The 72,089-nt window shown below is 35.7% G+C and overlaps 2 protein-coding genes across 2 annotated transcripts; both read right to left on the bottom strand.

Moving 5' to 3' along the window:
* Positions 1 to 12,878: 12,878 nt before the first annotated feature.
* LOC129952140 (uncharacterized) lies at positions 12,879 to 13,346 on the bottom strand. Its single transcript, XM_056064597.1, has one exon. The coding sequence runs from the start codon at positions 13,344 to 13,346 to the stop codon at positions 12,879 to 12,881; it is 468 nt and encodes a 155-aa protein (XP_055920572.1).
* Positions 13,347 to 55,953: 42,607 nt separating this feature from the next.
* On the bottom strand, positions 55,954 to 60,708 carry LOC129952126 (uncharacterized). Its single transcript, XM_056064574.1, has 3 exons — positions 59,127 to 60,708; positions 57,262 to 59,078; positions 55,954 to 56,715 (listed from the first exon to the last, which is right to left on the bottom strand). Exons 1-3 carry the CDS (start codon positions 60,706 to 60,708, stop codon positions 55,954 to 55,956), a joined length of 4,161 nt encoding a protein of 1,386 aa, XP_055920549.1.
* Positions 60,709 to 72,089: the final 11,381 nt, after the last annotated feature.

The following is a 72,089-nucleotide window of genomic DNA, read 5'->3' as shown; positions in this document are numbered from 1 at the left end:
TTTTAAATTTTTTAAATTTACATCGCGTGGTGGAATGTATGGAATAGAAATGATATCCATTACCAGGTATATGTTTAGGGTGGCTAAAGTTGAAAGGAATTTAATGTAAGATTTTTTAATATAATGTGTTGTTTGAATGAAAAAATCATCTAAGACCTTGTTTTATATTATGTTTAGGCGTAGCTAACAGCCATTGAAATATAAAAAGGTCACGTGCTATTGTTGTTCTTGGAAGGAATAATCTCAGCTATAAACAGCTTCATTTTTAACATTTTTGTTATACCGATAGTTTATAAAAGACACGCTATTGTTCGTCTGAAAAAGTCTGTTTTTTTTTTTGTTTGAGAAACAAGGACCCATTAGTTAAAAATGTCAAAAAATCATAGATTCAATTCAAATGTCACTCTTAAGAGATACATTCCCCCCTTTACATACCTGAATGTTTTCTAATATTTTGATGTTTTAAACAAAAAAAAACATTTTATGTTCCTCTTTGTATCCAGGGTGGGCTATCTAGTGGCTTCTTTTTGAAACATAATTAACGTCACTGACAGCTGTTTCCCGCTCAAAATGTTGGCAGAAAATCACTATCACAAATATTATTGCACCGTGGAACAATATGAGTCGCTAAACGCTGCTTGTACAAAATTCGTCAGACTGGTAAACTGGATCCCCAGCATTTCACCAAACAGTCTTAAAATATAAACACGAACATCTCTTATTTTCCTTTATAAAGTCTAATTAAGTCAGAAATAGAATTTTTACGACCTTAATATGGCTTAGAGTAGCTTAAAATGAACCAAAAGTTTGAGCGAAAAATCATCTTATCTTCTTTTTATCTCGGCGGCGGTTTTATTAACTTATGAAACTACTGGTTTTGAGGCTTCGTATACCAGCACCAAACTGACAAGAACCCAATGCACTAAAGTTAATACAGTATGAAAAATTGAACTTCACTGTGATTCACTAGTTTCACACCTAGTTTTCCAATCAAGGAGTTCAAGAAAGGACCATGAAACCCCTAAAAACTCGGAAAATATCGGACAGCCAGTCAAGCGAATAGTAGTGCCATGCCAACTGGTACAGTTGAGCTTTGTAATCACAATCAAAATTACTCAATTTCAAAGATGGGGACCTTATACTCTCCAAAGCCCACTTGTTTTCATTGTTGAATTTTTATATTTTGACATCGTTTCGATTAATTAGAGAAAAATTCAACAACAAAACGTTGCGTTGGACTAGCGGCATTTTCTAAAGCAACGACAAAATTGTGAGGTGCACAGACACTCCCCCCATCCAACACCCATTCGATTACATTGTTGTATTTGGAATTTTGACATTAGGTTCATTTAAAATGTGAAACCCAACAACAACTTGATGAGGTGTATTTACTTGTTTTGACAGATGTTGTTTTTAACTTCCCATAGGAAGTTATTGTAATGGATCCGATTTGTCAAATTAAAAATTTTGACATTTCTCGACGTTTCAAGGTCCCTAGAGTTGAAATAAAAGATTTTTAGAAATAGGTCTGTGCGTGCATGTGTACGTTCGCGACGTTTTTTTCATCGTCCATAGCTCAAGACCCAGAAGTGATATCGATTTCAAATAAATTTTTTTACCATAGCAGTTTGAAAAAAGGTGAACATTTTGGTTAACCCTAAATATCTTACGAACCAAATGACTTGAATTAAATTTTATATAATATATTGTAACGTGATACAAAACAGGTATATTTTTTGAAAAAAATCTATATAACGGTTTTTTTATAAATCAAAAAAACTAAAAAAAAAATTTGTAACCTCCAAAATTTTACGACTGAAATATGATTTCATCTCTAAAACAATTTTCTGCAACGACGAATAATATTTTTGACATCTGATAAAATTTTGAGAAAAATCGAATTGACAGTTTTTTTAGAAAAAATAAAAAACCTACAAAAAAATTAATCAAAGTTGGTAAAAATTGATTTTCGACTCAAATATCTTTTCAAAATTTTGAGATATTGGCTTTAATTTACTTTTATCTTTCAAAAATCTTGTTGTGAACATTCAGTTAAAGTTTGAAAAATCGAATTGACAGCTTTTTACAAAAAAATATAAACCTACAAAAAAATGTATTAAAGTTGGTAAAAATTTACTTCGGCTCAAATAGCTTTTCAAAAATTAAAAATATTGGCTTTAAACTTATTTTATTTCACAGAAAATATTGTTTTCAATATTCAGTAATTTTTTATAAAAATCCAACAGTCCGTTTTTCATAAAAAATAATATCTACAAAAAATAGTACGCAAATTTGGTAAAAATTGAATACATATAGACAAACTTTTAAGCAAGACAAATCGACAGACGGGATGGGAAGTTATCAGTGTGGGTCGCATCGCAGCTTCTTTTTAAATTTTGTATTTAGAATTTTTACAAATTATTTGATAGAATGATACAAATTCCAAATATAGAATTATTAATTGGATAATGGAAAAGTAAGATAATTGATATTTAAAAGTTCGGTTATTTATTTTTTTCAATTTTTATTATTAGTTTTTGTCGTAAGCCTCCCCCAAAGCGGCCCATAGGTCTCGATTTTTCGACTCACTGTACCAATTTACGTTTATTTGGAAAAGTTCGTCGCTCCATCTCTTGTTCGGTCGGCCTGTTCGCCTCTTGCTTTTCGGTCTCCATTTTGTTGCCAACTTTGTCCATCTTTGATCCTGTAGTCTTGAAATATGTCCTGCCCAACTCCATTTTTGTCTTTTGGTTCTATCTATCACGTCAATTAGTCGAGTACTGTTTCGGATGCCTTCATTTCTTATCCTTTCGCTGCGTCTTATTCTGAGGATTTTTCTTTCCATTTCGGATTGACAGATTCTTAGCTGGTCGAAGGATTTCGTAGTCAAGCTCAGGGTTTGTAGTTCATAAGAAAGAACCGGCAAAATAGTGGAGTCCAAGAGATATTTTCGTGTTTCTGCACTTTGGTCCAGTTTTAAATAATCTGTTTGAGGCTCCAGAATTGTTTCCAGCTGTTTACGATGCGTCTGTTGATTTCTTTTTTCTTTTGGTCCTTAAAAAATTTTAATAGTCCCAAGTATATGTAGTCCTCAGTGCATTTAATTTGTTCATGGTCCAGAATTATTTCTTCTCTGATGTGGTTTGTCATCACTTTTGTTTTTGATTTTTTGATTTGTAGTCTATAGTTTTTGAACAAGCTAGTACAGATCCCTCTTTACCACTCTGCCTACTGGGCCCAGGCCCAGGGCCCGCAATCACCAGGGGCCCCACATTGCTAAAACATCACTTAACCTGTATTGGTCTATTTTCAAGAAAAAATATTTCGACACAATTTTAGATGCATAATGAATGATCAGAATTTGTTCTTTCCTTGCTGAACAACAACCTTTGCTGAACAATTTAAATCACATTCCCTGCGAAATTATATGTATGTATGTGGATCCGAAAAAAGGAAGAAATCTAAACAACAGAAGGAATTAATTGAGAAATTACCAAAACTGACATCATATTTCACTTCAATTGCAGGAGAAACGTCTGCAAGTAATACTTTAATCCCTACACTTATCTACACCTTACTGTAAAGGGGACTTACATAGTCAAAAAATGGTTTCACATTATGATTTCATGAATAAAATTCTGCATTACCAATGACAGTAGAATCTATTAGAATTTGCCATAGTAATTGTATATTTTAGACAAATAGACTTTCCATTTAATTTTCCAGCAATAAAGTGCCGTGGATTTAACGGACTGTGGACACAAACATGAAATCTCAATTAATGGAGCTGCTCTTAATAAAACAAAGCAACATATAGTTACGATCTCTTAATTTTTACTTAATCATTGTTTATTTTCAAAATCCAGTTTTACACAGAAATTTCAATGCGCTTTGATGCCTAGTGTCCAAACTTAGCTTCATTCGTAAAAAGAAATTAAAAATGTTCAAACACACATTTTTATTTCATTAGTCAGTTTCTTTAGAAATATTTATACATGACAATAAGTCGTCATCTTCCCAAGTTGAAGAAATTTTGTCTGCCACATCTTCTAAAAATTTCGGAGGTGAATCAAAAAGCCAAGGGCAGGGCCCTAATCATGAAACTGCAACAACTCGGATTGTAGCTGTTGTAAGGTTTTTAGCTTCGAGATGGCTTCCATTGCCAGTGGTCATGCGTTTTTTCAGCAAATATCTGTAATGAATTTATTCATCTCATGGGAAGACAGGTTTTGAAAATTATTGTAAAAGAAGTCAAAATGGCGAAATATTTTTAATTAGCGTTAATGTTGATCAACTAACATTTATTATTCGCTCCGTAAAACGAGTCCGTTGGTTTTTGGACTTTATTCCAATTAACGAACATAGATCTGATTATTTAGCGGAAACCATACTGAAGTTTTTGGAGGATCATGACATTTTGATAACAGATTGATAACAGATTTCAGAGGCCAAAGCTACGACAACGCGGCAAATATGTCAGGAAGGTTTTCTGGTCTGCAGGCAAGAATAAAAGTAAAATGTAAATTTGCCACTTTTGTAGCATATGAAGGCCACTCATTAAACTTGGTAGGAGTGCATGCGGCTGGGTTTGTCTTAGAAGCAACCAAATTATTTGACATTATTCAAAAATTGTAAAACTTCTTTTCGATATCTTCTCATCGATGGAGTGTGTTGACTGCTCATTTAGGTCCATAAAAAGTTTTAAAAAGTCTTTCTCAAACAAGATGGTCGGTGTGAGCTGATGCACTAAGCGCCTTATATAAAGGTCATCAAGAAATTGAAGAAGCTTTGATGTCTATAGCGAACGATTTAGGACAGGCACGAGAGGCCAGAAAAGAAGCATTTAGTCTTTGCAAAAAAATGTCCAAGCTTGAATTTACCATACTTACAGAACTTTGGAACTCTGTATTGCAAAGCAATAATAAAACAAGTACTTTACTTCAAAACCAAAATATTACCCTGGATGTTGCAATAAATTTGCTGAGTGCAATAGATGAATCTATAATTGGGCTCAGGGACAATTTTGATAACTTTGATTCATCAGCCAGACAAAAAACCCGGATTCCAAATGTATAAGGACCTTTCTGAAAGGATGAGGTGCAGAAGCTCACGCCATACTTTTTTTGAAGGCTCTGGACCCTCAGTAATCCTGACTGGGAAAGAAAGAATTAAAATTGAAACCCTTCTTCCCATTGTCGACACACTAAGCGTTCATTTGAAACAGACGAAGATTGGCCAGCGTTTTGACTTTTTTTTTCGATTAAAAAATCTGAATTCCGAAGACTTAAATAGAACTGCAAATCTTTTGCTAAATTTTACACCGGAGATGCGAATGGAGATGAACTACATGCTAAATGCCTGTATTTAAAAGACAACTTGAAAATTAGTAGACACAAAAATAAAAAAATTGACAACATTCTAGAGCTTTATAATTTTTTAAGAACTAATGAAATTGAATATGTATTTTCAAATGTTGAAATTACACTAAGAATTTTCTTCAGTATGATGTTGACCAATTTCAGTGTGGAACGTTCCTTCTCTAAATTAAAAAGAATCAAAAACAAACTCAGAATTGACATGTTTGTCGCTGATGTCAAGAAAGCGACATCCTCAGAGGCATGGATTTTAAAGATGTAATCAATGATTTTGTTATTCTCAAATCAAGAAAAAGACCACTTCATTAAATTTTGTTTATTCTATTTTGAATTTTTATATCAAATATTTATTTTTTGTTTTTATTTTTACTTTGTTTATGTTTATGTTTTAAATGCTGCAAAACCTAATTATCTTTTTAATGAATTAAAAAAAATGTATTTATTTCAAAAACAAAAAGAATAAATATCAATTCAAAGTTATGTGATTTTTATATAATCATAAAGGGGCCCCATTTTCGAAAAGTGACCAGGGCCCCCAAAAGGGTAAAGACGGCCCTGAGCTAGTAAGTTCTGTTGTCATTTCTTGTATATGTTTTGTTTAGCTTTTGTAGATATTAATACTATATCGTCCGCAAATCTTAGGTTGTTTAGAAGTTGTCCACATATCCTTATACCATATTTTGTCTTCTAGTTCACCTTTTGAAAAATATCCTCTAAGACTGCACTAAATAGTGGTGGTGAAAGCGGGTCTCCAATTGTCTGACGCCTCTTGTTATTTTAAATTTACGCCCTTTACTCTCTGTTTTTATTTGTGCTACATTATTTTTGTATACGTTTTTGATAGATATTTTGATTTTCTAGAGATGTCCATATTGGTTCGTGTTCAAAGCTGTCAAATGCTTCACTGAAGTCTCTTCAGTCTCAACCTGAACCACATTTATCAATTTATTTAATTTTACTTATGTTTTTATGAATTATTTTTATTTTCGCACAAGGCAGCATCTAATCATAATTTACCCTATTGTTATTCTATACACATTGTAACATACATACATATAATCATTTAACACGCGCACGCATTAACTGCTCATCTTGTACATAGTTAAACGAATTTGCTCTGATGTTAAGCCTAACGGCTTGCATTTCTTCTATTCTCCCTTATTTGTTATATTCTTATATTTCTTTACAATGTAAGTTAGTTTTAAGCATTTTTATAATAAATCATTCTTGTTTGACGCCTCATAAAGACAACACGGCCTTTTATTTCTTCTCAGCAACTACCTTACTAGGATTTTGAGTAAGGTAATTGCGACGTTGCGCCATAAGAGCTTTGTTTGGTCAAGAATCTACTAAGAGATTTAACAAAGTATATGAATAAAAAGTATATTGGTTGTTGAAATTCATTGCACTTTTCTATTAGTTCATTCATTCAGGTGGTCTGTTGTTGAAAAACCTTCTCTGAATCCAGCTTGTTCCCTAGGTTGTTTATTGTTAAAATCGTGTTTGAAGTTCCTGTAGATTGTTTTGAAAACAGCTTATAAATTGTTGAAATGTTACATATAGGTCTATAGTTTGTCAAATCGTCTGTTTTTCCTTTTTTATGTATAAGTGTAATGGTTCTTTCTCTCCATTGCTTAGGGATTTACTGAGTTCTTATGATTTCGTTAAACGTAAATGTTAAGATTTCGGAAAGCAATTCTATCCCGTGTATTATCATTTCTGCAGAGATTCCATCATTTCTAGTGCATTTGTCCTTTTTCAAATCGTCTATGGTCCTTTCAATATTTTCTTTACTAAACATGGAAGTTTGCTTTGTTAGGAGATTGATATCTATGTTTACAATATTTTCTTCTTCAGTTACATGGTTGGTCGAGGAGAATAGTTTTTCGAATAACTTAGTAGCATTTTCGTTTAACTCTTTTCTATTTGTTATGTTGCTTGCATTTTTGGTTTTTAAGGTAATAATCTAATCCTGTTGACTGTTAAGTAATGATTTTGTTTTACTTATTGACTTTGTCTAATCGTATCTCTAGCTATTGTTTCGTTGAACTTGTTGATATCTTTAATTATTTCTAGGTTGAAAGTTTTTCTTAATTCTTTAGTTCAGTTTTTTCTTGGTCAAGTAATTGTTGTTTGGTTCGTAGAGTATCTCTTCTTGAGATTAAGATTTTTGTATTGTTGGATAATTTATCTTTTGATGTTTTGGTGTCCATAATTGATAGTTTTGCAGAGTTTTTAATGATTTTTTCTAATTCGTCATATGTGTTTTGTGTGTCACGATTTGAGGTTGATAATTGATTTATTTTTTCTGTCAATGTTTGGTTATAATCTACTATTTTTTGATTGGGAATCATTTTTGGGATGAAATGGCCTTGTCGGTTCCTTTTCAGTGTCTTATGGCTTATAATGGTTTCTGTTTTTGCTAATCTGTGGTCACTGTCGAACTTTACGTTGTTGAGCACGGATATGTCTTTGACTGTCTCAATTTTGTTTGTCAGAATCTGGTCTATTTCATTTTGTGTTTTATTATTCGGTGATATCCACGTCCATATTCTGTTTTCCTTCAACTTCTTAACCAGCATTAACTTTTTCAAAAAGGGCTAATTTTTGTTTAATCATAGGCATTTTTTTATATAATTTGTTTGAAATTTTATTTTGTAAAAAAACCACAACTACCGACACAAAAGGTAAATCAACAAAAAAGTAAACAACAGATTAAAAGTTTTGTCAAATGTGATATTTGAGGTTGCTCATGACATAATATGCCCAGTAAAAAAAACACTGGATTGCGGATAAGACTGCGGAAGAGAAGTTGGATTGGATTTTACTCTTGAGGAGTTTAAGGGTTAACAAATTTGTTCTTATCAACCAATGTTGCAACAAAATTGACCATTTTAGGACAGGTAAGCACTATACAATTCATTCTTCGTATTTTCTCATGAATTTATGGTGAATTGACTTAAGCAATGGTGAACTGATATTAGCATAGTGGTAGACGTTTGAACTTGTAGGCAAACCAGAATGACGGATTGGTTTCCGGTCTTTATAATAGAGTGTCTTTGGTGAGGTGAATTAATTTTGTTTTGACAGCCAAATCTTTTTCAGATATTGAATTTTTTCTAAATTGTGATTTTTGTTTTTACTTTTTTTTCGTTAAAAAACGGTAACTTTGAGTAAAGCTTTATTGTCATTATGTTTATAACAAACCAATGTAATTCAATAATTTTCAATAATCACCTTGAAATTCTTCAAATTTCATAATTCACCGAATTTTTGTATGAAAGATCCGTTCAAATAATCAAAAAACTAAAGATGCGAGCACAATTTATTAAATTCAATTAAATTTTCGTGAGTGATTAAAATCAGTGTCAAATTATATAACTTGCATTCATTTTAAAAAAAATTCCAATACATCAAACATAAAAAAATTATTATTTATATACTGGAGAATATGTACATTTTGCGCTATTGAAGATATGGTTTATTTGTTTCAAGTCCAAAGAAAAAACGCCAACAAATAACTTACCAAATTATAAATTCAATATGAATATTTATTGTTCCACAATTCTCCCTTGTTCCCATTTCTAATATTACTAAATTATTTCAGCGGATGTTTTGTTCACAAATGAACTGATGGTTAAAATCTTGCAACACATTTTTATCCAATTTCATTAATTTAAATAAATACTTATTTTTAATTGAATCAAAAAAGCTTCAAATTTACGACCATGTTTTTGAACGCACCCATGCCATTTTCAAATTGAAGAAATTTGATTTGTCTAAGCACTAAATTTGAGAATGTGTTTGGTTTTTGCATCGTTTTACGCACACTTTCTCACATCTAGTCTTCCACAGCCTCTGTAGGCGAACCAAAATGTCAACTTACCTTTACGTATTTCAACATTTAAATCTTAGAATTGACGATATTTATGTATGTGTTCTAAACGTTGTTAGAATCGTAAAAGTCTTTTCAAGTCTCGAATCCTGATAATAAAATTAATAAGTACACACTTCTATTTGAAAATGTTAAACGATATGTTTAAAAGGTTCAAGTTTTCCTTGAATCCTTTCAAATACTTGCAAAAACTGTAAACTAACGATGTTAAAACTCTAAATAAATGTGTAATGATTTTGGAAAATTGTTTATGAAAGTTTTCTAAAGTTTCAAATACTCACCTTCCATAAGTAGAATTACTTCAGTTCGCCCTAAAATACAACAAAAAAAATTAAAACAAACCCTAGAGACGCCCACCCCTTCCACGAAACTTTAACAACAACTTATCCCCAATTTGGCCTCCCTTCCGATTTCCGATGAAACAGCTATTTACTCATGTATTTCAAATGTAAATACCGCAAAAAGAAGCAAATTAAAAGAAATTGAAAAAAATCTCGCGTAACGACTTTTAGAGACGTTTTTCAAAAAAAAATGAAAAAAAAGAACTTCATAAATAATACATAAACTTTCAAGCCAAAACCTCAATTAGATCCTTCAAGTCCCAAATAAGCCTTTCAATTACATTTAAATATACGTGCACAGAAAAAAGGAAACGGAAATAACTTCAATCCTAAGTAGAAGAATAAATATGTACAATAAAATAAAATAAAAAGAAAAGAAAACCCTCATAACACAAAACTCCCAGGTCCAACAAAATCTGAATAAGTAACGACTCCAGAAAATTAAAAATTTACTTTTTTTTAGTATTTGTATTTTATATCTCAAATATGCCTTAAGTATACTTTTGTTTCGCGAAAAGTCTAAAACTTTCTGTGGCCCTCCCTTCCATATTCCATTTCCGCCTCTCGTCTACGAGTATACCCATTTATATTCAATATCCTAGCAAATGACAATGTAAACATGAAGGAAATAATATCAATATGAAATTTCATCGACAGAAAAATCTAACCGTTCGTCCTGTCGTAGTCGTCGTTCGTCGTTCGTCGTCCTTTCGTCATCCTGCTTCCATCCAATTTGAAATAGTTCTTCAATAAATAGAAATTGGATCGACCGAAAAAAGGGAAGAAATCAGTAAAAAATTCGAGATGAATTTCACTTGACAAGTTTTTTCTACCCACAAATTCATCCGCTGGAGCATAATCAACCAAAAGGACCTTAACGCAAATATTGAAATGTCTTGCAGCACACAAGAGCACAAGGGTCCAGGAACCATCAGGAACCCGAACCCGGACCAGGAAAGCAATGGGAAAAAGATGTTTTCTTTTTTCGTTTTGTTAAATATTTGAAAAATTTATTACACCATTCTCCCGGTGGGGGGGGGTAAATGAAAGAATGCGCCCGTAGGTCTGGGATGAATACCAAATCTAGGAAAACCCCTCCCAGCATTTAAGGACAAAAAGAAAGAAGTTCACGTTAAAATTGACAACTTTCCGCTGAGCAAACAGAAACATGACTCGTCGTAAAATTCACAAGCTAAATTTCTCAATTTAAAAAACAACAAGAAAAATTCGCGTGAGGAACAGAACTGGAGTGATTGTCCTGCCTCCTTCCCCGCACTGCCCAGACCAACCCCAGCTAAAGCCCATGCATTCGAAATCCTATAGTCCTCGAGATTCCTCCAAGTGTGGAAAGATATCGTGTTAAGCACACCTCTCCATTTCCACACCTTATAAGTCCAAGGCTTCTAAAGTCTTAGGACATTTAGAACATTGTTCTTTGATTGTTCTGGAAATATAAAAATTGAATTGGTTCAAGCTCTGCACGATTTTTCTAGAATTCCTTTTTTTTAAACTTTCAACTACAAAAAAAGACGTCGCTACCGCCACGCCACCGATGACGACAAGGACTACAACAGCGATTAGGACGGGGAAGAAGGGAGAAACATTGTTGTCCTTGGGAGGACATTGAGTAGAAATAAAAAGAAGGAAGGAAAAAAGCCTTTGTTGTGTACAGGGATAGGATAGTGTGATAGCTATCAGATCTTGTGGGGATAAAGCCGAGTAGTAGGTAAGCTATACCTTACCCAAGGTTGGAAAAAAGAAAAATAATAAGCCTAACGTGTTGGATATAAATTTGATGTCATTTTATCGGGCGAGTGCCATTGAATAGATAAACTCTGTTGTGTTGTTCTTGATTTTTCTCTTTGTGTTTTTTTATTTTTATTTTTATATTTTATTTTGTTTTTGTTTCTTGTCGTCTTCCTCTTCTTTGCCCTCCTTTTTTTGATTTGATGGTCTTCTAGTAAAGGATATCTTTGTTCTTATTTGAGGAACAAAATGAAAGTTTTCCTTGGCCCATAGGCGGTCGCAGAAATTCTTTCAGGAGGTGTGTGTTATCTATAGATTTGGTTGGGAAATAATTTGTATCAATATTCAACAGCTCAAGGCTGTTCTAAATCCCAACAATTCAATAAAAACAAACTTTTAAAGCCTGCCGAGAGATGTGTATTCGTTTGTAAGGGTACTAAAGTTTAATAACATATGTTATGGAATAATATTGTAACCTAAGTGTTATGGGAGCTAAATAATGTTGTTTAAACTTCACAAGTTCACAAGTTTGGGGCCCATTTCGTTTTGAATTTCATCGATATCTTCTTTAAATTGATTTTAATCGATTAAGTTTGTTTGGGTGGAAGACAGCAGTATTATTTGTCATAAATAACAATGACTTAAAAGTCAGTTGCTTGCAGTTGAATATTCTGCCCTTCCGTGGCCATTTTAAACAAAAATTAAAGTCAATAGCGCAATATTTTGAATGATTTAAGGGCGAGTTATTGCGATCATTGGTTTTCACCATTGAAACCAATCATTGAAATTTGTTTTATAGGTCGTTTACAGCTATTATTGAAGATGTTTGTCATTTAAATAAATTTCATGATTGAAATATAGCGTATGCAAAATTCTGACAGAAATCTGTCATTGAAATTGTATAAAATTGGAACACAAAAGAGTGAAACCAAAGCTATCTTTGGTTTTTATCATTAGAATCAATCATTGGAGTTTTTTTGACAGTTTGTTCGTAGCTGTCATTAAAAATGTCTGTTTCGATTTTCTAATTGGAATTGGGCATTTGAACCTAGAGTTAATAATTGAAAATAAAACTGACAGCTGGGAATGCAAGGAAAATGGAACGCATTCATTGGAACGAGTCTGTCAAACTTGAAAAATAAGATGTTCGTTTGAAAACGAAGGGTAATATAACATTTTGTATAAATGTATTAATGTGATAGTTTTCACAATTTAAATAAAAAAAAGAATTCAACTTTTTTAACAGGATCTAAAATTTGTATTTATTTTCAAGTACTTTTAATATAAAAAATACATAATTCGTTTATTAAAATTATAAATTGCAGTGGCAATAACATTCTGCCCACTTTGAATTATCTGAAGGATATCTTCAATCATCAATTGGGATGGGTGCTAATCGGTTAACTGCACTGCGAATGGTTCCCTTTTTCCTTTGCACATCAACGACTCGAACCTTCCAATCTGAAGATTCAACCAAATTAGTTACTGTTCCAATGTGCCAGTTTTTTAGGATACGAATTATCATCCCCAACTAGAACGAGTGTGTTGACGTTGCTGTTTTCTGTTTTCTGACGAAGTTTGCCCTTTAGCTCGTAAATCGGCTAGGTACTCTTTCGACCACCGATTCCAAAAATGCTGCTTTATTAACGATAGTCGCTGCGATCGCTTCAACGCAGACATTTTGTAATCAGTGACCACTGTTTCATAAACTGCGTTCATTGGTCCACCAATCAAGAAATGCCCAGGTGTAAGCACTTGCTCGTCGCTCGGGTCACTGGACATAGCATACATGGGCCTGGAGTTTAGTATAGCTTCTATATCTGCAACAATAGAAGATAGTTCCTCAAAGGTCAGAAAGGCATCGCCGACTGTACGAAGAAGATGATTTTTATCAGACTTTACGGCCGCTTCCCATAGACCACCAAAGTGTGGTGTTCGAGGTGGGATGTGATGAAACTTAATATGCTCTGTAGCACACCAATCACTCATCTTCTTTTCCAACCGCTGGTTCAGGAAATTTTGTCTGAATTCCTCTAGCTGATTACGAGCCCCAACAAAATTTGTCCCGTTGTCGCAGTACAAATCTTGGCACAAACCTCGTCTTGCCACGAATCTCTTCAGTGCTGCAACGAAACCTTCGCTAGATGAGTCAGACAACCTCCAAGTGCACAGCTTTTACAACAAAGCAAACGAAGAAGCTTATAAGTGGTTTAAAATGGACCACAAAAATCGACACCGATCCTTAAAACAGTCTTGCAAGTTGTACTCTGTCAATAGGAAGATTGCCCATGATTTGTCCCAACATCTTAGGTTTGTATTTAAAGCACTGCCAGCAACTGTCCACGACCTTCTTTGCAAGTCTGCGGGCGTCTAATACTCAGAACCTCTGCCGCACAATACCAACTAAAGCTTGGGGACCTGCATAATAATTTTTGTTATTAAATGATTTAAAAAGGTTTTTTACAAAAAGGTTGGATTTAGGGAGAAGGATAAGACATTTAACAGTATAAGGAATGTCCGCATTCAGCAGACGCCCACTTACTCTGAGGAGTTTAAATGAGTCACCATCAAGGAAGGGATTGAGGTTTTTAATCGCACTCGTAGGGCTAGTTATAATTCCTTTCTCTAGTTTCTGAATTTCCTCTTGGATATGTTTTTGTTGAACGTTCTATACAATTCTTTCAAAAGCATGATTTATTTCGTCCGCGTCCAAAGGCTTATTAAATTTCCTCAAACTCAATTCCTGATTTCTTCCTTTGAATTTTCTTGCTGATTATAATGATCCAACGCAATATAAGAGTAAATACTCTACAAGTTTTGTTAATGCTTTTAAAACGTACGTAGTTTCCTTCAAAATCAGTGTCAATAATTTTTGAAAGCAATGTCACATGGCCTTTCCGCATTCCAGGAGTATCTTTTTGTACAGGCCACATATCCTGTGGTAGTTTAAGATACTTCGGACCTGAAAACCATATACTTTCCATCAACTCACTTCCATAAGCTCCTCTAGATATAATATATGCAGGATTTTGCTTTGTACTCACATATTTCCATTTACCCTATGGCAAACTAGTTTGTATCTTAGAAATCCTATTGGCTATGAACTTCCCAACAAGACGGATGCGCTGAAAGCCAGCATAAAACGATTTCTGAATCAGTCCAGAGGTGTATATCCTCAACTAGGTGGGAAAAGTTTGGAAGTATCTTGGAAACCACCGAAGACAGCATTTCCGCTGCACATAATTCTAGCTTTGGTAAGCTAATGGTTCCATGAAGTTAAACGCTTTGTGGATGTAAGGCTAGCACATATCTCGGAATTTTGATTAATTCTAAATCCTTCAAAAGATTTTGAAAATCTTCAAACTCCGTCTTTTTAACCCGAAGACCTTGCAACAAAATTTTACCCTTAACAACGACTGGGTTAATAAGTCCTAATGGGTCAAATAGGGTAGATAGCTTAGATAGAATTATCCTTTTGGTGATTTTTGATTTTGATCTAAATTCTAGAACTACATACTGAAACTCATCTGATGATGGATTCCACTTCATTCCTAATGTTTTAATAATATCAGAATCATTTATTCTGAGCGGTTTTTCTCTGTCGATCTCTGGGACAACTTCCAACAACGTTCTTTCATTTGTCTTTATTTTAAACATAACAAAGTTAGTTTTTCTTATCGCTTTTAAATCCTTTTTTAACCGAGTTTAATAATTGGATACTTACTAAAAAGTGCCAATTTAGCAAATTCTTAGGTAAACAAAAAATGATTATTACACTTTTCGCAGCATACTCTCAACATTTTACTGAAGTTTAAATAACAAAGTGGCTACCTTGTATTTCTGACGTTTCAAATAGATAGGTCTGTTTGCAAGGTTTAGGTCCGTTCGCTTTGTTTTTCTTAAGAACTGTCACTGTTTAGACGTCTTCAGATGCACCGTTCTTATAAAATAAATTTGTTAACTATCAAAATGCGGAACGCCTGATAGTGATTGTTTGAAAAATTCAACTGTCAAATCTTTTCAAGTTTTTTTAAAAGGTTTAAATTATGTATATCACCACAGATACACCAACATATCGTTTATAAACAGGAACTGGAGCTTTAAACATTATTCATAATTTCTTGAAAGCAGTTTTTTAGGAAAACTTTTGAAGAAATCGAAAATTGCTTGTACAGGGTCCGACAAAAAAACCTCCAACAAGATGTACATTTTAGATCTTTTTGACGGACCCCTTTGTTCGGCATAGTGCGAGCTATAAAGATAAACATACGATGGCTGCGTTCAGTTTCAGATAAATTGTGTATCCTTGTTTTTAGAACTTAAACATTGACTTATTTTGATTTTGTTTTTCTAAATGACCAATTTGGTAGGTTACACCTCTAAGCTAGTTTTGAGTATCAAGTTATCATGTTTCATAAGTTGAACAAAATACAGGTTACTATTTTTTCTCAAATAAGCCGTTCCGATACGGCATAAAAACTCCATCACTGACAACAGTACTCGCACACAGGGATGATTGAGAGTTGTAAGTCACTAGGCCCTAGCTTAAATTACTGTTGCGCTACCTAATTTATTTATAGAAAAGTTCTGGGTTAAATAATATATTTTTTTTATTAATACAAATTTACAACTGTCGTTCCAATTCTGAAATATTGACTCTTATTAGAAAATCTAAAATATTACCTCAAGCTTTGTACTGGCTTGGAGCTGAACTCCAAAAATGATCTATTTTGTAGCGTTTTGACAGCTAAAAACTACTGTCATTGTATATTTTATTTTTAATAATTTGTTGAAGAACCAAGGCACTAACATTTTTTTGTAAGCAAAGAATAAAAATAAATGTTAAATTGAATTAAACAGAGTGTAAGTTTAAAGTCTAAGTGCAATGAATCGTATGTGTCGTTCTTTAATAAAGTGCTTTGCCTTGCGGCTCGTTACGTAAGGGCCTAACATTCATAATAACCAAATCTGTAAGTTGTCAAAATAAAAATCTCCTTGTCGTCACCATTTTTTTTCTTCAATTTCTACTTCTGTCAAATTTGCAACTTACCAACGCCCGAAGTTTGAAGTCATATTTCGTTTCAATATCTTAAAGATCGCGTTACATGACAGATAATATCGTAAGGACTTCAAAATCTAAATATTGGTCTGCTTTTTGCGAATAGCTGAATGTTTGTTTTCTTTATTTTTTGACAGCTATCAAACAGCCAGTCTAAGTAACAACTTATCGCTTTAGGTGAGGCTGGCCCAATCAAAAGGTTTTAAGACGAAGTTTTAAGTAAGACAAAACATTAAAATCAAAAATTTGTATGTTTAAACTGACAGAAGGTTAAAGGAGTGTTTACATATGTATGTGTCAAAAACGATAAGGTTGTTAGGATTTGGATGTGAATAGAGCCAAATAGAAGGTGATGTAAAATCAAAACGTCATTTGAATTCAGATATCTCTACGTTCGATTTTTGCGTCTGAAGTTAAATTGCAGGAATCCTCTTCATTGAATGCTCTCGATTCTTGAAATATGTACGCCTTGATAAATGGACCGTACAGGAGGGGTCAGGCAAAGATGACGGAAAGTGATAGCGGTGCAATATAAGGTCTACAAAATTTGTTTTACCAATATTATGTACAAAACTGAATGTTAAGCTGGCTGTAAGTATTTTATCGTGTTAATGGGTCAGTAAATTCAGCTTCTCATCACAAAAGAGCCCAAGGTGATTAACATTTATAGAGGACATAATATGTAACTGGATCATGGAAAAAGTATTGGCGGGGCTTTCATAAAAAAGAAATGGCTGACCTCCCCTTGTCACTTAAATAAGAAACTATCAAATAATAGTCGTCTAAAAATCGATGTCGTCAACGTAAAGTGATTTGTGGAAATATTTGATAATGATTTCCACATCCTTTATAATTATAACAAAAAGAAAAGGTCCTATGGGGGCTACCTTGTGGTACACTAGGATTGATCTGCTGGAATGGAAATACAATTTCGAGGACTAGGCTTGACTGCGCTACTTTTTGTGAAACTTTCCGCTTTATCGCAAAGTGAACATAGTCAAATTAATTTCAAAATAAAAATGTTTCGAATATTTCATTGGAAATATAATTCTTCTGGAAATATTATTTCATAAGAGCTAATTACGATTTGTCGTGGACGTGTGGACTTAATGAGAGCTTTTGGTCTAGAAACAAGGGGAACAAGTAGTGCCCTCCCTGACAAGTACATTCTTCTATGACATAACCTCCATCTAGCCGCTCTAGTCACAGCCAGCAGCGCCAGAGCGACAGCCACAGCGTATATAATCATAGAGGAAACGTATATTCGCAGCTAAGCACACACGTCTCCTTTAACCAAGTTTTTTGTAGGTGGGCGGTGTGGGGAGGTCTTGAGCAGTGATGGAGGCATAAAGCGAAAGAGTCCTTTTTTCGATTTGCTGCCCCTGCTTTTTTTGTGTGAGTGTGTTTTTCTTTTAGGCAAAAAGGTAAAAGGCAGAAAACTTCAACTTCACGTTCACTACTTTCCTCCTCGTTTACGTTCCTTCCGGCTCCCATACACATACTCGTAGTCGTCAGTCGTATAGTCGTCGTCGTCATAGTCGTCTTCGTCGTCTTGGATTTCTCTCATGAAAGTCAAATAAAACCGCATACTATAAAGCTAGAAGGACAGGCACAGGATTTGCCTGCTCTATACGCTCGCTCGGTTTCGACTTCGGCTCCTTGACAAGGACTCTTGTTGGTTTTCTATGTTTTCATTTTCATTTTTGTTTTATTTGAATGGGTTTTATTTGACGTGTGTGTGATGACTTAGTTCGGTTCGGCAAACGGAACGCGTACCAACATACATATATGGGGTACTTTGTCAGAAAAAACGAATGGAAATGATTTCGCGCCAACGAATGGGCCAACTCCTGGATTCCTTTTGTCGTCCTTTTTTTTCTTACGATTGTTCCAAAATCTTCGTAAATTGTGAACAATTTATTTATTTTTATTGATTTAGTGCGACCGGGAAAAGGAAGAGTATGGTGATAGTGACGGTGACTGGCGGAACTAAGTTCGAGTATAAGTGGCGTTGACAACGACGAACGGTGATGGTGGCGCTGGTGGTACGGCGGTGTCTGTAGAAATGCGACATAGACGAATATAGAAACGATGATGAGGTTGGAATTTGGTTCAAAAAGACGAAGTAGAAGAAGAAGAAGGTGTGCATAAATTTGTTCCTAACGACTTGGGCAAAAGTTTTGTTCTATTTCATTGGTTGTTATTGCTGTTTTTGTTGTTATTTATCTGTTTTTATTGTTGACAACGGGTGGCGCTGCTGGCGTGTTATGTTTATACTACAAATATCTATTGTGAAAATGTATGTACGTATGTGACAGGAAGAGAGAGGTGATTGCGCTAGCTTTGCTTGATTAAAGGAAAGAAAAGAAAATGGAAACATCCAATTCCGGTGTTTTGAATTCAATTTCATTGAGTTTAGTATCTGAGAGACCTGTTTGTATATACTACGAGCATAAAACAACATCCAGGATATTATTTGATTAGCTATGTTTAGGATTTGTATCCATTCTTTTTATGAGTCAGAAATTTTGGGAGTGCATATATAAATTTATTCAATTGTATGAATATAAAAAGGCAGGATATGGAGTGTATCGTGTTACAGCATAGATTCAATCAACAACATGATGGGAATTAACTTGATTTGATTGCTGAAACTATGTTTGGTTTTGAAGATAGGTTATTGGATATAAGAGAAAGTAGTGACTGTACCATCGTTGAACCAAGAAAGAAAACAAGGTTTTATTGTTATTTAACTTTGAGCGAGTTGTTGAGTGACATACATTTGACATTAAAGACAGTTTGAAATCATATAGGCAAAGGTTAACTGGTAATTTATTTAATCTCTCATCAAGACAAAACCGAAGGTTAAGTTAAACAACGGAAATGTGTCAAGTTCTTTTACTTGACATTACAATTGAAACAGAGAAGGCAAGTGTTTTTAATATTTATGAAATCCTCTTAACACACGTAGACTTTGTAAAAACATTCCATTGTCAGCAATAAATTTCCTTTAAAACTTGTTGCGATAAAATAAGGTTGGCTAAGAATTGTTTTTTCCGCACCCCAATTTTTAAGGTCCCATTTCCGATTAGACCTTCCAATTCTTAGATACTCAGATTCGTTTTTTTGTAATAATTAGCACACATAAAATGTTTTCAATAAACCTTAAATATGTCAGAGGCACTGTGTGAGTATTTGATAAAAAGGGAGGGTCTAGAAAGAAGGTTACGGTGTAGGCATATATTATTTTTGAATTCTAGAAAATTGCAACGATAGGAAAAGACAAAAGGCATAAAACATTCGAGTAGTACAGCCTAGGAACAAAAATCTTTGCTTCAAAGTACGAGCGAGTATTACTGTTAAGACATTAAATTGAAGTAATTCAGCTTGATATTTCACAATAGCATATTCCCTTAAAATAATTGTTAAAAAGGTTGGGACAAGGAACGTTACGATAATGACTTTTTCAATGATGTTATTATAAAGGGTGATTTTTAAAAGCTATAAGAAAGTTTAAAAAAAACACACATGAAATTCAGGAAAATGTATGAAATCTTTATTAAAATCAATAATTTAATGTTTGAAGACTATTTCATGCAAAAATTGACCTTGACTGCGCCTAAAATGGTCCATCCGCTTAGTCAATTTTGGCATACTCTTTATAACATTTCCGCCAGTATCTCACCAATAAATGTTTCAATATTGTCCTCCAATGCGTCAATTGAAGCTGGCTTGTCTCTATAGACATGAGCTTTACTGTAGGCCCACAAAAAATAGTCTAAAGACATTAAATTGCACGATCTATGCAGCCAATTGACCGGTCCCGAACGTGAAATAAAATGTTCACCGAACTCGTCTCTTAATAAGTCCATCGTTGCGGGTGCTGTGTGGCATGTGGCACCGTCTTGTTAAAGCCACATGTCATGAAAGTCAATCTCTTGCATTTCGGTTAAAAAAAAAGTTGGATATCATCTCACGGTAACGCTCACCATTTACAGTTACGTTACGATTCGCATCATCTTTGAAAAAGTACGGTTGCGACCAGCCCATAAGCCGCACCAAACTATGATTTTTCTGGATCTTGCAATGCTTCTGGCTGATATTCACTCTAAAATCGACAATTCTGCATATTTGCGTACCCATTGAAACAGAAACTATCTTCGTCGCTGAACACAATTTTTCGGTAAAAATGCGGATCTTCGGTCAACTTTTCAAGAGCCCGCTCATTAAAAATTTTACGTTCAAGTAAGTCGTTCTGCTTCAATGCTTGCACCAGCTGTATTTTGAAAGGCATCACACTTAATCCTTCCGCAAAATTGAAATTCTAGAAACCCTTTAAAAGTGTTTTTTTTTTAAGGAGTATTGAATATTGAAGGCATTTGATAGAGTTTGGAACCAAGATCTCTTATCAAAAATTCGTGCATTTGGTATTGATGAATCCCTTTCTTCTTTGGGTTAGAAATTAAATTTTGGACTGTTCAATTCAAGAAGTATTGGACGGGCTTAAGTCTAATATCCATAAAATAAACGCTGGTGTGCCTCAGGGGTGTTTTTTGTCTCCGACGCTCTTTACTATTTTTATAAATGAACTTTTGTCTGAAACTAAAGCTTTTCATATTCAATTTTAGATTCTCTTCCTTGTTTTTGGAATGTGGACTACATATGATACGCTCATATAATTCTGATCTTGACAGCATCGTACAATGGGGAATCAAAAACCGTGTAGAATTTAATGCTTCGAAAACTCAATAAGTGTTTTTTTGGTATTCCATATATAGTACAGTGAGAAATTGCCAACAAAACGATCCGCAGTAGCCAGATTTTGCATTTAAAAATTGGTACAAATAGTAAAAGTTTTGAGAATTCAAAAGCTAAAATTCACTAAGCAAACAAATTAACAAAAACTAATAAAATGGACAATTTGCAAGATGAAATGTTAAGAAAGCATATGGAAATTGAGATTCTATAAAAAAAAGTTAATTTAACAATTGCTTCAAGGAGGGGGTTTGTTCGTAGACTACTACATTAACATGTGGTGTCAAAGAGAGCTTGAAGCCCGCCTTAATTCTTTATATACCTGAATCGAGTTTTAATCAAATTGACAAAAAAATGGAGTAGATGGCATATTGTTATACCGAACTGCACTATTCAATTTTTCAGTGTTTAACAAGAATCAAACTATCTCACTTGCACTTCATAAGAAACATCGAAACACCATTTGCATTTTAGAAAATGCTTCAAACTTAACATTTTTAAATCTTCGTGTGCGGTGGACACACCATGATTTATGTAATCTAAACTGAGATAAACCTTTGGTGGAAACATATCAAAACATGAATATCTTTTCTATTGTTATCTGCCGCAAAATGAGCCCAGTTAGTCCATTACCATTAACAAAACTAAATAATATCAATAGTAACAGATTAATTTTTGTCTCCAATGGAAAACACATGATTCCAATTGCACAACTACTCAACGAACACAGCCATCGAGATACAAATGCAATATTAATAGTACCAACGTTTGAGTACGAAATCACATAAGATCCATTCAAAACTCGTATTAATGTCAAAAACTATCCCTAGTAAGATTCTACTCTAACTTTTATCGGTGTTATTCATACTATGGATTTTGTTTTTGTTATTCTTGTATAAGGTAGAAATGGCGATCTCAAGGCAACCTAGCCTGAGATCCAATTAGCGCTGTACTGCGCCGTTTTGATACCAAAAACTCGTTTGACCTGTGATAGAAAGGGAAAGATTTATAGAGAAGCTTTTTAGCGCTTATGTTAGAGCCATTTTGTCGCATTGAGAAAAAAGATTAGGTCTCTAATTTTTGTCTCAGATAGCTCATCAAGTTCGTAAAAGAATGCTTTTACAAAGTATTTCATTCTAGTGTTTGCCAAAGCAGGAAATGGATTATCGTTTCAGTTTCTCTTTGGTCACTACCACTACGGCAAAAGGTGTTGTAGGAGATACCCAACTTCTCCGGATGAACTCCTATAGGTCAAAGTCCGGTACAAACCGCAACAATCCTGGCTATGTCTTGCCTTGGCCTGCACAGAAGATCGTTTGTACGGGTTTTATTATAGGTGGGCCATATCTTCCTAGACATAATGCAGTTGGGTAAATTGATCCATCTTCGGTTTGATTCAGTTTGGTAGATAGAAAAGATTTTACCTTTCATAGCGCCAAGAGGAATGTTAACCATTTCCGCAAGTGATCTATGGATAGATTTTCCAAAAAAACACGCGTAATGCTGTTTTTTTTTCCGAGGTATGTCCATTACAAACCACTTGTTTCGGAGTGATCACATATCTGACATCTAAAAACATGCGGCTTAGTGTTTAGGTTTTCTCCGACTTATCTTATCTGGCTATAATTTATGAAACCTATATTAGCCTAAAACTACAGAGCCATTCCCATATTTGGACAGTTTGGACAGGTGCTCTTATAATCAAAATCAAAAGAGAGATCTAAAAATGATAGGTGACCGTTGTCTAATTGGAACTTCTGCATCTCTCGAACATTGTCGTAAGGTTCCATGTCTCTCATTATTTTATAGCTTGCTCTAGTGAAATAGCCATTTGCATTCCTCCCCTCGAACAATTCTACCCTAATACCCGTTCTTTTAGGAATGGCCATCTGTTTACCCTTCAGCCCAATTTCGGCTGTACAGTGTACTGTAAAGTAGACTGATTTTTTTAACCGCTCATCAAGAATGTGGAATGCTTTAACCAGCTCTTTTTTCCCTATCATTTTGATATTAAAAACCTTAAGCCCAATTTGTATCGGTATCTCCTCTTATTATTAACTTCCCTTAGGAAGTTATTGAAATGGGTCCGATTTGTCAAATTGAAAATTTTGACATTTATCTTCTAAGAAATATTGTTTTTAACATTCTGAAAAATATTTCGAATTGACAGTTTTTTTACAAAAAATAAAAACCTTAAAAAAAATTAATAAAAGTTGGTAAAAATTGATTTTCGACTTAAATATCTTTTCAAAAATTTGAGATAATAGCTTCTTACTAATTTTTACTTATAAGAAATATTGTTTTCAACATTAGGACAACTTTTGAGAAAAATTAAATTGACAGTTTTTTTACAAAAAATAAAAACCTACAAAAAAATGTATAAATGTTGGTAAAAATTGATTTTCGACTCAAATATCTTTTCAAAAATTGTAGATATTGGCTTAAATTACTTTTGTCTTTTCAAAAAATTGTTGTCAACATTCGATACAATTTTGAAAAAAAATCGAATTGACAGTTTTTTTACAAAAAATAAAAATCTAAAAAAAATACTAAAACTTGGTAAAAATTTACTTTCGACTTAAATAGCTTTTCAAAAATTAAAAATATTGGCTTCAAACTTATTTTATTTCACAGAAAATATTGTTTTCGATATTCAGTAATTTGTATATAAAAATCCAACAGTCCGTTTTTTCATAAAAATAAAATCTATACAAAATAGTACGCAAATTTGGTAAAAATTGATACGAGTACATATAGACAAACTTTTAAGCAAGACAAATCGACAGACGGGATGGGAAGTTATCAGTGTGGGTCGCATCCCAGCCTCTTTTTATTTTTTTTTCTTGATCTGACTTTTTGCAGCATTTGTGGTCAAACGAAAAATAAATCACTTGACAGCTGACAAAAACCAGTTAAATGTGTTGCCAACTTCAATGTTAAGTTATCTCTGAGCTAATCGATGTCTTGCACCTTATTAACTTTCGATTTCGAGGCGGGTTCTCCACCCATTTTCTATTAAATATAATGTGCAAGGAGATAAGACCTATGCACGGCTAGTGTAGCTCCTTCTGTCCTCTAACCTCAGAACAAAATTAAGCTAAAAAATTTGTAAAAATTACTGACTTAGTCAATGACTCACACCTGGAAAAATATCGGCTTTATAGTAACTTCAAAGTTGCATGACTTCAAAACAGGCTGACTCACTGATGGATTTATTGATCATTAAACATATAAATCACTTCCAGACGTCATAGAATCTTGAAATTTCGCACAAAGGTAAGTCTTGTTTCGAAAAGAGAAAAATATGCAGGATAGGAGTTGAAAATTGAAATTACCATTTCTAAGTGTTCTACAATAATATAATTTAGCAGAGTGGGGCGTGGTATCTACCCACTTTTCATGTGTTTGGTATGGATGATAGGGAATTATTTTTATTCTTAAGGATGACAATATTTAACATAGTGCAAGAAATTGATGCAAATTCAAAGACCAAAAGGCTTGGACCCACATTAACAACTTTCCATTAGTTCCTCCTAAAATTTTGAAATTTTTGAATTTAAAGAAATTAAAAGAGTATAGATTCGATTCAAATCAGTTTTGACCCCAATCTGAGCAAGACTAGAAGTCTATTTTCGAAACGGTTAAAAGCTAATATTTGATATAAAGACACATAAATCATTTCGGAACTCTTGAAAAATTTTGGTAGCTAAGAGATGTCCTAAAATCATTCAACCTGTAACTAGAAGACTAGGTTTTTTCCTTTTTAAAATCAATATTGTTAAATTTATTGTTATAAACTAAGTTGTGGTTTTACTTATCTTCAAAAACATAGTTCTTGATTATTTTAAAACATATTTAAGTAGAATATTTCAAAAACCTGAAGTAATGCAATAATTTTTACAAGAATTAAATCCAGGACAACTAAATTGTTGAATAATGCACAGTTTATTTTGTGAGACAGACAAAAAACAAGTTCACCATATTCAATATATTTAACATTAACGACAATGAAACGCCTTTTTTGAAAATAACTATATTCTACTTTTCTTAAGTGTTGTTATTTGTTAAGAACATTCAATGTATTGTTTTAAATATCTTAACTCTTAATCAAAATAACCAATGCTCCTATAGTTAATATTTTAATCATGTTTTGTGTAACCTTTTACTGAAAAGGAATCAAAAATACATTAAATTCGAAAGTCGGAATAATGTGTAGGTAATAATTGTTTAAGTCTTTCAAAAACTTCTCAATCCAACGACATAATAAAAGGCTTCCGAAAACAATTGATAATTGTACTTATGTAACTCAATTAAACTCTTGAAGCATTCAAATTATCTTTTAATGGGTTAAAGATGAGCTCAGCAAAATATTAATTACACCTCCTTTATAATGTTCGTGCTACAACGGCATACACATATATGCATAGCTATATGTACATAAACATATGAGTACGTATAATTTGCAAATATATACACACCGCATCCACATCCTTCCAATTTCCCCCAAAGGCTTAATTCTCAAAAACGAAAAACTTTTTGATAACAGCGCCGAAGGTTAAAAACCATAATTGCACAGTGGAGTAGTTTTTTTTCGAGAACTGTCAATTTAATGTGAAATGAAAGCTATCTGATTGAAATTTAATATTTGAGGTTAGAGTTGGTCATTAAAAGTAAAATTGACGGGTGAGAATACAAAGAAAATGGATCGCTTTCAGTGGAACGATTTTGTTCAATGAAAACGGTTTCATCATTTAATAAATCAATTCAAACTGAATTAAGAGAAAAGTTTCGGGTTAAATAAACAATTTTTTAGTAAAACAAATTTCACAAATCATTACCTTAGTTTTAATACCAAACATAACAAAATTTACTTTCTTAATCGCTTTTAAATCTCGAAACAGTATGATAAAAAACTAGTTTAACCTATAAATTGCTCCTAAATGTCAGATAGTGTTTGAAGATCTGTTCACTTCTTTAGGATGACGTTTGATAATAATCAGTGGAATCTTTATCTTTCATTTTGACATGAATCAGGTAGTGTGCACGAACTTTAAACTGTCAACTGTCAGATTTTTAGTTTTTGTCTGTTAAGTCAGACATGTTGACATATATTTTGTTTTCGTAAATTGAACTACATAAAACGACCTGCCTTCAGAAACTAAGTCCACTTTCAGAAGATGAATCGCTGACAAATCCAATTTCTTACCCTATCCTCTTCCACATTCAACCACCCCACTGTAACTTGTTGTATTTGTGTTTTATCACTGCTTCAAGGAAGAGAAATTAAAGAACTTCTCTAAATCATGATATTCATTGCCTTCAATTTGGCTTCTGTTGAGCGTGGGGACTGGGGACCGAGCGTGTACCATGTATACTCTGTAAACGCAAAGTCATGTTGGTGGTAGATATATCCTTACGCACGGGTGACACAAGATTTGCATATATTTCATAAGGACTTTGGCTGATTAAATACGTGTGCACATGCAAACAATATATAAGAAAAAGCATGAACAAAATGAAGAAAGAAAAATCGAAGATACAAAAGAAGAGAGAGAAAAAGAAAACAAAAAAAATACTTCCTTTGCAATTAATTTGCTTCTATATTTATTTTTATTTTTTCGTTCCAAGGCTAATTAGAAAGCTTAATTAAGTTAACGTCTTAAGCATTCGCAAGGGAGTCAGAGCGAAGAAAAGGAAAGGAGGGCGAAGAACTCAATGCGGTTAGCCATTCTAATAGGATTTCTAACAAATGATTGAGGATTTCATATAAATTGAGGGATAAATTCCCTAAAGTAATAATTTCGTCTTATAGTATATGGAGGAACTTAAGGAGGGGTTTTATTCGTATTCCTTCGCCTTCAAATCGGCCATCATCATCAGCGTAAGACCCACTTCAGAAAACTCTCGGATGGCATCACAACACACAGAAACATAGAAACGTTGTAACAGGAAACCATGCTGACGGACGATGGAAACGTTCGTGAAAGCTGAAGCATATCTCCTTCTCAAACCAGTCTCATGTTATACAATACATTTATACACAGCACAGAACTCGAGCCCGCACAGGAACCAGAACCATAGAATTGGAGAATTTCACACACACTGGTCATTGTCAAAATGTCCTGCTTCCAGTCTGTCCGTCCGTCCGTCCGGTTGTCAGTGTTCGCTTCGATTGTTCTTAACACCGCCGCCGCTACCACTGCCACTGCCACTACCGCACAACCATACTGGCTGGAATCTAAGAATGTTATCCTCAGGCATTTCCACTTCCACATCCATATCCACATTTGCTTCTGCTTCTGCTTTTCTAGTTGGCATTTCTGATGTTTTTGAATTTATATATGGAGCATCTCTATATCCACTTCCACATCCACCGTCACCACATCAGCAGCGCCACCTGCCACCTGCCGGTTTTGGGGCTGGGCTCTGTTCTCTGGGTTTGTCATGATGGTTTCGGTTTGGACCATTTGACATATTGAATAAAATGAAACAGAACTCATTGTGTATTGTGAGTTTATCATTTGAGATAGTTGCGGGACACCTATCGCTGATGGAGATATGGTCTTCAATAGGATCCTGCAGTTTTTGAACTTCCTCTATTTCTGATTCTATCGTATCGTATCGTATCGTATCGTATTGTATCGTACTGTACCGTATCGTACCGTAGCATGCCATTCAGTGTGTCGTGTTGCATTCGATGGGATGACAGATTTATGCGAATAAAAGTGGCTTTGCAGTTGCAGGTGCTTTCTTCTCTTGTCTCTGTTCATCGTCCGTTCTTTCCGTATATGGTGTACCTGTCATTTGCTCTGTCAGCTGATGCCATGTTATGTTCCAATGTTGTTGTTTCGGGTATTCCGTGTGGATGTCACACGTAGTGTGGTCCTAGACTGTGAATCGTATTCGCCCGTTCGACCAATTAAGGACACCGTCCTGCATTTTGCACCCCCGGAACCGGAAAACCTACTTTTTTGTGATGACGTTTCTGCGAATGTTTGGAAAACTGGCATTGGCATGGTTGAAGATTGAACTGCTAATGGTGTTTGGTGGTAAGAATGGGTGTGGCAGCACTGGACGAACAGAAAAATGTGTGTACTGATGACTCAGATAGATCTATACGTTCATCCACGACGACGTGTTTCATTTAGCGTGATCATTGGTCTGTGGATTGTGCGGTGCTTTCGATGATGAATACCACGCGTGCTAAGTTTCAGGTGCGGCGTTCTTTGGTTTATATGCTGTGTGCATTGTGCATATTGGAGATGTTTCCGGTTTTGACGTGAAAACACTTTGCTTTGATGTTTCTTTTTACTGGGTCGGTTTATGTGGTTGAGGTGTGTTTATGTTCTGTCCAATGAGTTTGTTCAACAATAACTCAATCTGCTATCTAATCGAGGTGCCTGCCATTAATTTATAATATGAAGTTTGAAGTTTTCTTTTTCAAATGTTAATTAGTTTTCTAAATGCAGTGAATGTGACAGATACCTTTATTAACCAATCATACAAATGAAGAGATGGAGTGTATTTTAGCTGTTTACTTGAATAACACCAAATCGAAAAAAGAAGGGTTTTTTTTAGTAACACTAATTATTACTTATTCATTTTAGGATTGAATACAAACTGAACCTTCAAACATCTTTATAGAGTATCTTGAGCCAGTATACCACAAGAAAGAGTGTTAGGCCAACTTTGTTTATTTAAGTAAAGGGCTGACTGAAACAGAGAAAAATTGACTGTACTAAGATCCGCACTAGGGTACAAGGAAGGTTTTAATATACACGAAACAAACAGTTCCTGCCTGTGTACTTTTGGAAATGTCGTACGAAGAACTGTAGAAATTTGTTTCAAAAACAATTACAATATTTGCAGCAGAATTTTTATTTTGGAAAATTGGTACCTTTGACACTTCCTTTGCTACCTAACCTTCGTCAAGTGCAGTCGCATTTTCTTTTCGCTCCTCAGTTGCCCTTTGCCACCTTTTTACCGACCCCAATTAATCAATTACAAATCAAAAAAAAAAAAATATTTATATCAATATACTCGCAGCGCGTGTGATAATTCTTACCCGACCTACTTTACTGCCCATCGCCGTTTCCCATTACACCAGCATTTTTTTCTTCTTGTGTACTAACAAGCATAGAAAAAATTAAAAGCAACTAAACAATAACTTTAACAAAAAAACATATTATTTATTTTTTGATTAATTATGTCGTGCGCCAATAAAATGTGTGTCATCGTTGACTCAAACGCGGAACTATTAAAGTGCAGTGGCCTTTGTGGGAAATACTTACACCCCTCTTGTGCTGGCTTGGCCAGAAAGGCGAGTGTTTACCTAAAAGACTATCTACGCAATTTTGCGTTTTATTGCGATGAATGCAATAAAATATCTGTGTCGGATATTATGATTGCAATTCAATGTTTAAAAGAATCCCTATCTAACGAACATTCGGTTTGCCAAGATCAAATTTCTAATCTCTCCAAGAAATTTGATCATGTTTGTAACAGTGTTGAGGACTCAAACATCCAATGTCAACAATCGTCTACGCAGTGCCTTTCCACGATACGTTCTTTGGAAAAACAATATTGTGACGTCATAGGTGGGTTGAATTCTCTTCGTGTAGACATTGACGATAAGTTAAAGGTGCTAACTTGGTCGGCAAACGATCTAAAAAAAAACTTGTCTGACCAGTTAAACCTACTAAAATCTGATAGAGACACCTCGATCTCATATTCTCATCTGATTGCGATAACTGTGTTGTCTCCCCGAGCCCTCATCTTCTCTCAACCTTGGATCGCTATCATCCACCCCTTAATCTCTCCTTCCCCATTGAATTTGAAGACAACTTTTTTGAAATGGAAAATTACTGTTATGATTTTCGTAGGGCTGATTTCTCCAAACTTAACAATCTTCTTAGCTCAGCCGATTTTGAATTAAGATCCCTCCAATTAACAGTTGAGTCCCTTACAAATTGGTTTTATTTGATTCTTTCGTACTGTATTGAAGAATCAGTACCGTTCTCTCGTAGAAAAGATTTCACCTCTGCTCCCCCTTGGTACAACAGAGAGCTCCGTAGCCTAAGAAATACCCGTAACAAGCTTTGGAAGATCTTTTTACAGTCCAAATCTGATACTGATCACAACAACTATCTTCTCGCCTATAATTCTTTCTCTGAATTAAGGGAATCCCTTTATAACCAATATCTTAACCAAATGGAAAATAACCTTCTTTCTGATGCAAGGAAATTTTACAAGTTTATAAATGTCAAACGAAAATCTGATGGGTTTCCACCTTCAATGAGTTTCTCCAACATAATCTCCTCTGATCCAACAACCATATCAAATCTATTTGCTAATTACTTTAGCAAATCGTATACTGAACATCTGCATGATCCTGATCCACACTACTTTAGTTATTTAGATGGTTGCACTCAAACCTCCCTTTCATCGTTTACAATAACTGAAGAAATGGTACTTGCCAAAATCGTAAGCCTCAAAGAAAACTTTAGCCCTGGTCCTGATGGCGTCCCATCAGTTGTTCTAAAAAAATGTATGCATTCTCTGTCAAAGCCTCTTACTGCACTCTTTGAACTCTCTCTTTCCCAAGGTGTGTTTCCTCATATATGGAAAGATTCATTTATATTTCCCATTCATAAACAAGGCAATAAAACTGAAATTAACAATTATAGACCTATTGCTAAACTTTCATGCATTCCAAAACTTTTTGAAAGCTTAGTTTATGATTCCGTTTATTTCCATTGCAAGCCTTTATTCTCCCCCGCTCAACATGGTTTTCTTAAAGGTAGATCCACTACGACTAACTTAATTGAATTTATATCCAAAGTTTTGTCAGCCCTTGAGAATGGCAAAGAAGTTGATGTCGTATACACTGATTACAGCAAAGCCTTTGATAAAATATCCCATAACATAATTTATCTCAAACTAAGAGCTCTAGGCTTTCCATCTATATTTATAAACTGGATAAGCTCCTATCTTGCGAATAGAACTTATAGAGTCCTTTTCCGTAACTCAGTCTCCAGTCCTATACATGCAACTTCTGGAGTCCCACAAGGTAGTCACCTTGGCCCCCTTCTCTTCGTCTTATCTGTTAACGATGTCTGTCTTAAATTAAAAAACTCAGATATCCTAATGTTTGCGGATGATAAGAAAATTTTTAAGATTATCTCTACTCCATCTGATTCCTTACTTTTACAAAATGATCTTAATATCTTTTTTGTTTGGTGCATGCATAATTTCCTAGAGTTAAATGTAGGTAAATGTAAACAAATGACCTTTTCGCGCAAACAAATTCCATCTCATAGAGTATACTACTTCCTTAATGACGCCGTCAACGCAGTCGATTCTATTAGAGATCTTGGTATTATGTGTGACAAACACCTGAATTTCCATTCCCATTTTGACCAAATTATTAATAAAGCTAATAGATCTCTCGGTTTTATTAAGAGATGGTCAAAAGAATTTTCCAACCCCTATGTTACTAAAGCGCTCTACATTTCCCTAGTCCGTCCTCATCTTGAATATGCATGCCAAGTATGGTCTCCCTTTTATGAAAACCATTCACTCAGAATTGAAAATGTTCAAAGACGTTTCGTTCGATTTGCCTTACGTGGCCTCCCCTGGGATGATACATCCAACTTGCCTCCTTATGCTGATCGACTAAAACTGATAGGCTTGCAGCCGTTATATATTAGACGCAAAAACGCTGATATATTGTTTGCTCACAATTGTTTGCTCAATTGTTAATGGGCAATATAGATTCCCCGGCACTCCTGAGTGATATTCATCTTAACACTAACCCTCGAAATCTGCGATCTGTTTCCCTTTTCTATATCCCTCATCACCGCACTAATTACGGGCACTTTGAACCAATGTCCAGAATTCTTCGTCACTGCAACGCTGCTATGGTAGTTTTCGATTTCAACATTTCCAAATCCCATCTGAAAGATACCCTTTACTTTTTCCCTTTTTGAGTCCGAATCCCCTGTCCCCTGTAATTTTAAGTTAAGTAAAATCAAAATTGTTAGTTCTTGTACATTAAAGAGCTTTGATGTGGGCCTTAGGGCCCACATGAATTAATGTTGAAAACTGATAACAAGAATTGCAAAAAAAAAAAAAAAAAAAAAAAAAAAAAAAAAAAAAAAAAATGTTAAGCTAGTTTTGAGTTAAGTTAAGTTATGATAGCTTGTATTAAGCTAAATAAAATAAAATAAATAAGATTCCTTTAACTCGATGGCTGCGTTCGTAGAGTAAGGTCTAACATACAAAACACTGTGCTTGATTACTTAAGATGGCGCTACAGTCCTGTGTGAACTAGGGTCTCAACCAACAAATTTCTCCATCTAACTCGGTCCCTAGCTAGATGTCTCCAGTTTCGCACTTCAAGTTGGGTGAGGTCACTTTCCACTTGTCCCTCGAAAGAGGATTTTACTACTCAATTGCTTTCTTAGCCCAAAGAAACAGCGGTTAGCAAGAGTTATTCTGCGTTTGATCTCCTGGTGTTGTTTTCTGCGTTTACAGCGGAGCCTAGGTAGCGAAGTCCTTGACTACCTCAATGTTTTAAATAAGACGTCAGTTGTATGTCGATTGTGTCAATGTCATCATCATATGCTAGTAATTGGACAGACTTTTGACATGGCTCTATACAGCTCGTCCCTGTTGATGCTGTCATATGCGGCCTTAAATCGATGAGAAGATGGTGAGTGTCGATTTGGTGTTCTTAGTTTTCTTTTTCAGGATCTGCCGTAATGTTAATATTTGATTAACTGTGGACTTTCCTGGTTTAAAATCACACTGATAAGGTCATATCAGGTTGTTGACGATGGGCTTTAGACGTTCACATATTATGGCAGAGAAGATTTTACAAGCGATGTTAAGTAGACTGATTCCTTTATAATTGGTGCAGTTCAGAGGGTCTCCTTTTTTCAGGATCGGGCAAAACAATACTGAGATTCCATTCATCGGGCATGCTTTCTTCCAACCATATCTTACAGATAAGTTGGTGTATGCTCCTAACCAACTAACCTCTAGCTGCTTTAAAGAGCTCAGCATTTAAGCCATCCGCTCCAGCGGCTTTATTAGACTTCAGCTTAGATATGGCAATCTTTACTTCGCCTAAGTCGGGATGACGGGATTGTTGGCTTTCGTCATCTATGTTGAATGGATCATCTTGCCTGACAGCGGAATTTAGTTCGTCGTCGCTGTTATACAATCTGCAGAAGTGGTCCTTCCATATCCTCAGCATTGACTGCGGTTTCACTATGATGTTTCCACTTTCGTCCTTGCAGCAAATTTCGTTTCACCTGTTCATAAAACTTTCGAACTCCATTCTTGCTTTTAAACCTCTCAACATCTTCGACGGAACGCTTCTCATGTCCTCTCTTTTTCCTTCTGAGATGTCGGCGTTCCTCTCGCCTATTCTGCTCAAAGAACTCATGAGCAGCTCTCGTTCTTTTATGCAGCGCTGCTTTGCGTGCCTGTTGTTTGGCTGCATTTGCCTGCCGACATTCCTCATCAAACCAGAGTTTCCTTGTGGGTGGCTTCTTGAAACCCATCACATCAAAGGCGGTATCTATGATTGCATCTTGGCAATGTTGCCACTGGTTTTTGATACATTGTGTTGGCGGCAGAGAACTTCGAGAGAGGTTACTTGTAACTCGGTCGGAAAAGAATTTGGCGATCTCTTGCGATTGTATCCGTTTGACGTTGTATCTTCTCCCAGCACGTCCCGGTTCAGCTTGGGGCAGGAACCCCGAAATGCTACCTTGGCTACAACAAGGACATCCAAGATGCTGGAAGCGTGTCTGGCGTCGATCGCAATATGGTCAATCTGGTTGACGGTAGATTGATCTGGAGAACTGGCTACCATGACGTTTCGCCCCGCAGCAAAATCTATGAGCCTGAAACCGTTGTCGGAAGTGGTGTCGTGCAGGCTGTTTTTCCCGATTATTTCACCAAAGAAGAACATATCTTTGTTGTTGTCATCTGTCTCTTTTGTGGGGGCGTGCACGCATATCAGACTAATGTTGCCGAATGTAGCCTTGATGCGTATGGTTCAGGGGCACTTATTGATGCACCTATAGCTCAAGACTTCTTGCCTAAGTCTGGCTGCAATTACAAAGCCGCAAAGCGCTGTTGGTTTTCGTGGTAGCAGTAACCATAGTAAATATTGCAGTTTTTCATCCTCTTTTTGCCCGGCCTATCCCATCGTATTTCCTGGATGGCGGTGATGTCTGCTTTATAGCAGTCTAGAGCCTCCGTTTATTCTTCGGCCGCACGTGGTCTGTTAAGGGAACTAACATTCCGAACTTCGTTTTCCTTAATTCGTTTGAGTAGCTTGTCAACAGTATATCCGTCCGTATCCAAGGCTTGCTGGTGCTTCGCAACTATGAGGCTCTTACGTGGCCAGAAAGTCACCCCGACGGCACAACTCCCAACCTGGAGGGCCAGATCCTTAGTATAACTCCAAGGAAGGGGAGCCGGATAAAACAGTTCCTTATAGGCCTGGGCTCCGAATAAGTCGTAGAAGCCTTATAAGGTTTTCACTAAGTAGTTCAACCTCACTGGAACTGTAGACACCACCGTTGATTTCATCTCGGGAATTCCTCCGCTGCAGTCTGGATAAGGAGAGGTAGTGGAAATACCTCTGCCCCCTCTCTCGTTTGCTGACCAAAACAAATTTTTGCTAATTTATGTGTATTTTTTTAAAAAGCTGACAAATTCACTCTTGTATATGCGTTTTTTCGGTTTATTAGTCAAGGTTAAAAAATATTTACATAAGTGTGAAGAAAAATAGGAAATTTTAGTTAACTAAAATTAGTACTTTTCCGATTTTTTTAAACAAATGAAGATAAATGGCCGAATCACAAAAACGCTTCGGCTTCGCCTGCGTAACGGTGGGCCTGCTTTAAGGTTGCTTTGAATGACATTTCTATTATTTAATTCCTCCAAAGAGCAAACATTTTGTTTATTGAAAATTTTTTACAGCTGTTGAGCTGTCAGACAAAGCAAATGTTCAGATAATTGAACTAGAGCTTCCGTTTGGAGTCACATTACGTTACATTACGTTCTTTTCCTTACGATTGTCAAACGAAACGTGAGGTCGAAGCTTCATTGTGATAGCATGTATTGAACTCCTATGACTGAACTCGTGAACGTCAGGTGAAGCCGAAGCTGAAGCGTGTTAGTGATTAAGCCGTAAGAGAGATCCTCAATTGTATCAACTTTGAAATATAAAACTGGACTACTAAGAGTGAGTATTTATTCAATCCCAATAAAACACGAGTATTTTTTTTAAATGGAAGGATTCAGAAACCAATTGATATCACCAATACATTTTAGCCCTAAAAGAAACATTAACTTCAAATTACTGAATCTATTTGTTGAACTTAAGATTACGTTACACTGCCATTATCTTAATAAATTTCAAAAAACGTCATAAACGCAGACTAATTTAAAAAGCTCCTGCAGTCTCTTAAATCAGATTTTAATTCGTAGTTTATTGATTTCCCACCGCTCGAAAAACTTTCACTAAAACTATGTAAAGAATTCAATTCATCTTATAACCAATTTTTTAACAAACCTATATTATGCGTTAACTCAATTCAAATGTATGTATCCTCATCAACCAGATGAATTTCCCCAACAAATTACATTCCTCCGGTTTGTTGAACATAATTCTTCTAACAACCCAAACAAAAAAGTACAGAAACTAACGCAAACCATGTCTACAGAAAAGCCCAGAATTCTATAGAGCCTTGCTTTCATTTTTTTTCCAAAAAACAAACAAAAAATAGTAAAACTACCTAACTACTGTATTAGAAGTAAATAAAAAAGCACCCACTCCAAGTGGCAGAGCACAGCAACCAAAAACTATATCCCGATTGAAAGTTTATGAAAACAAACAGAACTAGGTTAACCTTTTTTTTGCCCCATCCTTGCTCAAGTAGGTGTGTTTCGAAATCAACAAGCTGAACCACAACCCATTTCAAGTGGCCGAACAATCACCACATTTCAGCAAACACATTTCGGCCGGCGAAACTAACTCCGTCGGCAATTTCAAAACAGATTCAATATAACGTTATAGAGAGCTGACTTAGATAGATATCTATCTGAACGCTACAACTATACCCTACACCCTCCACCGCCGCCGTGCCGTCGTTGCTCCTCCGGCTACACCCACACATATTTGCTATATTCAAATGACTGCCTTTTGCCACTGAACGACAGCAAAGCACTTGGAGCGGAGTAGCTTTTTGTTATTTCTCCCTGAACTAAAATACAACTTTGGCTTACCGCACAACCCTATCTATTCGCATTTCGCATATAATACTAACGACGACGACAAATTAGCGAATTAAAGTTTATCTCTTTCCTCGTAATTATGAGTAAAACAATAAATAATAAAATAAATATAATATAACAACAAGTGGGGCAGCAACGCACGTTGCGGTCCTGAATGCACCCATTTCCATATCCATTCAAACAATAGATAGCATTTACGTTCATTCGCGCGTTCGATGAATTATTCTCGCGTTCTCGATATAATTAAATCCGATTCAATTCCACCTCACGCAGTTGAAAATTTCGACAATAGACCGCTTCGGCTCGACTCAGCTTGGCTGGACGGGGCTGTTAGCGGAATCGTATTTGTCTCCAAAATGCAAACAATTTGCAATGTCCAATTCAGCCTGAGAGCGAACAGTAATTTAGGAAGCAAATTTTCCAATTCTTAATTGCATTCGGTAGCAGCCAATGCCAAACAATGCTATGCTGCCCATCATCATCGATGACGCAATACAGCGCAACAACAACGCAGAACACATGCCAAAGCCCTCTGCCTCACTGAACTGATGCATTGCAGTGGGTGCATTCAGCAAAGAAGCATAGCGCATAGCATAGGGAAATGGCATGGGTGGCCATTTGCATGCACCATCGAATTAACAGTGATTATTGCAACGGTGCACTCGAAAAGCAAATTTGTTGTTTCTATTCTACAACGAACGACGGAAAAACAACCAACGACGACGACGATGACGACGGAGGACAGAGAACGGACGGCGACGGACGAGCATCGAAAACAGAACGCATGAATCTTACAAATTGCCAATGAATAACAGATTTCCCAGATTGCATACGTTCTACCTTTATTTGTATCCTCTATATGTACCAATTCGTATATGTTTTTTGGGATGCTGTCAAAATTTTCCATCAAGTTGAAAATTGTTTTCTTTTTAAAGCGATATTTTAAAACACTGAATTTGCTATATAAGAGCCTATCTTCTCTGTTTCTATATGGCCTGTCCCTCAACTTAACAAACGTGCCCGTGCCATGCCAAATGTGACGTGGCGGGAATGTCAAACTAGGCTAACGTTTGTTTTTTCTTCTCTTTTGTTATGTACGGAGAAATGAAATACAAAATCATTTCCACCACATCCAGTTTGGCGGAACCTCATTAGAGTTAAGCAAATATGTACCTGCAGTTTTGTGTTGTGTGCACTAAGAGAAAATTGGCGCATATACCTGCTGTACTGTGTTCCAAGGGGGGATTTTTAAATATTTAGACTTTTGGCAATGTTGTTTTTCTTTTTTTGTATCGTGGACAGTTTTTTCACATAAGTTTTGCACTTCAAGGGTTGCTCTGTTTGTTTTGAAACAAAATTCATGAGTACACATATAGTTGTCAAAACTGTCATTTTGAATCGATAGGAAGAAGAGAGAAAGGGTGATATAATTTTTGTGTGTTTTTATTCACATACATTTTAAACTTTACTTTCAACTGAACGTGATCTTGTCTACATAACATAATTTGTTTTGTGAAAGAAAGCTAAAGTTGAGTGAATGCATTCAGCGCCAAATAAATTTACTTTTCTTCTTTCTTTTGAACCAGATGTCAAAACATAAAGTTTCGTTGTAAAATTATTCAATTATTCAAGGATATTTCAATGATTCTCATATAGATTCAAATGTCAGGACTGAAGTCTCCATATGCAAAATTTGGTGGCGCCACAGTTCATACAGAACAAAAACCTAGTGACTTACAACTCTCAACCATTCCTTTGTGAGAGTGTGAATCAGGGACCTAACTTTTCGAACGAAAATGATAATTGAATCGTCAATGCCTTGCAAGGGACAGCATTTAAAAAAATACATTTTTAGGTGAATTCAGACCCCTGGCATGACAGTTCTACGCACTAAACATAACCAAACCAAACGGATAGTGCTGAAGTCTACACACAAGTTGATGGAATTAATCAGTCTAGTGCTTTCAATGCTCACAAAGTTTGAACGACAAGATGGATTTCTATAATATTTTTGTAAGTTTCTATAAGGTGGTGAAAAAGTAATCACCCGATGTGCAAAAGACATCCGTTTGCGGAAAAAGTTGTAATTTTTGAAAATGACAGCGAACGTCAATCCTTTTTTTTACTTTGATTTTTAATCTACTAACAAAATAAGACGGAATGGTATGTATATCTACTTCAAAAAAAAATTTTCTGTGGAAATATTTCCAAGTGGTGAAAAACTAAAAATCAAGTGGCATGACTTTTTCGGCACCTTGCACTACTATATCAAACTTTGGAACTCTATACTCCTTATGATAAGAAATAATTTGAACATCGAATTCAGACATATTCATTGAAGCATGAAAAATGACAAGAATATAGCACTAGGCACATAAACTTCTCTGGAAATAAGTTCATCTTTCGTGGAATTCAATAGACACGACGACGACAAGGATTTGAAGAAACATTTTTTATTTTTTCTCTCCGTGTATGTGAGTTGTTCATTCTTTTGTTTTAATTTGAGTTTGCTTAATTGAAAACGAATTATAGACAAGGCACTGACAGTTTGTTTGTCTTTTTGACAGCAGTCAAGTCATTGCACCAAGCAACCTGACGGATGTTTGTAAAGTCTAACTTTTTTCCTCTTTTCTCTTCTTGTACGTCATAGTCGGTCGTTGGTAGGATTGTACTAATGTATGAAGTCTCATATCCTTTTGCAAATAAAGAAAAATTGTTCTATATTTAATTTTTTTTTTTCTTTCAGTTGTCGGATCTTTTACTGGGTTTTTGTTTCAAATAAGACAGGTTGATGAACTTATGGAGTTGGGGCACACATACGGTATATCAACCTACCTTACCTACACGTCCTACACATTCTCTAAGATGACTGATTTGGGATGACACTTTTATTTGAGCTGAAGAAAAGGTGACATATGAGATCTTTGGGTTCTACTTCTTTCTTTCTTTTTTTAATAATGAAGTTTATTTTTTAACTTAAGATGTTTATGTTTATTTTTGTCTCTTCGTTATGTTTTCCTTACCTACATGTACATTTTTTACAAGAGTAAAAAACTAATCCAATTTGACATGTCGACCCAATCATGACATATACGTTCAAACACACCTAGGTGTTTGTTTTCATTTTTGACAATAAGATGGCAGTGTCATGGAGTTTTCTTTAAAATATCTCGGTTTTAAAAATGAAACTGGAACTGGAACTGGAGGATGTCTATGGCAATTAAACGTGAAATTTATCTGTTGAAAGTAAAATTCAATTTAGCAATAGACGTGATATTTATTTTATCACGTGTCCTACCATTAATTTGATATCATCAATATAAGGTTCCAAAATGTCAATTCGAACAAAGAATTGAGATGAACACTCATGTGGGGATGATTATAAAAGATTGAAGCTTTAATTGAGGAGGACTTAAATTGGATGGTTCTTAGTTGGAAGATGACTCGATTTGATTAGACTTAACCAATTACCTCATCCATTACTTAAACAGGGAGTGAGTGTGCGTCAGTTTGAATACCAATTAGAACAAAATACTACTATTAAAACACTAATTAGCTGTGTTTTTAATTTTCCGTACATGTCCTGTTGCTAATCAATTTTTTACCCATCTATCGAAAAGAGGTTTGTAATCCAGCTTCCAATCTAAATTTATAAATGCACGTGCGTCTTTTCTCATTCTGTCGATTGATATTTTTTTTATTCAATTATGTTAGAAGTTTAAAGAACACAAATGACATATAAATGATTTCATATTTTCATATCGACATTTGCCTCTGAATGCGTTCATTTATATGTCATTTTACAAATCAATTTTTAAATCGCAATCGCCTAATTTAAAACATTTCAAATATTAATGGTTTATTAATTTCATTCCATTTACTTTAGATATTGATATTTGACTCTGAATGCGTTCATTCGTCTCTGCTGTTACTAATTATTGTTTACCTCGTCTTTCAGAAAAATGAAACAACAACAAACATTTTGATGATTGATATTTTCTTCAATTTTCGGAAGTAATTTCAGAAGCTTAAAGAAAATAGTTTCATATTTCTATTCCACTTACATTTGACATTTGGTTCTGACTGCATTCATTCGCATGTCGTGTTACCGATAAAATTTGTGCTTGTCTAAATAAAATAAATGAATTGGGCGGCGCAAAAGTCCGTTTGAGAACTAGGGCCTAGTGACTGACAACCCTCAACCATTCCTGTGTGCGAGTAGGTACTGTTGTCAGGGATGGAAGGGACCTACAGTTTTAAGCCAAATCCGAACAGAAAATTTGAGAGAGCACTTTTTCATGACAAGAATTACTCTTGGAGAATTTGTCAATTCCTCGCAAGAGGCACTACCCGTGAAAAAAAACTTTAGGTTGCTCAGGCAGGGATCGAACCCAAGTCCTCTCGCATGACAGTCCAACGCCATTTTTTTTATATATTCATTTTTACTAGTTCATTGTTAAACCTAGCTTAAATTCATAAAACTAGACTAATTATCCATAACTTACAACTAACTTAATGGTCCCATACGGACACTCTAATAAGTTAAACTATAACACTAACTACTTATGCCTTTCGGCCCTAAGATCTATTTTACTTCAATTTAAATTTTATTTATATGCATTTATTAGAAGATTTTCAAAAAAAAAACAGATGTCAAGTTCCTTTTTTATTTTTACTTAAAAACTACTTAAAATAAGGTCCCTAATATAAAACTTAAAGCCAAATTAAACTACCTATTCTACCTTTAAACTACTTAAAACTACATTTTTGTATTTCATATTTTGTTGTATTTTTTATTTTTTTTTTATTTTTTTATTTTTTTGTTTGTATTTTTAATCTATTTCTTTTTGTGCCACGATGCCTATTCTACATAAAACTAAACCCTAAAACCTAAAACCTAAACTATAAACAATGTAAGCCGGCCAAGGCTTAAACCCCCATCCCGACTACCCACTATCAAGTGCCGATTGAAGCCACCAAAACTGGTTCTCCTACTTCACCCTATCAGTTCGGTCCCGTTCGGACACAGCCCTACTGAACCGAAGGAGCTCTGCTCCGCCTTGTGCCATGACGTCCCGATTGTACAATAGTCGCCTATCCACGGTTCATCGTCTGACGTGATAGATTAGTGGAACTGCCAATCTATCCTGTATCAGACCGCATCTGTCTAAAAAGAGGAATGCCTCCGGTGGAATGAAGCCGCTCAAGCGTGCAATTTCAAAATACTCGTCGTTCGGATAGAACGCCCCGAAAATTAAATTGTTGGTTGAAGACATAGCTCTTGCAATGTGACCTCGAACGAGTTTTATCACGAAATTGTCAATTCTGTTGATTCGAGCCCCGTTGTATAGGAACTCGTTGGAATAGTAATGCACATAAGAAGATTCGGCTGTTCGATATAAGCCGGTACAGCGTCGTAAACCCTGCTGCTCGAACAGCCGAAACTTCTCCATCTGGGAAGGACACAGGATAACCATAAACGAACATTGGCCGCATGAGGACCATGTAGCAAATGACCTTCACTCTGGGGTCAAGCCGACTGCTAAAAAACAGCCGTTTCGTCAGAGCGAAGGCTCCTCTGGCCCTGGTCACAGCAGCCTTTATATGTCTGTCGAAATATAAATGCTGATTCAACCAGATACCGAGGTACTTCACTACACTTTTTCTCGCTAATGGCTGCCCGTGAAGATCAACGATGACCATCTTGTGCCAATTCTTGCACGTATCCCTCGTGACCCTAGCCAACAGAGTCCGGAACAGAATTGTCTCCGACTTCTGGACATTTATTTTCAGTTTACAGTCGTTCCACGCTGCAAGAGAATTCTAATAACCTCAACCCTTGGGGCCGTTCTGTACGCAATTAGATCGTCGGCGTACGCAATTGCCTTTGTAAGACTACCTATCAGATCGCTGGTGTAAATGCTGAAGAGAATCGGCGAACTCACTGGTCCCTGTTGAAGAACATTTTTAATTGCCAATGTTGTGGTAGAAGTTACATTGCCACTTTTGACAACAAACTTTCTACCGTAAAACATATCATAAAGTATATACAACAATGGCTTGCTTACGCCAAGCCTGCTTAGTTTTAAGTAAAGACCCTCTAACCATACGGTGTCAAAGGCCTTTTCCAAATCAACCAGAACAGCACCTGTGCATTGTTGTTTTGATTTATTCCATTGGATATCAGAAACGAGTTTAGACGCAGCATGAATTGTGTCATGACCCGCCTTGAACCCGAACTGTTTATTCGGAATTATTTTGTTGTCCCACTTAATCAGAGCCCTATTAATGATTTTTTCGAAAACTTTACTGATGCTCGGAAGAAGACTTATCGACCGAAGATTTGACGGTTTGGAGTTGTCCTCTTCCTGTTTCGGGAGAGGATGAACCACAGAGGTCTTCCAATGCACTGGATAATATGCATTATTCAGTGTATTATTGAAGAGCGTGGTGTAAATGTCAATTGACTCCATCGGTAAATGCCTTAGTACAACGTTGGATATAGCATCGACACCTGCCGACTTTTTATTTTTTATTGAATTTAAGATGAGCTGAAGCTCAACCTTCGTCACTAACAAGGGACTTGCTACCGTTTGCTTGGCGATTATGGCTTTGCCGGAGAATCGTCATTGAACCGCATGAAACCGCGGTTCTCAGATCGCCATTGTGTCATATCATTTCGAAGGTAAAAGTGATTGGGGTTGGGGCGAATGCAAACATTCACCTTGTATACACTTGCTGGAAAGCAGCTGCCACCGCCTTCACTTTTTCCCTTGGATCTTCAATTATATAAAAGTCATCGCCAAAGATGTATTCTTCTGGATCTATTTACGCTGTAGTGAGTACGTCTCTGTTCTCTTCAGTTCTTTGGAGTTTCAGACACGGAATCGTTTATCGTTTTTTTTCCTGAATATCTTGTTGATTTTGGGGAACATACTAGGGTCACTCGAATTAACTGACCGGATCTTGTGGTCCCAGTACTTGTTAATTGACAGCCTGTAGTTCTCCTTAATCAACAGGTTGACATTTTTTATTGACGACTTCAGTGTCCTAACCTCCAAGTCGTGTGGGTCTGTAAGTCGTCTGTACAAGTTTTTGAGTCTTGTCAGTAAGCCATTCTTGTGCCTCGTGCGTCAATAGTCGCGTTTCTGTAAGCTTCCATTTGGTCTTATTCTTTGTACTTTGGTATTGTCCGTTCCATCGTTCGTTTTATTGTTTCGTACATCTGTTGTAAATGTTGGCCGATTTCTGTATTTGTCAGGTTTCTGTTGTTTGGTGGGGCTATGTCAATCGAACGAAGTTCGCTCTCAAGGGTGTTGGTAAAACGAGGCTAACGCATCTTACTGTAATTGTAAAAGTGAGTTGCAACGTATTTCTCCAACTCCACGCGTTCGTTCGGAATCTGCATTACAGCAGCCAATCCGCAGTTATCTCTGTCGTACTCGACTGTCTGTAAGCAGTTTTGAGGGTGACAGTCCAACGCACTAACCATCCAGCCACGGGTACTACGTACTTGTCTATCATAAGAAAAAACGCTATACTTATTCCAGCGTTTGATATTTTGTTAATTTTTGTTTCAAATTGTTTCATAAGCTTAAATTAAATTGGTTCATATTTTCTTTCCATTTAGATGAGACATTGACATTTGACTCTGAACTCGTTCATTCATGCTAAAAAAAAGCACTGGCTGCAACCTTATTCTCAAATTTCATAATTTTACATAGAAAGTTAATTAAAACTATCAACAGACCGCACCTAATCCCATCAAGTCCCATCACTTGATAAATGGTTCGGGACACTTTTATTTAATGTTTTTTTTTGTCTCCTACAACCAAACCATATTACATCGAATATTGCAAACCATCATCAGCAAAGCCCAGTAGAGGGCAGCACAAAAACAAACAGCAAAACCGAAAAAGAACCTACTTTCATATTGTCTCACATCTGTTGAGTCGTTAAAGTGAACGAATAAGACTATCGGGACTAAAAAGGTGATAAAAACTTATACATGTCATTCCGCCAGTCGTTACAACGAATGGCGTATATCTTCATTGTAATAAAACCAAAAAAGAAGAATCCTTTTCCTCAGACAGTACTCTATCCCGTTTATATGAATGTGTACTTTAACTCCAGAGATCCGAATGGGGGTAGAGTCTTTTTTCCTCAACACGCCAACGGTCAGCAGTTTTTCTTCGACATGTCCAGTTTCAGTTTGGCTTCCTCTTTTGTTTTTACTTGATTGTTTTTATTTTTTCAGCTTTTCCTTTTAGTTCGTTTTGCTTGGGATTGTTCCTTAAGGACGAGCGACGCAAGGACTAAGGACTACGTTTATAGTCGTACAAGTACGAAAACATCGACATAAGACGCAAGAAATGAATGAAAGAGAAACAAGGACTCTTGGTGACCAAGAAGAACAAAAAGAAATCTGTAATTTATCCTCAAGTAGAATTATTGGAAGCCATTATTTCTTTCGTCCTGATAAGGCCATGCCTCTGCTTTGCTTGCCACCATATTTACTGTTGAGTTATTAAAGTGACGCGTTTTCCGATGAAAAATGATTCTTATAGGGAAAATCATGGAAAATACAATATACGACTAAAAAAAAAAGATCCTGTGAGGGTGCTTTGGCCTTCCTCTCTATCTCCCTCTTGGTTGTCCCTATTGACGTCGGAACAGAGGCTATATTGTTTGCCCTATAGAGCTACGTCATGTTGACTCTCTCTGGAACAGAGCGATAGGAAGATTTTATAGTGTAGAAGATCTTCGCACTATTTGAAGGTCCATTAATCTTTTGGACAAAGTCCTTTGATTCTGGTCATAAAAATATCATGGACGAAAGATGAAGTGATGAAATGGAAATTGGGTTCTTTTACGGCGCGCTGATTGAAGGTCGAGTTAGAATTTATAGCCATTTGGAACATGATGAATTGTGTTAGTTCATTGTTTTATAACAGACTGGGCGGAACGGAACGAAACGGAGAGGACAGGAACAGGACAGGGTAGCTGGTGGAGGAGCAATATGGACAGAGGTTGCAGTGAGGAGAATTGAATGAAGATTTATTTTCAATGTATGTGGGGGGCTAAGTAGAGGGATAAAGCTTTTCTTAAATCAAAAGAAACACTTGTTTTAATAGTTCAATAATAGTATATAGTTTTAATTCACTTTAGTTTTAAATAATAATAGTTTTAAGTTTAGTAATAGCGATATTTAGTTTAAATAAAAATAAATTTAGTTTAATAAAAGTAGATAAGGATAACAATTTAAATTCGTGGCGTTTTCGTTTCGTCTTCCGTAGCTTCTCGTCGTCACCGTTCGATTGATATTTTGTTCCTGTTGGTTATTGCTGTTGGTCGTTCAAGTTCGAATTATTTGGTTAGTGTTGCCGTTGTTGCTGTCATTCTTTGAAAGGACGGACTTAAGGGTCCATTGCTAGGCACATTTTGCCTACATCCGGCCATCCTGAGTTAATCTGAGCTGATGTCTGATTCATAATCATCTTCCTGTACCCACGGCTTCATCAGGTCAGCCGCAGTCGATGTTTTGTTAGGACCATCGTGACTGCCGATTTTAGAAACGTCGTAACGATCATTTCGTCGAATTTTCGTGACCTCGTACGGACCCAGAAACTTTGGTTGAACTTTTAGTCCTGTTCCGAACTGCGTTCGTTGAATTGCGACTAAATCATGAACTGCATACTTCCTGGCTGGCTTACGCTTTTTGTTGTATTGTGTACTGTTTTCTTTTTGAATTTGTTCGATTTGTATCTTGGCTTCTTTTCTTAGCTCGGCTCTGTCCCTTTCGAATTCTTCTAACATTTCTTCTTCCAACATCTCTATAAGCTTGACATCTTCGTTATTTCGCATTGGTACACCGAATAAAAGTTCGAACGGTGTTCTTTTCGTAGCTCTGGAGGTCGTTGAGTTGATAGCTTTTTGCAATTTCGTGATGTTCTGGTACCATTTAAGAGGGTTCTCCAAGGACATCTTCGTAAGAGTTGCTATTATGATCCGATTCATCCTCTCGACTTGTCCGTTTCCCCGAGGGACACCCGTTGTTATTTTACTGTGTAAGATTTTACGTTGGTCACAATATTCCTCGAAGTTATTTGAACTAAAAGCGGCTCCTCTATCAGTTATTACTCGTGCAGGGTTTCCAAAAATATTTTCTAAAGTCACAAGTTTTGATAAAACCTCCTCTGTTGTCGTTGACTTTACTGGAAAAATCCAGACAAATTTCGTAAAGGCATCCATTATTACGAGCAGATGCTTATAATTCTTATTAGTAGAGGGCATGGGTCCCAGGTGATCCATATGAATAGTATGTAACGGTACATCAACTTTTGTAATTGGATTGAGGAACCCTTCCTGCTTGCCACCTTTCTTAACTGCTAAAATACATGAGACACAGTTCGATAAAATTTCATTAATTCTTTTCCGCATATTCGCAAAGTAGTAATGTTGTTTTAAATGCGTTTCCACCTTCTGGGAGTTGATATGTCCGATTTCATGAACGCTTCTTACAATTTCTCTCTGTATACTTTTTGGGACTACAAGAAGATATGCTCCCTCGATGAATCGGTAAAGGACACCATTGCGATTGATGTAATCTTCGTATTGCTCCTGCTGTAGAATTTTGAGAATAAGTTGACAAGTTTCATCTTTCTCTTGAGCCTTTTTTATTCTATGGAGAACTCCTGTATCAACTGTTGCTAAAGTCAAAACACGACTCAGTGCATCCACATGCTGCATATATTTCCCTGGCTTATGATGGACCGTACAGTCGAACTCCTCTAAATATAACGCCCAGTGTGCCACGCGAGTACATAGTTCTTTCTTCTGCATTGTTAACTGAAACGCTTTACAATCAGTGAAAATTTTGAATTTCAAACCTAGCAAGTAAACCCTTAACTTTTGAAGTGACCGTATGATTGCGAGTACCTCTAACTCATAACTACTGTACTTTTCTTCAGTCGGTTTAGTCTTAAAACTTAGGTAGAACACCGGGTGCAACTCCCTTTCGTGGCGCTGAAGCAGAACTGCAGCAAGACCAACTTTACTTGCGTCCGTATGCAACTCGGTTTCCAATGCTGGGTTAAAAAGTTTGAGAACTGGTTCCTGACACAGAAGTTCTTTCAGCTGCAAATATGAGTTTCTTTGCTCGTGGCCAAAACTAAAACCGACGGAAGTTTTTCTTGTCAAATCGGACAAAGGTTTCGCGATTCTGGAATAGTTAGGTATAAATTTTCTAAAAAAACCTGTCAAACCCAGAAAACTTTTAAGGTCTTTTAAGCGCTTCGGCTCTGGGAAATTTCGGACAGCTTTTGTTTTTTCGATTGAAGGTTTTACCGTTCCATTTTCAACAATATGGCCAAGAAATTCAATTGATCGAGTCACAAAATTACACTTTTCCCATTTAATTATGAGCCCATTCTTTTCCGCAACGTTTAAAACAAGCTCTAAAGTCTTTAAATTGTCTTCTTCATTTTCCGATGGGATTATTAAATCGTCCATATAAATAAATAAAAATCGTTCACGTACTAAATCTTTAAAAACCGTATTAATGAATCTTTGAAAAACGGAGGGTGAATTACAAAGACCGAAAGGAACTTTGCAAAACTCATATTGAGCATCTGGAGTGACAAACGATGTAAACTTTCGACTTTCGGGATGGATATCTACATGGAAGAATCCATTTTTAAGGTCTAAACTAGTAAAAACACGCGCACTATAGAGGTTTTCCAAAATGTCTTCGATTATTGGTAATGGGTACCTATCCTTAACAATTCTTGTATTTAATTTGCGGTAGTCGACACAAAGTCTGTAGCTACCGTCTTTTTTCTTCGCGAGAACAACTGGACTTGCAAAATTGGAATTGCTTGGAACCACGATGCCTTCTACAAGCCACTCCGATATTTGATTGGTCACAAAGTTTTTTTCCTTAGGCGCTAGCCTTCTAGGACGATGGAAGACTGGCTTTTCGTCTTCTAATAAGATCTTCATTTCCACGCACGATTTTATCGGTTTTTTTGGGTTATAAGCTTTTACCATATTTTCTATTGTTTGCTTTATTCGCGTATTCTGAATTATGTCTATATTGTATACTTTTTTATTTTCCGTTACTAAAGCTTCCGTATCGATTTCGCTAATATGATTGTCATTTCCTACTTCATCGCTACACTTAACATCTTTGCGTTTAAAACTAACGTTGCCATTTTCAATCACCATATTCGCGTATTCTAGGATTTCTGTACCGATCAAAACATTTTCAGACATCCATTCATCATTGACGACATCGAAAGTTAGAATGTAGGGCATATCATCGACAATGACAGTCATTTTAACCGCACCGACCGATTTATATACCGTTTGCCCGATACCTGTTAGTAAAGTACCTGCACTATCAAATCGTTTATTCAACTTCAAAAATACAGAGTTTTTTATCAGGCATAATTGACTACCTGTATCAAATAATGCATCTAAAGGAATCGAATCTATCTTTATCTGCATTCTAACAATAGGAGAAAAGATACGGTTAACTTTAGTTGAATTTTGATTTTGGTTCTTTTTTGGACAAAGTTTAGACAGATGCCCAAAATCATTGCAATTGAAGCAACGAGGTCCTTTATCTTTATGGGGGCAGCTTTGTGAAGGATGCCCTTTCGCTCCACAGGTAACACAGCGTTTTTGGGACTCCGAACCTTGCGATGAATAACCCGGAGTTTGAACACGGTTTTGACTTTTAAAACTCTGAGTTTGGGTGTTTGTTTTATGTGTACGGACCTCGTCTCTTTGTTTTTGTATTTGGAGCTTCATTTCATCGTAAATTTTAAATTTTGACTTTAAATCGCTAAATGTTCTTGCTTCGTATAAGATTGTTTTATTTATTGTGCTATCATTTATACCCGATACAATATATGAAAGTAAGGATTCTTCGTCGACGTTCCCTTTGTTCGCGATCAACTTCATTTGGAACATGTATTCCAAATACGACTCGTTTACATTTTTACGCCGTGATTCTAGTTGACGATGAATCAATAAACCCGAAACAGTTTTACCGAATTCTTTTTCTAGGATAGATTTTAACCCTTTCCACGTATTTATGTTTTTCTCTGATTCTATAGCTAATTTTGCAGCACCTTTCAACAAACGTCTCGCGTATAAATAACGTTGGATATCGTTCCACAGACATACAGAGGCAATGTCCTCAAAATCCTTTATCCAATCGCTAATTTCTTTGCCGCTTTCACCATCAAATGATTCTAAGGAATCTTCAACATCTTTAAATACGAAATTATTTTGCGCCATTTCTACCGTATTGTCGACACTGTCCTTCCCGTTGCTATCGTATTCTTCTCCGCCCTCACTCACACCCTTTTCTTGATCCCCGTCAACACTTTCCTCAAGTTCAACCCCTTCTAAAGATTTTTCGAGACTCTCTTCACCAAGCACAGATTTAAGTCGCTCGATTAAATCTTGTTTGAGCCTATAGCTTACGGAATAACCACGATCTTTTAATAAAGCCTGCAATTGCTTTGTCGATAATGCTTCAAAATTCATTTATGTACGTGCATAGAAAAAAATATAGTAAAAAAAATAATGATACTTATCGTTTTCTTTCTAATTGTATTTTTGATTCCAATTTTTCATTTTTTGTTTCTTCTTGAGTACTGCTGCATACTAATGCCGTTTGTTACGGTGTATAGACAACCGTTTATTTTGATTGCACTGTCACAAATCACACCACGTTTTAACAGCTATATGATAAATATGTACGCACAATCATGCATTTAGCATATCATATAGTATTTTTTAATTTTTATTTTTTTTTTTTATTTTTTAATTAATATATGAGTAGAATATTTTTTTTTTTCACTTTGTATTACACTGCTATCTATTATTTGTCATGCACTATATTTTCACGAAAAGAAAAAAAAATCACTGAGGGGGGATAAAAACACTTCTGACACCATGTGGGGGGCTAAGTAGAGGGATAAAGCTTTTCTTAAATCAAAAGAAACACTTGTTTTAATAGTTCAATAATAGTATATAGTTTTAATTCACTTTAGTTTTAAATAATAATAGTTTTAAGTTTAGTAATAGCGATATTTAGTTTAAATAAAAATAAATTTAGTTTAATAAAAGTAGATAAGGATAACAATTTAAATTCGTGGCGTTTTCGTTTCGTCTTCCGTAGCTTCTCGTCGTCACCGTTCGATTGATATTTTGTTCCTGTTGGTTATTGCTGTTGGTCGTTCAAGTTCGAATTATTTGGTTAGTGTTGCCGTTGTTGCTGTCATTCTTTGAAAGGACGGACTTAAGGGTCCATTGCTAGGCACATTTTGCCTACATGTATTTATGGAAAACTTGTAGTGAAGACCTCTACGATATTCTGTTCTATACTCGATGACACTAAGGACCAACAACAACAACAAACTGTCGAATGTGTTTCGTTTATTGTGGAAGTTTTAAGGGAAGACTTGTTATTAAGTTTTTATTAAAGAACCATTAAATTTTAATATTTAAAATGCGTCAGTAAAATTGGCGCCATTATTTAAGGATTAAGTTTTACGAGTTTAATGACGTCAATATTTAAAAGGATGTACATTGGGATTAATAAGAAGTTTACTCACTATTTCGAATAACAATAACTGAAACTTTTATGGTATTTTTAAAAATTTGTTAAAAGACAAAAAGTCTGAAAGAACTTAGAAATTACATGACGTCTAAGTAACACATGCATCAAAATTAGAACTGCGTCAATTGTCGAAAAGCCCTAAATGTAAAAATAAAATATAACCTTTTGAACACATAGTCTGATCAGAAGCGAAAACCAACACATCTTCTAGATTGAAAGTGCAACCCGCGGAAGCTGATAAGATTCTGAATTAAACTCGGTTACTACGGAAATCAGGAACATTGACGTATCGCAACGATATAATCTGACGTCTTATATTCAACAATTGACATCTTTGAAGAATTGATAGTTTGCAGGCATAAACTATTGGATTAATGTAGCCTCACAGCAATTCATAGAAATAAGACGGCTGCTTCGAAAGAAATAATGATTTATGATGCTGTCACCGTGTATACCAAACAGTCACTTTCACTGGCCAAAGTGGTCTATGAAATCCGCTAACAGATTTACTTTATAGAAATACTTTAATTTATACAATTTGGAAGCGATGTTCTGGCGTTGGAAAAATCATGATAAATTACCAAAGCTTTACCTTAGGCTTCGGCCTCACTTCTTCTCCGTCTGGCGAGAAACGGGAAAGACATTGTCCTGATCCAAGAGTCATGGATTATGGGATCCGTTGTTCGAAGGTGAACCTAGATCTTGCATACTAGTGAAACGTTGCATTAATGTATTTGTACTCCATCATTTCAGTGACAAAGATACCGTAGCTAGGCTGGAAACAACCAAAGGAAGTTTCTGGCTAGTGTCGGCGTATCTTGGCCATGACCACCTTGGCCCTCTCCCTAAAAAAAACCCTGGAGAAAGTCGTCGCTGAAGCGGAAAGGCAAAGGATCTGCCTAATTATTGGGAGCGATGCCAACGCTCATCATACTGTATGGGGTAGCACGAATATCAACGACAGAGGTGAATCTCTTTTTGATTATATTCTTGGTACTAACCTCTTAGTAAGTAAATTCGGAAATGAACCAACCTACATAACTACCACCCGACAAGAAGTCTTAGACATAACTCTTGTCTCAGATACTATACACATAAGAGGAAAGTGGAAACCACAATGGTGGGCCTCAGAGCTTGATGCGCTAAGGAAAGAATGGAGAAAACTTTTCAACCGGGAAGAAGAAATTTTTGAAGCCTCTAGGTTTCGGAAAATTCTTTCAACTAGTTCAGTGATGCCAAGCTGCTTGAAAAATACAGACGGCTTCTGGACAAATTCAAGTAATGAATCGCTGAACTAACTATTGGACACTCACTTTCCTGGTAGTTTTCTTACCGAAACTTGCAACAGTTTTATACATTCAAGTTCAAATACAACATATCCACGAGGTCTGATCACAAATGATAACCTACAATGGGCTCTCAACAGCTTCAAACCATTTAAAGCTGCAGGACCAGATGGAATAATACCAATCGAATTACGAAAGGTTTCTGATATAATTGCACCAATCCTTGAGGCAATTTTTACCAGCTGTCTTTACCTGGGTCCATGTTCCCGCGGCATGGAGAGAAGTTAAAGTTGTTTTTATACCTAAAGCAGGTAAATGCTCCCAAGTCAATCCTAAAGATCTACGACCTATAAGTCTATCATCATTCCTTCTTAAGACCCCGGAAAGATTGATTGATATCCATTTAAGGGCACGTATCGATACAAGACTTCTGTCTTCGTCTCAACATGCCTACTGTAAAGGTAAATCGGTGGAAACAGCGTTACACACTTTAGTACGCACCATCGAATATTCCCTCCATCATAAAGAGCTCACTATGGTTGCTTTCCTTGACATCGAAAGTGCCTTTAACAACGTGGACACATCTGCAATCACATCTGCACTGACATCTCTAAATGTAGAGAGTTCACTTCGGGAATTAATTCATTTAATGCTTACTAGCAGAATAATTAACTCAAAACTGGGCAACTCTTCTTGCAGACGATTCGTTAGTAGAGGGACACCGCAAGGTGGTGTTCTGTCCCCTCTCCTCTGGAACCTAGTGGTGAATGAAATCCTAACAAGTCTGGATGCGGAGGGTTTCAGAGTGATAGCCTATGCGGACGACGCGACGTTGCTATAGCAGTTTCAGGAAAGCATCTTAATATCCTAAAAGAACTCTTACAAAATGCCTTGGACAGACTAATACTTTGGGCTGATCGGTGTGGACTGGGTGTTAAACCACACAAAACCGAGTTGGTATTATTTTCGAGGAGATAGAAAATTCCATTTGTCAACCCTCCCTATATTAAAGGAATCCAATTAAAATTCTCAGACGAGGCTAAATACCTTGGTCTTGTCTTAGATAAAAAAACTAAATTGGAAACGCAACGTACAGGAAAGATTCAAAAAAGCTACTGTAGCTCTCCTTTCTTGCAAAAAAGCTATTGGTAATAACTGGGGCTTACAAGCCAGAATCACGCATTGACTATTCACATCGGTAATCAAATCGATTTTAAAGTACGGTGTGGCAGTATGGTGGACTGCTCTAGAGAAAGATATAAGCCAGGATAAATTAAATAAAGTCCAACGTTCAGCTTGCCTATATATAAGCGGATCGCTTCGCAGGACCCCCTCTGCGGCACTGGACATCTTGCTCTACCTTACATCTATTGACACATTTAGCAAATAAATAGCTGCAAGCCCTGCTATTTGCCTCAAAGCTTCGTCGCAGTGGACTAACAACAACATTGGCCACTCCGTAATTCTTAGGTATTTAGAATTAATTCCAAAGCACAAAGACTACACCATCTCCCAACTGCAATTCGACAGAAACTTCCAGATTTCTATACCTACTAGATCTTTTTGGAAGGATAGAACATTCTTGGAGGATGAGTCAATCCATTTGTACACAGATGGGTCAAAAACAAATGAAGTGGTTGGAGGAGGTGTGTACTCTGAACGACTGAAATTAAGTCTCTCATTCCGCTTTTCCAATCATTGTAGCGTGTTCCAGGCGGAACTTTTGGCGATAAAAGAAGTCTTGTCTTGGCTCAACGAAAACGTGATATCAACATCTGATATCCGTATTTTCTCTGATAGCCGGGCCGCTATCAAATCTCTGGACTCTGTCTCTACAAACTCTATAACAGTACATAACTGTCGATCATCTGTAATGGAGATAGCGCAACAGTTTAATATAAGGCAGATGAACTCGCCAGGAACAGTAGAGTACAGCCCATGCTGTGAGGAGAGCAGGCTCCAGGTGGAACAACATCACCACGTGCCAAGTCACAAAAAACATCTGGCCAACACTGGATTTAAAACGTTCAAGGTGCTTGCTCTCTCTAAGCAGATCGCATATAAGCTCGATAATAGGTGTCATAACCGGACACTGTCTAATAGAAAAGCACGCCACGAGACTAGGCGTATTCTCAAATGACTTTTGCAGAAGCTGTATGGACAAGGAAGAGAAAGAAACGGTTCTTCATCTTCTCCGACATACCCTGCTCTGGCTTGAAAACGCAAGAATTACCTTGGAGAATTCTTCTTTAACGATCTAAACGATCTACATAAATCATATCGGTATAATCATCCTCTCACGTTTCGTAAGGGACTCAAGCTGGTTCCATTGAGCTTAGGAGGAAGTCTCAAGATTCATGTGGTATCACAATGTGTCCGTTTGCATCTTGGACAGCCACTATAACCTAACCTAACCTTGCCCAAAAAAAAGTCAACACAATTTGACATTCTCAACTGTCAAACAATGTTTTGCTGTCGGGAAAAAACGGTATCTGAAAATGATATCATTACTTGATTGTCTCGGACGTTGTTGGGGGGATTCTTCTTAATATGAATCCCAGAGCAAAAATATGTCTTAGCTGAAAAAAAGTTTAAAATTTCTTGCAGTACCACAACGCAATTGAAAAGAAAAAAAAGAGAACAGTTTTTTTTGTATACCTTTAGTGTTTAATTCTTATTTTTACGTCTTGTCTCTAATAATGTTACAATCGAAGTGAATTACAATTATTTTTTAAGACACGAATGTGCCTTAGTCAAACCGACTATCTCGGTGGTGAAAACTATAAACTTAGTTTATATAAAGGTGAGATTAAGAATAGAGATTGTATGTCTTATAATATTCTCAACTTCATTATTATTAAAATAAACAACTTAATTTACGTTACGTTTAATAGTAACGCCTAAAGGTATGCAATATTTTTTTAAAATAATTTAGTTCAAATAATCGTTTGAATATTATAAACTGCTACTTGACGTCAACATTCTGGCCTCCCTTTGCAGAAATGCAAAAAGTATAGAATCCATGCATCCGAAAAGTTGATAGATTTTACGTAGCGAGTCCACCGGTGGAGGTATTTTGTTAAAGAAGCGCCTCGATTCGCTACTCAGGAAAAAAAATAAGATTAGTAAATCCAACGTTGAGGGTTGTTTAAAGAGTGCCCTTACTCACTCAGACATGTTAGTGGGAACACAAATGTCAGTTAAAAAAAAATTAAATAGATAAATTTATTGATTAAATTTCAAAAGGTGCTGTGCAGAACCGTCAATAAAATATCAAAAATAATGAATGCATTAAATTAATTAGCTTAAATTTATTATTTGTTTTGTGAAGCAAGATACACCTGGAACACTTCCTGATCGACAGGCAAGAGACATAATTTAACTATAGGGCGTAGAATTTCGCCTTGTTGAGTTTTAACGGTAGCAACGCGAACCTTTCCATCTTTTCCAGGGTGAACAGCCACTATTTTTCCCAGTCGCCATTGAATGGGTGGTAGATTTTCGTTGCGCACAACTACAACGTCTCCAACTTTGATATTACGCTTAGGAAATTTCCACTTTGTTCTTCAAATATTCCTCCTTCCATCGTTTTGAAAAAGAGTATAAAATTTGCTGGACTCTTTCCCAATTCCTTAGTTTTTCAATTTCGCCAACTTGGCTTTCGGGTAAGGAGAGCAAGGGTGCACCTTTTAAAAAATGTCCCGGTGTTAAGGGAAGAGGGTCAGAAGGGTTCTCACTAATCGGAGAAATAGGGCGGGAATTCATACATGACTCAATTTTAACAAGCAGTGTGGAAAACTCTTCAAACGTTAGCCTGGAGTTTCCAACAACCTTCTTAAAGTGTGTTTTAAACGACTTTATACCAGCTTCCCATAGACCACCCATATGAGGAGAACCTGGTGGAATGAAATTCCACTTCAAATTCTTTGGTAGATAGAGTTTTTCAGCTTCCAATGTAGCTTCTGATACGGCTTTTTTCAACTCCTTTTTTAATATTTTATTAGCAGCAACAAAATTGGTGCCGTTATCAGAGAAAAGTTGTTGGGGAACACCTCTACGACCGACAAATCTATCAAGAGCAGCTAAAAACGACTCCGTTGAGAGACTTCCTACCGCTTCTAAATGTACAGCTTTTGTACAGAGACAAATAAAAAGACAAGCATAACCTTTTACTGCTTGATAGAACCGACCCTTTTGAACCTTTAGTTCAAAGGGGCCAGCGAAATCCAATCCAACATGAGTGAATGGAAAGGAATAGTTAACCCTTTCGGGGGGAAGTGTTCCCATAATTTGGGTTTGAAGTTCCTTTTTGTGTAAAACACAAACAATGCAACTATTGGTAAATGATTTTATTAAGTTTTTTAGTTTTGGAATCCAAAATGACTTTCGCATTAGGTACATGACTTGTTGGTTCCCTCCATGTAGGGAAATTTTATGGAAGAATCCTACTAGCAATTTCGACAACGGACATGAGTATGGCAATATTATTGGATATTTTTCATTGTAACTCAAATTTGCATTGGTTAAACGGCCGTTGACTCTCATGATTAGGTCAGAGTCTAAGGTAGGGTTAAGCGATAAAATTGTACTATTTTTACTTAACGGTTTCGAGTTATATAGAGCGTTGAACTCTTCACTAAAATAGAAGCGTTGTGCTAGTACAACGAGTCGAGTTTTCACAAAAGTTAATTCATGATGAGTTAACTTAATAGAAAAGTATCTGAAAGGGTAAAACCTTTTTCTTTTGCGAGAAGCTAGGTTAATAAATCTAAACAAATATGATATGACTTTTATAGCACGAGAGTAACATGAAAATCTTCTCAAAATATCATCATTTGTGTTTTGATTTACTACAAAGCTTTTAATTTGTTTGATTTCAAGGTTCCAATTGGGATCCTTTTGAATCTTCGTTATTGGCCAAGTTTCCTGGGAATTCTTTAACCAACTTGGACCATGCCACCATTGGTCATTGTTTATTAAATTCTGAGGCATTACACCCCGGGAAGCGATGTCAGCTGGATTGTGTTCAGAAGGAACATGTTTCCAAATACAACCTGGCGGACTCTCAGTTTGTACTTTAGAGACCCGGTTTCGGACAAACGTTTCCAGTCGAGATGGGCAGTCACGAATCCAATAAAGGACAATCATTGAATCCGTCCAAAGGTAAACATGATAGTTTTTCAGGCGTAGACTACTTTGTACAGCGTTTACTAACCTTGTTAGCAAAACAGCTCCACAAAGCTCCAGCCGAGGTATGGAAATGGCTTTTAGGGGAGCCACTTTTGTTTTTGAGCAAAGAAGGTTTATAAACACATTTCCAGATGAATCTGAAATCCTAGAGTAGACAGCAGCAGCATATGCACTTAGAGATGCATCGCAAAAGCCGTGTATTTCAACACACATGTCTGGAGTATAATTGATCCATCTTGGAATTCTGATATCCTTTATTATAGGAAAGGATTTCACAAAATCTTTCCATGTCTCTAACCGAGTTGATTTTATGGGCGCATCCCACTCGGTTTTGTCTTTCCAGACATCTTGCAATAAAATCTTTAATAAAATTGTTGTTGGCGCAAGCCAACCTATAGGGTCATATATTTTAGCTATATTTGAAAAAAGCTCACGTTTAGTCAAAACAGTTGTTGAAGAAAATAGGTTACATCGAATATAGAAGCAATCTTCCCTTGCATTCCACCCTATACCTAGAACTTTCGAATGTGAATTCTCATCGAACATAAGAAAGTGTTGGTCTAAAACATCCCCCCTAGGAATGTTTTCCAACAAGCGAGGGTGGTTTGCAGTCCATTTTTTCAAGCAAAACCCTCCGGACAAAAGAAGTGCATTTAACTGAGTTTGAGCTTGAACAACAGTATCTAGATCGAACCCTCCAGAAAAAACGTCGTCCACATAAAAATCTGACAATACCATATCCTTTGCTAAAGGATATTGGTTTCCTTCATCAGAGGCAAGTTGATGTAATGTTCGGATTGCCAAATATGGAGCACAGTTAACTCCAAAAGTAACCCTATTAATTTCAAAATCAGCCAAATCTGATTCTGAATTTGACGATCGAAAAATTATTCTTTGGAATCTATGATGATCGGGGTGAACATGTATTTGGCGATACATTTTCTCGATATCGCTATTAAAAACATAGGGATACTGTCGCCATTTTAATAAAATAGTATGTAGATCATTTTGAAGAGCAGGACCGGTACACAAAAAATCGTTTAGGCTATGTCCTTTGTTGGTAGAAGCACTTGCGTTAAAAACGACTCTAACCTTTGTTGAAGCACTGTCCGGTTTTACCACAGCATGGTGCGGCAAATAAAAGTGCTGTCTGGACAGATTTAATTCACCTTTTGACCTAAGAGTCATGTGCTTCAAAGAAATGTATTCGTTCAGAACTTTGTTATACTCTTCTCTGAGCGATATATCGCAAAGAAGACGCTTTTCTTGTCGCAGAAATTGTAAAACTGCACTACTTCTGGAAAGACCTAAATCCGATATATTTAGGTGAGGCTTAAATGGAAGTTTCACTGTATAGCTGCCATCTAGATTGCGAGTTGTTGTATCCGTATACAATTTTTCACAAAATTTATCTTCGTTAGAAAAGGGTTTTATTTCTGGAACTTCTTCGAGTTCCCAAAATCTGTGAATTTGTTTTTCTAAACAAATTTCACTAAAAAATGTATGAAAAGTTGGTTTCTTTAAACCAACTTCACATGGTCCAGAAAGAACCCATCCGAAAACCGTATTTTGAGCAATTGGTGAAAAGTCCTTTTCTTTCTTAACACCTTCACGTAGAATAAGAGGGTAGATATCTGCTCCGATCAAAATGTCTATCGAAGCGGGTTTATCGAAGTTAGGATCTGCCAATCGTAATCCCTTGAGCTCAACCAAGTTTGATGCGTCAACAGACTGCGATGGCAAATTTCCTGTCAGCTTTTTCAAAACAACGGCCGAAACCGGTATATGTACATCAGGGTTGATGCGAGATTCGAGCGTGAGAGGACACATACTCGTTGAAAATTCGCTTTGAACTTGTCCAATGCCACAAATAGATGCATTGGTTGACCGTGTAAAAAGCTTAAATCGGTTCACTACGGATTGTAAAATATAAGTAGCTTCAGAACCAGGGTCGATTAAAGCTCTCAAAAGAATGGTTTGATTATGAACATTAATTTTAACCAAAGCTGTAGCTAATAAAATATTCTTTTGCTGGTTAACAAGGAAACTTTTAAGTGTAGACGAATTAGAATTTATATCCTTTTCTAAATCCAGCGTTGTTTGTTGTTCTATTTTCGAAGTGGACTGTATGGGGGTGGGGGTGGCAGCAAGAGGAGTTTGAGATAGAGGAGTTGATCTTGTATCCTGAGATGATTGATTTTGTTGGGAAAAATGAAGCAAACTGTGGTGCCTTCTACCGCACTTGTCGCAAGAAACTTTACTTTTACACTCATATACCGCATGTGTGAGTGCAAGGCAGTTGTAGCAGTACTTTTGGAATTGTACTACTTTACGACGAGATGAAACATCCATGTCCAAAAATTTCTTGCATGAACGCAAGGGATGATTGCTATTGCATACCTTACAACTGAAATTCTTTTGTTCAACATGAAAAGAGTTTACCTTTTTGGAATTTAAATTGGATGATTGATTCGCACTTTTACGGGGACATTGCTTGACTTCTTCAACAGATTCAAGTATCTTGTATCTCGAAGCAAGAAAATCATCCAAAGATTTCCATGTAGGAATTTCATTTTCTTTCGGTAGACTTTGCTCAAAAAGAAACAAAGTGTTTTCAGGGATCTTTTGAGAAATAATAAAAATAAGAATCGGATCCCAATTATCGGTTTTAACACCATAGCTTGAAAGGACCCCTAGACAATCACAAACGGTTCTATGAAGTTTTCTCAAAGCTGAGCCGCTTTCAGTTGAGATAGACGGTATAGAAAAAAGTGCTTTAAGCTGTGTGTTAATTAAGATGCGTTTATTCTCGTACTGAGATTTTAATGCATCCCACGCTAGCTTAAAATTATCTGCCGTCAGTGAAAACTTTTCAACAATGTCATGAGCTTCCTTCTTAGTTTTAAGGCGTAAATGGAATAACTTTTCTACATCACTAAGTCGGGGGTGAGCTATGTAAATTGCTTGGAACATATCACGAAAAGTAGGCCAGGATTTATAATCACCTTCAAAACATTCAGCGTCGCAAGGTGGAACCCTAATTCCATATTCTAATTCAGATCTTTGAGGAGCAACAAAATCTTGTTTTGTATCCTTGAATGTACCCATGTCTATGGAATCTATAATACTACCTACAGTAGTGAAATAATTGGTTGAAACTGATAAATATTTCGATTTAATTGTCAACAGTTTTGTATCATCTAAACTTTTATCTTCGTTCTTCAAACATTTTGTATAAACTGAACGAAAACTATCCCATAATACCTCAAATTCTTTTTTCCAGACTTTGAGCATACCAGAAGTCATATTTTCTCTATTTGGTACATCACGAAAACTATTGATAGTTTCGTTTATTTGCTTCACGCACAAATAAAAATCGTCAGAAAAAGACATATCGAAAACGATAAAAAATGGTACACTTAATAGATCTCGAACGAAGAAAAAAGTTCACAACTAAAGCAATAAACTTTCAAAATTTCTTTTTATTTTTATTTAAATTTCAATAAAACGAGTTGTTAATTGAACGAAAATCTAAAAAATTATCCCTTAATCAAAGAACAGAAAATCCTGAATAGGATTAAAATACCGTAGATTGATTGTTCACAAAAAAAAAAAGTTGAAAACGTTTTAAAAATCACCAGATCGAAGAAACCGTAAGATCGCGAGATCAAAAAAAAACTGTAACGAAACTGTACCTAAACCTTACGATCAAAATTTGTTCCAAATATGCTCACTTCACAAATATATATATATGTATACTTATATGAATCACTTTAAATAATTTTCAATAAGATCAAAAATATACTTTATAAAAAATCACAATCAAATCAATACTTTAATTTAATTTGCAAAAATAATTGAATCAAATGTATTTATATTTATAATTATGTATATTTTATAATGCACAGCACCTACCTTGGGTTAGGGATATGGGATTTCCATCTAGGTGTGGACAACAGCGTAAAACCAAAGTGTGTGGGCAAAAATTCCAATAAAATTCGCACTCCGTAATTATCTCCAAAATAACTCAAGGGGTTATGAGTTTTTAATCCCAAATTTATTTGCTGTCCAAAGTATTTATCTGGCTCGATTGGACCAAAATGTTGGGGGGATTCTTCTTAATATGAATCCCAGAGCAAAAATATGTCTTAGCTGAAAAAAAGTTTAAAATTTCTTGCAGTACCACAACGCAATTGAAAAGAAAAAAAAGAGAACAGTTTTTTTTGTATACCTTTAGTGTTTAATTCTTATTTTTACGTCTTGTCTCTAATAATGTTACAATCGAAGTGAATTACAATTATTTTTTAAGACACGAATGTGCCTTAGTCAAACCGACTATCTCGGTGGTGAAAACTATAAACTTAGTTTATATAAAGGTGAGATTAAGAATAGAGATTGTATGTATTATAATATTCTCAACTTCATTATTATTAAAATAAACAACTTAATTTACGTTACGTTTAATAGTAACGCCTAAAGGTATGCAATATTTTTTTTAAAATAATTTAGTTCAAATAATCGTTTGAATATTATAAACTGCTACTTGACGTCAACAGACGTATTCTTATCTGTGGGTTCAACTTTCTCAACTAAGCCGTTCGGATTCGGCTGAAAACTGTAGGTCTCCAATTTGACAACAGCACTATTAAACATGAATGGTTGAGTGTTGTAGTTCTCAACGGACTGTTGCGCCACATTTTTTTTTATTTTTATACCGGCAATAATGTGGCAAATGTTGTCCGTCAAGTTGTTTATCGTCTCGAGCTTATCGGCGTAGCCTATCTACTTAACACTTGCAACATGTGCAACTATGCGTTATATACATTTTCCTTCAATAATATCATTCGTGCGACTTGGTAACACAACAGCTCCTGCGCAACATTGTTGACAGCATTGTTTTTAAAGAATTATATTCCCCCAGCCCATAAAGCGCACCAAATATTCAGTTCTTGCATAATATGTATAACGGTGTCTCAATATACACTTGACGATTTTGTTTTTTGACGTATGCGTACAACCAAAGGTGAGGTGTTCTTCATCGCTAAAAAAAATTTGCTTGTGGAAGTCGGGATCAAGGGAAATCTTGTTTTAGGTCTATTCAACGAACACATGCTTTCTAGGTGACCATGTGGCTTCAATTCTTAAAATATAGTTCAAACTCAAAACAATTAACTTAATAGTTGATAAAACGGCTACTAGTTACAAAGTGTTTCATTCCCAAAACTCTGGAACGATTGGTCGATATCCATGTACGTAATAGCATTGATATGAGACTATCGATGTCTCAGCATGCTTACTTCAAAGGGAAATCGGTAGAAACCGCCTTGTACACTCTGGTAAGAACTATCGAATATTCCCTAGAGCAAAAGGAATATACAATGGTGGCCTTGCTGGATATTGCGGGCCCTTTCAACAACGCTGATACATCCGCTATTACTTCTGCTTTATGACCCTAAAAGTCAGTTCTACTCACTCTGTGACTCGATTAATCTAATGCTAAAAAGCAGGATCATCAACTGTAAGATGGGGGATTTTTGTACGAAAAGGTCTGTCGGTAGAGGCACTCCGCAAGGTGGCGTTCTGTCCCCTCTCCTGTGGAACATAGTGGTTAACGAACTACTAATATCCCTTGAGAGGGAAGGCTACAGAGTGGTTGAATATGCCGATGATGTTGGTATCGCCGTCACAGGAGAACATCCCAATACACTGAGAGACCTCCTTCAAAACGCAAGTGGAAACTTTAGCGATCAAAGAGGTTCTCTCCTGGCTAAGAGAAAACGTGATATCAACTTCTGATATCCGCATCTTCTCTGACAGTTAGGCTATTAAATCTCTTGATGGTGTCTCAACCAAATCTCAAACGGTCCTCGTTGTCAATCATCTCTTATGGAGATTGCGTAGCAATTTAACATTCAAATCTGTTGGGTGCCGGGAAACAGAGACATCACAGTAAATTGTAGAGCCGATGAACTCGCTTAAAATGGAACCGTCATACCTATTTCACCTAAAAGGGAGAAGATAGGTATACCGACAGCTACATGTAAACTTCTGCTAAAAGAAACAGCCTTTGCGGTAGCAAACTCTAGGTTGCAAACTCATATGGCCTTCACTGGACCCAAAGTGCTCTAACGACATGTTATCTCAAAGCAGACTTCATATTAGCTCCCTATTATAGGTGTCCTTACGGGACACTGTCTTATAGGCAGATATCTGCAGGAGCTGTATGGACAAAGAAGAAGAGGAAACAATCTCTCACCTTCTTTGCAATTGCACTACTCTTTCGCTAAAAAGCAAACTTCATCTCGGAGACGTCTCTTTTGATAATCCCTGTGAACTAGCTAAAAAGGATATCAAATATCTTCTTTGCTTTATTAAAAGCTCAAAATAGTTAGACTAGTAAGAAGTAATTCTCTAGATTTATGTGGTATCACAATGGGCCTTTTCTTTTGGCCTAAGTGAGTGGATTTTAAATCCGCAACCACGTTAACCTGACCTAACCTACAAAGTGCTGCCAACTTAAAGTTCTATACCTCTTAAAAAATTCCCCTTTCATAAAATCTGTGGTACATTGACAGGTGTGCTGCTGGCGCTGGTGACTTTTCTATGTTCTCAACTTAATTGTAATAGGTTCCCTGAGGGTTGTCCAGTCCAGGTGTCCTCTAAATTACAGAACTATAAATGAAACATTAAATATTGACACAAAATTCGAAATGTTACTTTCCAATCCGTATCCTACTCGTATATTTTATTATTTTCCGTTCAATTCTCAAGTCAATCTTTTCTGATGCAAACAACCCCTCAAAGTCAAAACCTCCATACTAAGAAATGATGTCAATTACAATAAATCAAGTGCATTACTACTACAAGGAAATTGGCTACTAAATGAAATTACTATGAATTATTCCTAACATTACTTTTTATTTCTACCAAATTTACATTTTATTCGCCATTAGAGTTTAGCTCTTTTAAGTTCTAAGCTCTGACACAAACTACATATACTAGAAGGTCCCACATTTTCCAGTTTTTATCCTCGTACAACCCACAATTTCTCTTGAAAACTTTATAATTTTCCTTCAAAGAATTTAGTTTTTAATATATTAACTGAATTCTTAGATCAAAGTTTAAGATTAAATTTCGTATACTTTTTCTTTCCTTCCACAACCGACGACGACGAGTATTAATATTCAAACTTCCAAGAATGTTTTCCATTTTGTTGCAACAGTGTGCCATCGTCTATTTTCATAAATTTCCAAGACCCTTTTATCCAACGAGCAAGCAACAAAAACAACAACAACAGCAACAAAAAAGAAAAAAGTATAACAGGAACAGGAAAAACCCCACTAGAACGACAAAAGTTATTTAAATAAAAGCAAAATCTTAAAGTTTATCTCTCTTCGTCATCATTGTAATCAAAATTCCATGGAACAAAACTTTATTACCACATAAAATGTACTTAACAGGTCTCTGCGTCTGCAGTCTCCATTCCAATCCGCTGGCAACTGATGGCAACATCCGTATCAACCAACCAACCGCAACGCAACGCAACGCATTGGCTTTGGCATTGCCATCACAGCCTTATTGGGGTTGGGAATGGGAAGGTCATATAAAATCCGAGAGATAGAGAGAGAGAGGGGGAGGTATGCTTTTACTACCGCAATTATTCGTTATTATTACAATTTCTTCGAGCTTTGAAAATAAATCTGTATTATCTGTAATATAAAAACCAATTCCAATTATTCATGCACAATGGCAACAAAAATCCTATCAGAGAGCAAGCATCCATAAGGAAGAATATGGCAAGGGTAAGCCGCATTGCACCCTTGCCTACACTAAACACTCTATACTCTACACTGACTCAAAGACTCCTTTATCGACTCCTACTCCCAGACTATTCCGCGTATCCCCTTTTCATGATATGAAAGTATCTGGAGGTATTCTATGCTAACCGCAAACTACGGTATCACAATATTATTGGATTGTTTCAATTTGAGTATTTCTTTGATGGCAAAACAGGAGCAAGTTGTAAGAAGGTTTACAGGAGAGTTGGGATGAAGGGGATAATAGCAAATAATTACATTTGGGGTTGTGGTGCGGAGAAATAAAAATCAATCCCATCGCCCGCCATCATCGCCATCACACAAATGATATACATTTTAATTGCAAATGATAAAGGAAAACATTTATATAAGTCGCTACTTAGAGAAATGACTTGAATCAACATCATTATCAGTGTCATTAAGGGATTTATGGAAGATACACTTGGTTTTCAGAATGTTTTAACATCTTCCTTCTCTCTCACTCTCTCTATACTGTCGTCTTTGGGAGACGTCGAGTTGTTCATGTTCATTGAAAAAGCTGCAACCAAGCAGGATGTGTTTATTTTTTTGCGAGTTGCCCTGTTTTTCGCGCAACAAAACAACCGGGAGTTTTGAGGTATGTGCATTAACGCACGTCTCAAACATTCTTAAATAACGTTCATCCATCAAGTTGTGGGGGTGACCATTTTACTATTGAACCAAAAATAACCTTTAACAGGTTTGATTGGTACATTTGATTTTAAATCTTTTTGGTCACGTTACGTATCTACCATAGTTATATTTTGACACTAGTTGTGATGAATAACAAAATGAGTAAAGCTTGAACATGGGAACTACCTCATTGATCACACTATCATAATTAAGTACTTTGTAAGATTTTGACAGTTCTGTTTCACAAATATGCTGTATGATTAACTACCACAGAACTGTCTCTGAAAACATTGGAATGTTGTATGAATCTTATTCCAAAAATATTTAGTACACATCATGCAATTTGCGTTGTCTATGGTCATAAACTTTGAGCTCCTGCTCAGGTCCCGACGGAAAATTCGCCAAGTTGAAGTTGCGAAGGCTGATTTCACACTTTCACGGACCGCAGCGATGTTCTCAGCCAATCTGAGAACGTACGGGTGTTGGCTGGTAGTTTACTGAACCGGTCGTTTTAAATTTGGCCACTAAACGTTGAAGAGTCGACTGTGAAGGGGCTTACGTCTACTGTAAAATGGGCGCAATGCGCGCAACGTTTGTGTTAACGAACAAACATTTTGATAATAGAGTTTTATCATTTAGACGTGGTGTTCAATCGTTCAACTTGCCATGATGATTAGACATAAACAACTAAATAATAAAGAAAAGATTTGACAGATTTCACCAAACCAAAATGGCCTCCACGGGGCTTCAAAACCTACCCGCGCAAATTGAAACACTCTTTACTAGAAATTATTTATTTCCAATGCAAAATGTTCTTGATTTTGTAAGAATGTGATCAATTATTGTTATTTTCTTCGACTAAAGCGTTTTTGAAAATTTGATATTCGTTAGAACTTTGTTTTATTAAACCTAGCTCAAAATAAATAAAATTCTAACGGCGGATTTCTTGACAAAGTTTTAGTCTATAAAACTCAGTTTATTCAAATTAGAACTTCATTGAGCTGTAACTCATTTCTTCGTCATGTTTTGATTAAAACCTCAGTCTAAGAAAGTTCTGCTATTTAATAGACCCTCTAGTTTTGGAGCATAGGATATTTGAACTTGGTTCAGCAATGTTTTTACTTCTTTCAAACATTAAAAGGAAAGACCACGAGTTTTACTAAGTCTGAATAAATGGACATAGGGGCTATTTATATTAGAAAACAGGACGTCCTTTTTGACATTATTTATGCATCTGCAGAAATAAACAACTTGTATAAATATTATTGCCTTTATTTTTTGACATTAACCTTTTTGTTGAACCTGGATAAGCACCCGATTTCTTGAAGTTTTTCAATATACATAATTGTTTCTATTATTTTAATTGCAGGCTTCGTATTATTTTCTACAAGATTGCAACACTTTAATGTCTGAATTAATAATTAGATTTTTTTTAAAGTGGAAAAAATGTAATCGAAACCAATTTGTTATTATCTTTAATCAAGTAAAAATGTTGATTGGAACTCGTATATGAGTGTACATTTATCACAAAAGAACAATTCTAAAAACACCTGTGTATCTTAAACGAAATTCCTTTAAAAAACGAAAACACAATTTTTTATGATATATGAAATAAAAATGGCTAAAATTTGAAGTTTCTTAAAGTAGACAGAAGACTGCGTTTGTTGGTTCTTATGCTTGCATGAATAAATAGTTAAAAAGAAACGGTCAATTTCAAAGAGAATACAAATATTTTGACATTTATGAAAATTTTTTTAAGTTCTCACATTGGACTCTTTCAATGTTACTTATTCTGACATTTCATCATTTAATTTCGCGCCAACTAAAAGAAAGAAAATAACAAAATGACGTAAACGTGATATTTTATTACGGGTAACATTTTTAACTATTAATCTCTCAAGTTGGATTTTACTTACTTACTTACTTAAGGTGGCGCTACAGTCCGGGTGGACCTGGGCCTCAACCAACATGCGTCTCCAGCCAGCTCGGTCTCTAGCTAGCTGTCTCCAGTTTCGCACGCCAAGTTGGTTGAGGTCTTCACCCACCTGCTTGCGACACCTGAAAAATCACTAGAAGAATTTTTCCTTCGAAGCATCCTAAGACGTTCTCATCATTCTTTGACATGGTTCATGCTTCACCGCCATAAATGAGAACCGGGATGATGAGTGTCTTATAGATGGTGATTTTAGACGCTCGAGAGAGGACTTTACTTCTCAATTGCCTTCTAAGTCCAAAGAAGCAGCGATTTGCAAGAGTTATTCTTCGTTTGATTTTAGCGATGGTGCCGTTTTCTGTGTATGTATGTAGAGTCGAAGGCGGGACACATTGCATTCTGTTTCAACCCTAAATCAATAACGTTGTTATCCTTTTATCTATCTCCAAATTCTTTTGTTATTTGCTTCTTTAAAATAATCTTTGAAGCCACTTATAGTTTACCTGACTATTAAAATATTAAAATCTTTCTCTTTTGCGAACCAGCCGTCAAGCAGTAAAGAACAAGCAGTTTACTTATAATACTTACTTACATCGTACTTACTAATACAATTTCCTTTTTTTAATCAACTTTCTTATACTAATTAAACGAATTTCTAATAAATATTAAATTGTAATGAATTAATAAATTCATCGCTCTTTTATTTTCCTACATGTTATAGCGGTGCCTAGGTAGACAAAACCCTTCTCTACCTCGAAGTTATAGCTGTCCATGGTGACGTTTTGTAAAAGACGTCGTTGTTCAATGTCCATTTTTGATGACAGCGTATACTTGGTCTTGCCCTCATTGACCGCTAAACACATCTTTTTCGCTTCCCTCGCAATGCTCAAAAACGCTCCACTGACATCCCGCTTTGACGATTGAGTTTTCCCCAATTGAATTGCCGACCTTGATAGAGCAGCGTGCATTCTCCATCGTCATTCTGCACAAACGGATAAGTTTGACAGGGGTGCCAAAACTAGACATTGCTCTGTAGAGCTTTTCCCTTTAGATGCTGTCATACGCGGCCTTAAAGTCGATAAAGAGATGGTGGGTATCGATTTGAAGTTTCTGGTTTTTTTTAAATATCTGCCGTAGTGTGAATGTTTGGTCGATAGTGGACTTTCCTGGTCTGAAGCCACACTGATAAGGACCAATCAGGTTTTTGACGAATGGCTTCAGACGTTCACGGCAGAGAAGATCTTATATGCAATGTTAAGGAGACTGATGCCTCTGTAGTTGGCTCAGTTTAGAGGGTCTCCTTTCTTATGTATGGGGCACACTATTCTGAGATTCTACTTTCTTTCGACCATATTTTGCAGATGAGTTGGTGCATGCTCCCTACCAAGTCATCGCCTCCTGCCTTTAATAGTTCGGCAGCCATGTCGTCAGCTCCACCAGGTTTGTTTGACTTCAGTTTAGATATAGCTACCTTCACTTCATCTAGGTCGGGTAGGCGGAATTGTTGATCTTCGTCGCCTAGGTTGAGTGTTTCTATCTCCCTTATAGCAGAATTCGGTTCGTCATCGCCGTTAAGTTGGACAAAACTTATTTAATCTATTTTGTATCTAAATTCACTCAACGTGCAACACTAAATAATCGTATTAGAAAATAACAAAATTATATGATCACTTATATCGTGGTTTAAATTTTGTTATACTGGCATTTGACAAATGTCTAATTCAGGTTCTTAGTCACATAATTTCGAGTTTTGGAGACATCAATTGGCCACCAAGATCATAGAATTCTACACTTAAAGATCAGTTTCTGTAAAAATAAACATTTCAAAAGATATGTTCTTTATAACATCCAAATAATCCAAAAATTGTTAAAAATTACATCATAAGAATTGCATGCTGAGAGCCTTCCCAAGGATAGTCATTTGTTTCTCACTCTAAATGGTTAATTAAATCCAATCTTTATAATAAAATAAAATTACGTCAAAAATATATCACTTCTTAGTTTTCGAAAGCAAAAAATCACCCGCACGGGCTAAGGTCTGACCAAGTTCTAATTAGATTGGATCATTGAAGTCATTAATAAAAAGTAGAATGCAATTTATAAGAGCGTTCTAAATAGCTTTTTACATGTTTTATGATCTCTTGAACAGAACTTACGATCATCAGTTCCAGGGCCCTACTCTGTAACTGTATTGCGTTTTGAATGGAAATGTTTTCAAAAACGAATATTTTGCAATATCTATTTCGAATTCATATAAAAAAGAGGCTGGAATCCGACCCACACTGATAACTTCCCATCCCGTCTGTCAATTTGTCTTACTTAAAAGTTTGTCTATATGTATTTTTACCAAATTTGCGCACTATTTTTTGTAGATTTTATTTTTTATGAAAAAAACGGACTGTTGGATTTTTATATAAAAATTACTGAATATTGAAAACAATATTTTCTCTGAAATAAAATAAGTCTGAAGCCAATATTTCAAATTTTTGAAAAGATATTTGAGTCGAAAATCAATTTTTACCAACTTTTGTTAAATTTTGTTTAGGTTTTTAATTTTTTGTACAAAAACTGTTAATTCGATTTTATTCAAAATTAATATTAACAACAATATTATTTGACAGATAAAAGTAGTTTAAAGCCAATATCTACAATTTTTGAAAAGATATTTAAGTCGTAAATCAATTTTTACCAACATTTATACATTTTTTTTAAAATTTTTATTTTTTGTAAAAAAATTTTCAATTCGATTTTCTTCAAAACTTTATCAGATATCAAAACCATTATTCTTCGTTGCACAAAATTTTTTTGGAGATAAAATCTAATTTGGTTGTAAAATTTTGGAGGTGACAAATTTTTTTTCAGTTTTTTCGATTTATAAAAATAACCATTAAATGGATTTTTTTCAAAAAATATATTTCTTTGATATAAGATATTTAGGGTTAACCAAAATGTTCACTTTTTTTTCAAACTGCTATGGTAAAAAAACCACCCCCGCAATTTTCTTGAGAGCCCTTTCTGCATCTTTCTGCCTTATTATCAGTATAACAAAATTTAATTGAAGTCGATATCTCTTCTGGTTCTTGAGCTATGGAGGACGAAAAAAACGTCGCGAACGTACGGACGTACGAACGTACGTACACATGCAAGCACAGACATCTCTCTAAAAATCTTTTATTTCGACTCTAGGGACCTTGAAACGTCGAGAAATGTCCAAATTTTTAATTTGACAAATCGGACCCATTACCATAGAGGAAATATATTATCTAGGGTCCCGACTAGAGATGGCAGAGTAGATTACGTCAGGTAATCTACTCGGTAAACTACGTGTAGTTAATTGGATAAACTTCACGTTTGATTTGTTTCATTTCCTACCCTAAATTTGTTACGAGTGCTACCTTCACAAAAAACGTTAAATTTCAAAAAGAATTTTAAAAAACGAGTGAATAAGTAACGACTAACGATTGAAAAACACTGAACTATACATAGAACCAAATACGAGTATGTTGTGTAAATGAACTAAATCAAGGATTTCAAAGTTTTATGAAAGAAAATTGCAAATTTAATAGTCATCTGTTTTATTTTTGTCGTTCATTTTAAGAGTATAGTGTATATGATATCTATCAATTTTTTGGAATGTTCTTGGTTTAGCCTGTTCCGAATTTTCGAGAGTTAATTTTTGATACTTTCACAGTTATCTTTTCGATGCAATTTGTCAATTTGGTGGTTGAATGGACGTTTCAAACTACGTTTTGACGTCTACCGCTACGTCTGCTACATTTAACTACGTTAACTACATTTAACTACATTAACTACCTCATTTATGTAGCAGACGTAACAAATGTAGTAAATCAAAAAAAATCGAATTACTGCCATCTCTGGTCCCGACCGGTATCCGTCCTACCTGAAACACCCTCAAATTTTATTCGAGGTGAACTCTCTCAAATTCGAGGTAAACTCTCTCAAATTCGCTATCGGTGAATACATGTGAGTGGAGAAAAAAAAGCAAAATGGGGGATTGGGCTAAAAAGAAACTTATGGAATTTTTGTGACCTGTCAAAAATGACAATCAATTTTGCAAAACAAAACAA

The sequence above is a fragment of the Eupeodes corollae genome, chromosome 1 (assembly GCF_945859685.1).
Source record: "Eupeodes corollae chromosome 1, idEupCoro1.1, whole genome shotgun sequence".
In the NCBI taxonomy this organism is placed as follows: domain Eukaryota; kingdom Metazoa; phylum Arthropoda; class Insecta; order Diptera; family Syrphidae; genus Eupeodes; species Eupeodes corollae.
The sequence above is the reverse complement of the archived record's forward strand: the minus strand, read 5'-3'. Positions and strand labels throughout refer to the sequence as shown.

What these genes read in the sequence shown, in the direction of transcription:
- LOC129952140 (XM_056064597.1), bottom strand. Translation starts at nt 13,346, where the DNA reads ATGAGTGATTGGTGTGCTACAGAGCATATTAAGTTTCATCACATCCCA.
- LOC129952126 (XM_056064574.1), bottom strand. Translation starts at nt 60,708, where the DNA reads ATGGGTACATTCAAGGATACAAAACAAGATTTTGTTGCTCCTCAAAGA. An exon ending in TTCTGGACCATGTGAAGTTG is followed by an intron (nt 59,079 to 59,126) that starts GTTTAAAGAAAC and finishes AAATTTGTTTAG; the next exon opens with AAAAACAAATTCACAGATTT. An exon ending in AACAAATTAAAAGCTTTGTA is followed by an intron (nt 56,716 to 57,261) that starts GTAAATCAAAAC and finishes TTACACAAAAAG; the next exon opens with GAACTTCAAACCCAAATTAT.